We start from the raw sequence: 72,089 nt of genomic DNA, 5'->3' as shown, positions 1-72,089 counted from the left end.
CAAGTGTGAACTAATTTAAATCCCAAAACTACCAATCATAATACAAAAGCAAGAGAGATAAATAAATAAAAGTTTAATAACAGCCACAACCAAAAGGTTATTTATAACCAAATTTTAAAACTTTTACTATTTTCTATTATAGTTTTTTTTTTAATTTAATTTGGGAATCTTTAACATGTAAATGTGAAACCCATTTTTTTATTAACAGTGAAATTAAAAGTAATCTATTTTACGCTACGCCTATTGAAATAACTTTTCGCTGTTCGTTCTTAAATAAGTTTTCTGAAAAAAAAACAACATTAATTCTACACTAACACAGGCCAAATACCCGCCAAGGTCAGTTAATCATTACTGATTGATTCGTCAAACCAGAAAAGTTGCACTTTTAATAAAATGCTTTCTAATTAATAAAACAAACCGCAGTTTTGAGTGAAATCACGGCTGAAAAGATGAGATTCGCCAATTCAACCAAATAGAAATGGTTAAATTGTTTTGAAAAAAATATCGGCGTATACAATTATTATTGTCGATTCTGGTAATTTACTTTTACAATGTTACAATAAACACGACCGGAGAATGGAAATTTTTATAATCAAATAATAGTAAATAACGAAATTAAAGAGACAATTTTTGAGATATACAGGGTGGCGCCTCTCATACGCCACGGAAGCTCCAAGGAGAACGGTAGTTTATATCGAGATGAAATTTTGGCAGCATATGTAGGTTAACTGAAAGCATTTTATAAAAATATATAGAATTATAGAGGGTGTCCCCAAAAAAAGTTACACATCAAAGTTTCAATTTTCAATTCAATTTCAATTTTTTTTTTCAATCATTTATTATATACAGGGTGTTTCAAAACAAATGCGAAAAACTTCAGGGGGTGAGTCCTTGTTCAAAATAAAGGATAGTTTGCTTCATAAACGTTGGGTCAAAAGTCAACCATTAGGGAGATATTGCGGTACAAAGATGGCGGAAAAATAATGTTTTTATTTTTTATCTTGAAAACGAAAAGAGATAGACTAATAAAATTTTATGAAAGCATTACTGTTATGAAAACACACTTTCTGGTAATTTTTTCACTTTTTTAAAATGAGTGGAAGGGGTTCAAATAAACTACCCCTATCATTCTTGTTAACGAAATTTAAAGAAAAATCTTATCAAACACATGCAAAAAAATTAATTTGGATAGTTTAGTTTGTTTAGAAACTTTTTTATCTCTTGTATTTTTTTGATAAAACTCACCGATCTGAAATTAAAAAATAAAATGTAAAACATTACATGTCAGGACAAAAAACATTTTCTGATAAAGAATCTAGTGGGCTGCTGTAATTTTTTTAGGAAAAAATCTAGTCGGCCGCTGTTACTTTTTAGGATGTTCCTAATATTATTTTATTTGACATTACTCTACTGCAATACGTTATTATCTAGAAGATTATTATTATCGTTATTATCACTAGATTCTTAATCTAAAAATGTTTTTTGTCTGACATGTAATGCTTTACATTTTATTTTTAATTTCCAATCGGTGAGTTTTATCAAAAACACAGAAGATAAAACAGTTTCTAAACAAACTAAACTATCCGAATTAAAGCATTTGCATGTGTTTGATAAGATTTTTCGTTAAATTTCGTTAACAAGAATGATAGCGGTAGTTTATTTCAACCCCTTCCACTCATTTTAAAAAGTAAAAAATTACATGAAAGTGTGTTTTCATAACAGTAATGCTTCCATAAAATTTCATTAGTCTATCTCTTTTCGTTTTCAAGATAAAAAATAAAAACATTATTTTTCCGCCATCTTTGTACCGCAATATCTCCCTAATGGTTGACTTTTGACCCAACGTTTATGAAGCAAACTACCCTTTATTTTGAACAAGGAATCACCCCCTAAAGTTTTTCGCATTTGTTTTGAAACACCCTGTATAGCTTCGATGTGCAAGTCCCATTTTAACCAGTTGTCTACAAAAAGTCCTAAGAATTTCACAAAGTCCACGACGTAATAATTACTCCTTTCAAAATTATACGTTTGTGCTCGCGCTTTTAATAATTTTCTGATGATGGACATTTCAAGTAATGGAGAACTAAGCAATACCCCGCCTAATTTAATAGATACACACTGATAAAAAAGATACACTTGAACTAAAGTCGTCATCGTTCTTGAAAAAAAAATTAGTGGCAAGAGAATTTATTTTAGCGTAAAAGAAAACATTTTGCTTGAAGAAAAACTCTCTTAACTCAAGAAAACTGGTTCTCTTGAAAAATTCAAGAGAACAACACACTACTTTTTAACAACAAGTTACTTTGTTTTAAGATAATAAGAAAAATACTCTAGGAAGTACTTCATTCAAGAAACATGGCCATTTTTCCAATAGCTAAATACTCTTTTGATGAAAAATAACGACACGCAAAGACGATGACGAAGGACGGTATATACAATCAGTCGGCAGTCCGATCAGTCGTACGTCGCATTTCATAGGTCGCACATCATAGTACGCACGGGTTTTGTTGCTTGGAATTTTCCACTTGGAATTTTGCATAATTTGCTTTTTAAACGCATATCGTATAACAAATTAGTGATCGTTATTAACATGCATTTGTCATTTTTTATGGACAAATTTTAGGATATATGATTCTTTAAAGGAGTTTCTGAAAAAATGGAAATTAGAGCATTTATTTGCTATATTTGAAGGTAAGAGACATTTACCTAATGCACCTATTTAGATAATACCTACGTGACTATAAGAATATAGGTATCGCTTTTTTTATGCAAATAATTACAAAAATTTTAGACTTTCAAGATGTCGCCGTCGTATTTAAAAATTTAAAATGTGACCGAAGCTTATAATTTTAATAATTTATTTGCTTTACTTTGATTAATCGTGATGTATCATTTTTTTTGTAATTTGTAGAGTGATGAACCACCCCAAAAAATACCACGGAGTGAAGAAACAGAAATAACTACTATCGAAGAAAATAATATCACTTTACTTACTACAGACCAGGAAAACCTAAATTTATCAGAAAATAATATATATCGTCATATGCCTGTATATGATATATAGACTTCTCCTAGATCAAAATAAATTTTAGTTGAGTCAATAGTATTCACTATTGGTTTAAGAAAAGTGTCTCTTTAATCAAGAAATGTCCCTTTCCAATCAAGAATTTTTGCATGAATCAAAGAGACTATTGTTCTTGTAGCAAAAACTTCTTTGCATATTCATTTTGGGTCAAGAGTGAAATACTTTGGACAGGTAGATTCTTCTATTCTCTAAAGTATTTTTTTAAAGCTTATGAAAAGATAGTTAATGCTTTGGGCAAAGAAACGTCGTTCTTGGCCCTATTGAAAAGCCCCAATCTTTTGGTCAAAGTCATATTCATTTCGACTGGGAGATCCTTTTTTTCAGTGCAGCGAACGCGGCAAATTTTTTTATTTTCAACAAAAACTGTCAGTTGGATACCGACCTAAGAAATCCAAGGTTTTAACTCGTGAAGAAATCAACCAATTCATAAAAGAGGCAAATGACGAAACCTATTTGATGGTTAAGGTATATTTTTAGTAAAATGTATGTTTTCTTTATTACTGAACATCGTCATCGATTTCCGATATCGAAAGATACAATTTTGATTGTTAAAGTACCCGATACAAAAACAAACATAGACCGAGTCTATACAGTGTCAAATTTGAACTATATTGAGATTTGCCTAAATTCAGCTCTTCGTCCGAGAAATGCTACCAATCGCAGATTGTTTTTAAAATATCAAAATAAAAGATGTGTTAAGCTGCTCTCTTGCTATTGGTAAGATGCCTAGTATGATAGCAAAACCCTTGAAGATGCCAGATTATGAGCCTACACTGGGCATTGTTTCACGGAGGATGGAAATCTTCGACAGTGGCTGAGAGATACGTCGAGGATTCTATCAACCATAAAATTCAAATATCAAATAAAATTTTAGAGTGTCAAATACCGGGATCAAGTACCTCTACATCAAAATTGGATAGTGTCTCAAGTCCCAAAACCCCCATATCTCAAGCAAAGTCAGAACTATCTAGTTTGGGATTAAATATTAGTTCGTGTAATGGTTGTATTATATTAATGATAATATCGTAAATAATAACTAGAATATGCATTAGTGTTAAGTTTGATATTTGTTATTTGTTTATTCTTGAATATTTCGTAATAAATAATTTTTATGATTTAGTTCTTCATTTTCCAAAAATAAGAATTCCAAAATCCCATATAATTTACATGCAGTGTGCGAAATAGGCATTTCGCGCATTACTTCGCGCACCATGTCATGGTAACGTAGCAAAATGAAAAAAGTGTCACTTCGCACATTGCTATCAATTCGCGAACCTTGTCATTTCTGACGTTTGTAGAAAAATGTATTTTAAAGGCCTCATTAAAATTTATTCTAAGGAACATATAAAATACAAAATAAAATCCTCTTTATACTACTTACACTTTAATAGTTACTTTCCAAAGACTAATTAGTATGTCTTTAGTTGTATTCGTTTTCTGTTCGATAAATCGGCGTTAAATCAGTCAGAAAATGAAGAATTAAAGCTTGTTTACGTTCAAATGTCATTATCGCACGATGCACTCAAGTCATATAAACTTCCGGGCACAAAATCTATTTTAGAATTTTATTTAGACTACTGTTTCCTGGCTATTATTTCAAAAGAATGTCCAATTGATAATAACTTAGATGTACTTTGTCAAAATTTATAATATAATAATATGATAATAATTCACAGTTGTGACAATAATGAAAACACAGATTGACATTTGCCTGGTTTTGCATTGTTACCTGTTCAGTTTTAATTTAAAAATAGATGTAGTTTTTCTTAAATTACTAAAGTCGACTTGTCCAAAATTGTTCAAATTTGGTATGCGTATTCGGAATACGGAGACCTTTAAAAAACCTATTTACGCTTTAACTGTAAAATTAATAGAGGAACCAATATTTATAATAAATAATATGTAGATAATATACAGGGTTGTTCACCACATACGAGACGGAGTATTGCAGGTTTATCACACTTAAACCTTACCGTTTTTGAAATAATTTCAATTTTGTGAAATTTCAGTAAAAAAATTAAGCCTTCATTTCTCGAAAGGTATTAAAGGTTTTAATACTAAATATTTACTGAAGTTTATTTACTGGTCAAATATTGTGTTGGAATAATAAAAATTATACTACCTTATACAGAGTGTCCAAAAATTTATATTAAATAATTACGAGTTATAAACGGCAATAAGTTGTTTAATTTAAATGGAACACCCTGTATATTTTAAGAGAATCAGATGAACAATTTAATTGTCTATCAAATTGTATTATACCATTTTTTACCTATCTCTTCAAGTTTTTATAGAAAATGCATTTTTTTATCATTTAGACCTGATTTATCACTATACCCATAGAATATTGACATTTTAGATTATTTTTAAAGATGTAACAAATTTTCAAATAGTACAGATACTAATATTGTCGATATAGTTCGCTTATTTCATTAAAAGATAAAAAAATTGTTTAAATATTTTTTGTTAAAGGGGACCAATTAATATGATCCCAGTATTCAAACTACATTAATTGACCGTTTACGTTGATTAATAATAATTGCTCCAAATACTAAAAGCTGAATTTTGTATGATGTATATTTATATTATTGTATTAGACAGTGTGGTAAAAAGTAACACCTTATAATTTTATTTCATTTTTTGACAAATGCTTATTTATAACAACAGAGACGTTTATTTTCATAACTTATTATTGTATTGATTTCTGAGTCAAATCCACATTTATTTAGAATCATTTATTTATTAATTAAAACAATTAAGTGTGTAATTAACTAATTTTTGGGCGGAAATAATGGTGCTATATTAATAATTAGTAATAATTATTGGTATACTCTTATACAAAGATTTAAATAGATTTATTTCTGTAAACAAATGGGCTTGCAATATTATTATTTTTACCACTTGTATATTTTGTAAATATGTTGATTTAAAAGAATCTAAAATGTCAATATTCCATGGGTACAGTGGTAAATGAGGTCTCAATTATAAGAAAATGCATTTTTTACGTAAACTTGAAGAGATAGGTAAAGAATTATATAACACATTTTGACAGACAATTAAATTGTGCATCTGATTCTCATAAAATATATAGGGTGTCCCATTTAAATTAAACGAGTTATTGCCGTTTAAAGCTAGTAATTATTTGATATACATTTTTGGACACTCTGTATAAGGTAGTATAATTTTTATTATTGCAACACAATATCTGATCAATAAGTAATCTTCAGTAAATATTTAGTATTAAAACCTCTAATACCCTTGAAGAAATGAAGCCTTAAATTTTTTACTGAAATTTCACAAAATTGAAATTATTTCAAAAACGGTAAGGTTTAAGTATGATAAACCTTAATCAAATTTACCTTTATTTCAACCGTAGAATCTAAAAATAGAAAAATATACAGGGTGTTCCATTTAAAAAAAATCAACTATAATATTTTTTACTTATTTGGGATACTCTGTATCTTGTAAAATACTCAGAAACACGATCATGAAGTTTTTTTCGCAAATTTTTTTTTTATAATTTGGAAATTTTTGAAAATTTTTTTTTTAGTTTTTAGTTAAAAAATATAATTCGATTATAATATGGCAACATAGGTAGTAGATTAAATTTACAAGAAATAAAATCCCGAAAAGATCTATCGGTTCTTAAAATTTTAGAAAAAAATCATTTTTTTTGGAAATTTTCAAAGTAAAATATCTCGGTTGTTTTAGATTTATTAGAAAAACGGTAAAGAGAAAATATGTTTCTTTTATCGAGATCTACCAGCCCTGAAAATATTTGAACTTATTTAAGACTCACCCTGTATAGGTAAATTTAGATTTTGAATTTAGAATGAGTGGGAGGGGGGTTAATCACTTCGACCTTACAGATCCATTGTGTCCCCCTTTCTTGAATCATAACTCATCATACAGTCCCAGGGCTTTGACAAAAGCCAGTATCTGGGACGGTTTTATAGAGGGTAGTTCTCCATCTTCAATATCAGTCGTACCAAAATTCATGGCACGAATGGTTGTCGTCTCGGCGCACTCAGTGATGAGGTGTACTGGTGTTTCCCCATCTTCCCCACAGAATCTGCATTCGCCGTTTCTTCTTAGTTTCAATCTACTGAGGTGTTCATTGAGGAGACAGTGTCCTGTTAAAACCCCGTGGCAATCCGAAGATTGTTCTTACTCAGACCCAGGAAGATCTGTGATTTTTCTTGATCATAAGCCCTCAGAAACTTCTTCGAGAGTGTCTTAGACCATTGCAAGATTTCCATTCCAGGTTGCGGATGGAATCTTCCAAGTTCTTGAGTTCCGCCTTGAGTTGGTTACCACTTGGAAAGCAGAACGGTTCTGGTCCAGTTAGTGGAGTGTTCGCTCCTTTCCTAGCTAGATTATTTGCTTTTTCATTGCCTTCTATCCCTTGGTGAGCAGGCACCCAGTGTAGGAGGACTTTTGTTTTCTTTGCCTAATTTATTCAGCTTCTCTGCATTCTTTGACCAATTTCGAATTGATTGATACTGAGTTGATCGCCTTTAACACTGCTTGACTATCACACACGATGGCTATTTCTTGTTTCCGATAGTTCCTATCTAAGATAAGTTGTACGCATCTCTCGATAGCGTAGATTTCTGCCTGTAGGATACTAGGGTAAGTGCCCATTGGTTCCGAGTAATTAGCTCTCGGCCCAAACACTCCGATCCCTGTTCCCGTATTGGTTTTGGAAGCATCAGTATACCAAGTTATGGTATGGTCTTTTAACTGCTGGGCAAGCGTTTCGCTCTTCCAATCCTTCTTATTGCTCAATACTACATTGACATGTTTGTCAAAGTTGTACGTTCTTGGCATATCGTCCACTGTATAGGTAAAACATAATATATAAATTTGCCTGGGATTTCTTATGTTCCTAACGACGATTCACCACCCGGTATATTTTCTTAAGTGATAATTAATATCACTCATTATATTCCACAGTGTGCGCTTATATCATAATTAATAAATTGTGCATATAATCAAGTGAATATGTGCTGAACCCCAAAAACCTATCGATATGACGTACAAAGCCGGCAATACAAAGTTTGCAAATTGCACAACACAAATGCAATAATTAGTTTGCTATAATTTTAATGATGACAGCGACTATCCGAGAATTTTAATTACTAACGGTATTAATGAAATCGAAATATAGTTATAGTTATACAATTTTAGCAAATATTTATGTCCTCAATAATACATAAATCATTAAGATTTATTGTGTAGTATTAATTTGTCTCATAAATACTCAGTTGATATTATTGATAATTATGTTATAATTTTAGAATTCTGTTCAGTATAAATAAATAAAACAAAAAAAAACGCTTTAACGTTTCAACCCTCAATTGACGTGGTGGGGTCCAGCGGACCCCAAGCACTATTTAAACCTCTGTAAAATATTTACGTTTAAGAATTAGGCCTGGCCGCGCCATTTACCTTTAAGCAAAGATATTTAAACTCGAGAGATACAATGATCCATTCATAAAACGCTCTAAAGCTTCATCACACATTGGTTTGCGAAAATCAACGAGTGCAAGAGAGAATTGATAGAGAAGGAAATAGGGGTATCTGCTCGATGGCAACAATGTAGTTGTGTACAAAGATTAGGCGTTTGAGGTCAATTTCCAGTGGCGTGCCGATCGACCGACAGTATTTTAAGGAAATTAAAATAATTGTTGAATAAATTAAAATAAAATAATAATAAAATTTTCATCGTACATATTTGTCGCATTGTAAAAAAATAAGTCGAGGGAGGATAGTGAAATAAAATAAAAACCGGCATAATTTTCTGTAATAAGATGGCTTTTCACATAAGAATAACGATTAAAAAATTAATAAGCGTTCTTTACTTTATTTTATTAAATAAAATATCAAATTTTAGGTGTATTAGTAATGCAGTTTCAATATCTTTTTCCAAACCTTGTTCGTCTCCGGCGTAATAACACAATATTTTATATATAAAATAATATAAACTTTATTATTATATACCTATATGAATTTTACAACTACAATAAAAAACAGTGAATAAAATTTAAAATGTGCGTTATTATTTTTATTAGTTCACAATTGTTCATTAATGAGGGAATAAGAAGTAAGAAAATTCAAAATGTATTTACCTTAACTTTCATTTTAGGGATGTTTCAAACACAGTAAATCAGAACTGAAAATATAAGATGTATATTATACCGTATGATCGAATAAAAACAGCGTCAGCGATGGCTATGAAATGAAGATCGCTATCATTTTATATGTAAATTTATATAGGAAATGCCATCGATCGTCATTTCCGGCACATCAATATTTGTTACCGTTTCGTAGTTACGGGGTGTTTTTCAAAAATGTGCATTTTTAACAAATCGCTGTACCTTTTTTGCTATGGAAAATTTTGCATTTCTATGAAAATATTTCCAAAGCATCTTTTTACGTAGAATTTAATGGTTTAAGTATAATTTTTTTAAAATTAATAATTTAAGAGTTATCAACAGACAAATTGATTTTTTATTTGGGACACCCTCTATATTTTCAATTAACTGAAAATAATTTGAAATTACCTTTCCAAAAATATAGCACACTTGATATTTTGTTATAATCCCCTTCGAAATACAGAATTTTTAAAAGTTCGCCACTTTTAACTAGTAGGCTTTGGACCCCTTATTGATGATATGCCCTTAATGGAACTCGAAAACATATTTATATATAAGACGACGCACCGCCTCTGAACGCTGAAGTTATCAGCAAATTTTTGCAGCCAATTTCAAGAATAATTGAATAGCTAACCAAGATCCCAGCCGTTGGGCGTCGAGGCCGCCTGACTTAGTGCCAATGGATCTAATCCTATGGATGGATATATTTGCGGAAGAATAAAGGTTCCTTATTCTTCCGTATAATCTAGACAAGAATTAGAAATACTTAGCAGTTATGAGAGGATATCTTTGACCCCTACTGAGTTAATGAATTCCGCGAGAAATGTTCAAAAGCTGCCCCGTCTGTCCATAACAGTAGACGGTTGATATGTTGAACACCTGTAGCAAAATCTCATGTCTTGATTTGCTATTCATTTTTATTGTTATTAGATATAGTTTAAATGTTTGATGTTGGTTAAATATATTTTAAATTGTTATAAAATTCTGCATCTCTCATAGCAAAAAATATTATTTTCGTTTTAATTGATGTCCACAGCTAGAATTTTTTTGCATTACAGCCGGTGCCGTTCAAAGCCTACTTATTTAAAGTGGGCGAATTTTTATATACTCTATATCTCGAAGAGGAATAGAGCAAAATATCAAGTGTGTTATATTTTTGGAAAGGTAATTTTAAATTCTTCTCAATAAATTAAAAATATACAGGGTGTCCCATATAAAAAAAATCAAATTTTCTGTTGATAATTCTTAAATTATTAATTTTAAAAAACCCTGTACACTCAAGGTTTGCAGTTTTGTTGAAAATAATTTATGTTTATTACTTTAACTTCACATTTCAGTTGTTTGTACTTTTAATAATACGGTAAAATCATAAAATATATATGTTTTTAATTTCTATGAGTTTCTTAGCCAAGTTATATTTCTGTTGTCAAAAATTGCTAAAAATGCGTTTTACTTTATTTTTGTGTCCGTTCTTATTAATTTGTTGAAAATTAATGAAATTGTTTGTTCACAAGTTTAAATATATTGTAAACAATGTTAAAATAACAAGCTTTTTACAAAATCTCTTCATCATATAACCCCAGCACGCCATAAGCGTTACAAAAATTCACCACGCCAATTGAGGGTAATAAAATAAGTAAACAAAAAAAATTAAAAAAATAAATATTTTTTGCTTAAATTTTGAGAACCACTGGATTTTTGCTGGATTTTCTTTCTTGTAAATTTAATCTACTACCTATGTTGCCATATTAACAAGAAAATATGTTTTTAACCAGAAATTAAAAAAATTCCCCAAAAAAATCCAAATTTCCGAAAAAAAATGTCCGTGAAAACAGCCTCATAAACGTGTTTCGGGGGTTGAAATATACTACCTCTAAACATATTTGCACTTATTTAAGACTCACCCCGTATATTGTCTGTGATAATTTTTAAATCAACCAATGCCGGGCAATGCCAAAAACAAAGGTTAGTCAAACAATTAAGCGGGAAAAAAATCTACTATTCCAATGTCATTGAAGTTTAAAAATAATATTAAACTGCGATGGAGTTACTTCAAAATAAAAGCAGAACAGATAAGAGAGAACATTTTTATCTAAATATAAATAGCCTATATAAAGATCGGATATTTATTATTTTTTAGTTTAAAGCCACCTAATAAAATAAGTTAATAAATAAATTTAGGTAACCTGGTTTGCTGCAAGCAAAAGCAACATCAAAAAATTACCGCATAGGTATAAATTAAACTATATTTGGTACCGATTAAACTTTTAGTTACGTAATCGAGAGCGCGATTTTTAAATTCATTTTTGCCAACCATGGACATATTCGGCGCCGGGCTGACTAACTGGAATTTAAATTTTCCGCTGCGGATTCAGGTGGTAGCTCTGCTGTAAAAAAAGTCAAGTTGCTACATTAATATATTTATTTCATGACATTGTCATTGGTTTTGACACTTTAGTTTTGTACTACGAGTGTTTGGTTTAAATGAATTGTCTTGTGATACTTTAAGTACAGATTATACAGACTATAAACTTTGTTTTTTCTTTATTGTTTTTCGTGGTTCCAATTTTCGGAATCGAGCACTAGTTAGGTTACTAGTTTGCGCACATAGCATGCCCACTTATGGCCTCTAAAATTGTGCACAGCGGCTGACCGGCACAATTATTAGAGAGATATCGGAAAACCGAATAGCGTCATGTAGTATTTACGCGTACCTTATCATGGTTACGATATGCGCGAGTCAATATTTAACGCAACACCCGCTAATAACGTTACCGCCTGACGTAATTTGCGGATCAATTACACCAAATTTATTTCTAAATAACGTTTAAAAATTGCTTAAATGGGCATGTGCGGGTATTTGACAACCGGGACCGGCCGGCGAGATCTTTTATTTTAGGTTATGTTTGAATTGTTTTGAATTATTACTTTTAGGTAATTTGATATTTAAGTAGCGGGGATTAGTTTTAATTAAATAAATATGGCTCAAAATATGGATTCCACCTCTTCCAATATTAAAGAACCTATAAAGAGACTTAGGTTTACAGCAGATGACTTAGCCCTTCTAAGATAATTTGTTGCCCTAAACCCATTGGCAGACGTTGACCAATAAAGCACTGGAAATAAGCACTTTAACCCTTTTGTTTTAAAATACCTAGTAAACAAAACAATTTCAAAGTTTTAAATTCAAAGTTAGGTTAAGTTTAAATAGCGGACGCGACGCGAACAGAATTCTTTCCGATCCGATAACTATAAATGAAGAGAGTTAATACCACTTCACGTAAAGGAAATAACACCTGGCCTTATTAACGTCCATGCACGCTATTCGGTTTAGCGATATCTCTCTATTACGTTGTTTATTGTTATTTTAAGCGAGTTTATTTTTGCGCACAGGAAATTTTACTCGTTTGCACATCGTCATAAAAAACAATTTTCGTACCACGAATTAGGGGCAAGATTTTTATCTGTATACATATAGGATACCTAATCTGTGCTTTAAGCTTAAACATTTTTACTAGCAGACCTTGCAGTCGAAAATTGTTCTTTTTAAAACCTCTTTTAGTGCGAAGTATACAAGAAAACTTAATAGCCGTAAAAAACTCATCAACTATATTAGAATATTATGAACGGTAAAGTGGTAGTAATGGCTCTTTATATTCCTTAAACGCTGTTAAGCAGGTGAGGTTTATTGATGTAAATAATAACTGTTTATATATTTATAATTTATTTATATTTGTCTCCTAAAATATTTTGATTAAAAGAAAATATATCAAAGTGGGCAACGCTGTGCCGATCAAACTTAATCACGTGTCTAAAAGTTTATTTGCTATGAACTATACATTCTTACGAGGTTACTATTAGCGTCAAAAAAGTAATATTAAATGGGTCTAATATTGAATTTAAATAATTATAAATGAAAATGCAAATATTAATTTTTATATGAATTATTTAAATTTATATTTTGTAGTTGTAACATTAAATGAGAACTTATAAACCATTGGTATTTAGTTATAAATCACTCTTATGTTATAAACAATAACAATAAAACGTTAACTTATCTCCTCAGTCGTAAACGAAATCAGTCGCATCTACTTAAACAATTTTATCTTAATACAAATAAGACATGAATTAAAAGTATATCGAAATTATCCTGGTTTATTTTAAATCATATTTATACCGGGTGCGTCTCAAAAGCGGCTCACCCCTATAACTTTTTTATTTTCTCTATTAAAAAAACGAGTTTTGGTGTGTTAGTATATGGCATGAATTAGGATTGATTGACGTATTCAATTATTTTCGGTCACTTCCTGTTTCACCGGAAATGACTATAACTTTTGATTTTTAAATGGCACACTCTGTATATTTCTACTTTATTCGATTGCAAATGATATTCTGAATAGAGTGACGTATCATATGTAAAGTTTTGGCATTTTCGCATATGGTTAATTTGAAATTATAAAATTTGACTCGGAATAGCAAGTGTGTGGTATCAAATTATCCGTGAAAAAATTCTTTTTCCAAATTTGATAATGATCCACTCTCGTTCCATTTGAAAAAATTGAGAAATGATTAAAAATACGATTTGGGCGTTTTTTTACCGACCAGGACAAGACACTAAAAACATTAGACGATCAAATATATTTTTCTAAGGTTCCTTGATTAAAAATTAATGTTTTTAACATAGCCATAGCACCCTAGATTGAAATATAAAATACGATTTTTTTTAAAGCTCAAACGTCAAAAGTTGACATATAATATGTCATTCTATTCAGAATGTCATTTTCTATCGAATAAAGTGAAACAATACCGAGGGTGCCATTTAAAAATCAAAAGTAGTAGTCATTTCCGGTGAAACAGGAAATGACCAAAAACAATTGAATACGTCAATCAGTCCTAATTTATGTCATATACTAACGTACCAAATCTCGTTTTTTTATCTGAAAATATATAAAAGTTATAGGGGGTAAGCCACTTTTGAGGCGCACCCGGTATAAAATGGGTATAAACAGTGAAAGAAGAGGTAACAGTTGCATATACGGTTTTTGGCTATTTTTGTATTTTATGGAAAAAAATTATATACCCACATACTATTGACCTTAGAGATTGCAAATATGCTGGGGGAGAAGAGAAATTGTGTTTCTTTGAGTATTTTTTCAACCAAACAATTAATTGTAACATTAATTTATTTCTATTATTACTTCCTTCTTTATTATTATTTTATTGTTTATTTGTTTTCGCCCCTTCCTTTTTCACTAATTTACTACGACATAAACATTATAATATAATAAAATAATATTATTGTTTAATTTTAATATTTCTTAATATATCGAATTTATAAAATACAATAATAAAGTAAACTAAGGCAAAGTTTCCTGATAAAACTCTATCATCAATACTCAGCTTAACAGGTGTTCGGGGTGACAAAAATTAAGTACAGTTCATACCAAATCAACTTTTAGTCACGTGATTAAACTTGACCGGCACACCGTTGTCCACTTTTATATATTTTCTTTTAATCAAAATATTTTAGAAAACAAAAATAAATTAATTATAAATATATAAACAGTTATTATTTACATCAACAAAACTCACCTTAACAGCACTTAAAGGACATTAAGGGCCATTACTACCGCTTTCCTGTTCAAAATATCTTAATAAAGTTGCGATTAGTTTTTTTTACGACTATGAAGCTATCTTGTACAGGGTGGGTCAAATTCGACGCTTTTAAATGGAAACAACCTTTTCTATAGGAGATAGACAAAAACTAATATCGGTGTCTGGAGCTCAATTTTTGTCAAAAACATGACGGTGAAAACCGCATATCGATATCTGTTACCGTTTCGAAGTTACGGGGTGTTTTTCGAAAATATGCATTTTTAACAAATCGCTGTAAAATTTTTGCTATGGAAAATTTTGTATTTTTATGAAAACATTTCCAAAGCACCTTTTTACGTAGAATTTAATGGTTTACGTATAATTTTTTTAAAATTAATAATTTAAGAATTATCAACAGAAAATTTGATTTTTTATATGGGACACCCTATATATTTTTAATTTATTGAAAAGAATTTAAAATTACCTTTCCAAAAATATAACATACTTGATATTTTGCTCGATTCCTCTTCGAGATATAGAGTATATAAAAATTCCCCCGCTTTAAATAAGTAGGCTTTGGACCCCTTTTATTGATGATAATATGTCCTTAATGGAACTCGAAAACATATTTTTCCAGCAAGACGACGCACCGCCTCTGAACGCTGAAGTTATCAGCAAATTTCTGCAGTCAATTTCAAGAATAATTGAATAGCTGACCAAGAACCCAGCCGCTGGCCTGACTTAGTGCCCATGGATCTAATCTTATGGATATATTTGCGGAAGAATAAAGGTTCCTTATTCTTCTGTATAATCTAGACAAGAATTAGAAATACTTAGCAGTTATGAGAGGGTATCTTTCACCCCCACTAGGTTAATGAATTCCGCAAGAAATGTTCAAAAACTGCCCCGTCTGTCCATAACAGAAGACGGTCGATATGTCGAACACCTGTAGCAAAATCTCATGTCCTGGTTTGCTATTTATTTTTATTGTTGAGATATAGTTTAAATGTGTTGATGTTGGTTAAATATATTTTAAATTGTTATAAAATTCTGCATCTCTCATAGTAAATATTATTTTCGTTTTAATTGATGCTCACAGCTAGAATTTTTTTGCATTACAGCTGGTTGAAAAGCCTACTTATTTAAAGCGGGCGAATTTTTATATACTCTATATCTCGAAGAGGAATCGAGCAAAATATCAAGTGTGTTATATTTTTGGAAAGGTAATTTTAAATTCTTTTCAATAAATTAAAAATATACAGGGTATCCCATATAAAAAATCAATTTTTCTGTTGATAACTCTTAAATTATTAATTTTAAAAAAATTACACTTAAACAATTAAATTCTACGTAAAAAGATGCTTTGGAAATGTTTTCATAGAAATACAAAATTTTCCATAGCAAAAAAGTTACAGCGATTTGTTAAAAATGCACATTTTTGAAAAACACCCCGTAACTCCGAAACGGTAACAGATATTGATGTGCGGTTTTCACCATCATGTTTTTGATGAAAATTGAGCTCCAGACACCGATATTAGTTTTCGTCTCTCTCCTATAGAAAAGGGTGTTTCCATTTAAAAGCGTCGAATTTGACCCACCCTGTACACTTTTCTCTAAAAGAAGTTCTAAAAAGAAAAATGTTCGACTGCAAGGTAAACATTTTCAAGCTTTAAAGTATCACAACACTATTTTTTTAAACCAAAAACTGGCGTAATACAAAACTAAAGTGTCAAAACGAATGAAAATGTCAGGAAATAAATAAATAAATGCGGCAACTTGACATTTTTTACAGCAGAGCAACCACCTGAATCCCCAGCGCGAAATTTAAATTCCAGTTAGACAGCACGGCGCCAAATATGTCCATGGTTGGCAACAATGAATTTAAAAATCGCGCCCTCAATTACGTAACTAAAAGTTTAATTGATATGAAATATACAAAGAAAGTTTGTTTTAAGTTTAACAGAGCAAAGTCTGTGAACTTAAACCGCAGGTCTTTTTTCATATTTCTTAGTTTAATTTAATTCTTTAATGTTAAATTTTAATAATAAATGTTTAAAACAACGTACCTGAATCCAAATCATGTTTCCAGCTAACAATAATATCCAGAAAAAATAAAAAGACACAAAAAACACTTCAAGGTATCTAACACACCAAAATATCAATTGTTTAATTCAAATCTCCCGCTTAATTTCGTACGTGAATCGAACGAAACTATAAACAAAAACAAACCTCGCTCCTGATCGTCTTCGATATCGCGACTTCTGCCCGAAGTCCGCGGCGTTTTTCGATAATAGCCCCGTTCGCTAGCCGGCACACGACTGACTGACAACACTGAATATTCAGCTGTTGGAGCGTCCGTCGCGTGCGTACGGGGCCTGATAACGGCGGCAGCGTCGAAATTTAATACCGCCGTCGCGACGCGCAGCGCCGGTGTCTCCGATACTTCGACTCCCCCGCAAAAGTTTATTTTCGAAAAAGACGTAGCGCCTATTTTGCGAGAGTCGTCGTGTTTCAAAGTTGTTTGTCTCGGTGTGATGTTGGTTGATTTGGCTGGCCTCGTGGTTGGGATAGGTTATGGATGTTAAATAACACATACAACTTAACAAGTATAGCTAGAGACGTGAGAAATATAAAATAACACGCCACCGGTGCTATCCCCAAGTCTCTTCCTATATTTGTTCAACTGTACTAGGATTCTTCACGAACTTCCATTATCTTTATCAGTGGCGGCTAGTGGTCATTTTTGTAGGGAGGTCAATATCTAAAAATATTGCGTCAATTTTTTTAAGACGCGCCCAAATTTAATAATTGGTTTCTTACAAGATACTTGTAAGAGATCAATTATTAATTAACGGATAATAAATCTAAAAATAAATACTAACCCCCGGTGTTTTCAGGTAAGGATAGCGTGTTATAATCTGCCAGATATATTTTATTTGACGGATAGCAGAAAAACGCGTATCTTCACCTATAGATAACAGTATCTATTGGATAAATTAAACTTATCTCCCAGATATCCTATCTGGCGCCCGAACTGCCAAATAGTGCTTTATTTGTCGGATAAAAATTTGACGCATGAGCAAAGGCATGAGGAGATATTGATTTTATTTGATATTTGACAAAATTACTGAACATAACCAAGACATTGTTCTTATTGAAGATTTCGTTTATTCCAATAAATTCGATTTTAGATTATTTGGAAAAGACTTACCTATTCTGAATATGTAGACTATAATCATTTTAGAACGTATGGGGTATAAACACCAATAAACACATTGAAATGGTGCAAAAAACTATTGTTGCTAGTGCCGGACTTTATAAGGACTGTTAAAATAAAGAGAGTCTCTGTTCTGTTAGAGCATCAGAACGAAGAGAATGCATTAAGTTAGGATAATAGTGATAAAACAGTAACTTATAAATTATTTTATTTAAATCCATTCAATTATAAACCATTACTACATATTATATAAAATGCTAATGTTTATCTGTGTCGTCTCTACTGTAAGTAACGACTTGCTCTAGAAAGTTGCTTTTTTTTCTAAAAGATAGCTAAATGGCTCTTCTAAAAACTGTCGTCGCCGGATTTTTTGTTTTTCATTTAATTAAAAAAAAATAAAAAGTGCTTCTTTTTCTGATCTCGTGGCGGATGCGCCAGCCTTCAACTAGTTTTTAATAAAGCTCTAAAGTAGGTAAAAAATAAATAAAACTTTTTAAATCAAACTATTTATTTCATTTTTAATTCGCATATCTTAATTCATTAATATTATAACAGGAACCTTATAAAACCTGTTATTTAACTCACATTTGCTTTTATTTCTTTTGTGTTACAATTTTAATTTAATTTCTTGCACTATGTACCTTATACCGTATGATCGAAAAAAAAACGGCGTCCAGTTGGCTGGGAAATGATGATCGATGATATTTCCCTTATAAATTTACATAATATGAAATGACAGCAATCTTTATTTCATAGCCATTGCTGACGCCGTTTTTTTCGATCATACGGTACGTCCCTTCTCCATGCTGTTTTTTAAGTAACTCTCTAGCTAAACCTTAATAAAACATCTGTATTGTGGTCCTTTGAATTCCAGTTAGTTCAACTTTGTTTAGACAAGATTTTTCCTTTATTTTTTCTTTTTTTTTGAAGTTCCATCACTTGGAGTTCTTAAAAATAAAAGTAATATGACAAAATTATTTAGTTTTTTTTATTAAATAATTTGTACATATAATGTGTAAATGTAACAATTATTACAGGTACTATTCATTTATTATTATTAAGACAAAAGTATAAGTGCATTTATCTATTTTATAAAATAAAAACTCACCTTAATTACTATCATTGATGCTATCCTACCTATTTCTTTACTATGAGAAGCCCTAGAACAACATATATTTGTTATTACTAACAATCTTATGCTACTTTTAATTTTCAATATTAATAACTTACCAGATGGTGGTTTTAGGATTGGTTTATAAATCTCTGCTTGCACTTCACCAGCTTCTTCCATATTTTCTATTATCAATTGTACTAAAATGTTAATATAATAAATATAACAGTAATATCATGTAATTAAACTATAAATTTGTTACAGATTATTTTTTCTTGTTTTAATTTCTTATAAATCGCATTCCATCAATAGATCTATTGCACCACCACCACTGCTGAAATTGAATTATCTTTCCCTTTTTCCATAAGGGTAAATTTAAATAGCCTATACCATAATAGGACTAGTTGGAGTTGAACACAAAATATATTTTAGTTGAATTTTATTGTTTTTATTTTCATTTTGACGATCTTTTGACAACTGAACAATAACCTCACTTTTTAATCTAACGATTTGAAATTCCGAGTTTCGGTCTCTGTCTGTTGTATCGACTTTTCATATATAACCATCTCAATTTTCAGATATCTTATATTGGCAACACTTTCTCTACGGAGTGTCTACCGGTCCGTAGGCGGCCGTCCTTCAAATTGTTATCTATTGGATTATTTTGTATGAAAATACCCAAATGTTATATCCTATAGATATCAGGCTCTAGATTGTTTATCTTTTAGATGGTTATTTGTTAGATAAAAGTTATTTATTTATAACTGAAGAGACCGCGCCTAATTATGTTAAAATGAAACCTACCTTTACTTTTTTAAACAAATGCCATTTTTTTCTTTTTTTTAGTGCCGTTTCACTAAAAATACTAAACTAAAGAATAATAACAGAAAAAACTAAAAATTTTCCACGGTAGGATTTAAAAGACACTTAAATAATAACGTCAGAAAAATATAAATACACATACACATTTCTAAAAATTTTATTTCACATTTTTTTATATTTTATGTCAATGCGGCGTTCTTTCGCTAAACGTTTTTCAAAATTTAAGCAATTGTTTTCTTTTAACCGCACGATTTTACAAACTAAACACCATGTTGTCTATTTGAAGATATCTATTCCAGAATCAGTCAACCAACAGTTCATCATTTATCCATAAACAGAAAATTATGAATTATTACCTACCTTACACAAACTTCAACCCCTCGGCTACGAAAAAGCCACAACAACTAAAACTAGATCGGATTTCTTTCGATATTAAAAATTTAAATATTGACTAAATATGATAAACGATACAAAAACCTAGGTTGTTTTATAATTTGAGTTTTTAGAAACACCCAAACTGCCCAAACGGCGAAATTTTTCCAGCGATATTACTGAAATCCCTTTATGAATGACGCGGTCAATGGCCAATATAAACTATATCTATCGCACCTCAGCCCATTATATTTTCTATACGTAGTATACCTTACCTTGTTGGCGTCACAAGCCGCGGCATGTGGACTTTAATACATGTAAAACATAGCAGAAACGAAGGACAAAATGAAATTTTGACCGGCAGTAGAGAAAATGGGTAAAATAAAACGTTTTCATGCGAAAATTGGGCAAATTAAAGATTTTTGGGAATAGTTTTGAATATCTTAGGACGAGGGGAAAAAAGGTGATTTACAAAAAGTATAATTTAACTAGGTTTTTCCAATTTTCTCCTGATTTTTTTTGGGGGGGGGGGGCATTGACCATTTGACCTCATTGTTAAGCCGCCACTGGTCTTTATCTTATGATTTAGACGTTTTGTAAACCTCTCCAAAGAAGTCCTATGGATATTTTGCCACTGTAAGAAAATCTACAAAATAAAATAGTTATTTTTTTGAAAACACAGCTGCATTAATCCAACGGAGATTAATTGTTAGCAATGGTTTGCTAATAAACAAATTTGCCTAACGGACAATAAAATGTTTAACGTTTCGGGAAGTATATCTCTCCCCGTCGCTCGTCGGAAGCCGAAAAAAAAAGACATAAAGAACAAAGAACAAAAATAATTTAAAATATCTAAATGCAACGATCCGATTAGTTCCAACATCAGTGGCAAAATATGTCTTTTTGCCGACGACACACAATCAAATGAGTTAATCACCATTAAATCTTGGTGCGATTCGAACCTCCTGAGTCTCAACATTTCTAAAACTAAAGCTTTGTCATATAAAAACTCGCTGCAGCCTTTTGTACTTAACAACACCACCATTGACGTCGTAAAATCTGTAAAATTCTTAGGGCTTATTGTGGACAATTCTCTGAAATGGGACATGCATATCGAAACTTTGTCGAAAAAATTGAGCTCTGTCCGTTTTGTGTTGAGATCTGTTTCTAAGGAGCTTAACTTGTCAGTGGATAGAACTGTTTATTATGCACTTTTTGAGTCGCACCTCAGGTATGCCCTTCCATTCTGGGGTACGTGTTGTGCGAGTCAATTTGACCGCATTTCCAAGCTCCAGAAGAGAGCTGTTCGATATTCACTGGGACTAAATAGCAGAACTCATTGCCAGGACTTTTTTAAAAAATTAAAAATATTAAATCTTCCTTCCTTATTTATATTTGAATCCGTTTGCGTAATACGTAAGCATGTATCAGCTTCTCAAGAAAGGCTATCTCACACTTATCCACTCAGGAACAATGAGCAAGATCTTTATTTACCTACCCCACACTCAGAATTAGTTAAAAGTTCAATATTATACAACTCGAAAAAAATGCACCTGCCAATTGAAATCAAATCCATAACATCATTTTCTTCATTTCTCAAAACATTGAACTCTTATTTACTAGACAAGGCTTTCTACGCCATAAACGAATTATATTTTGATAATCGAATTTGATCTTGTAAACACTGGTCTAATGTTTGCTATTGCTATATTTACCAATGACACCGAAATAAATTTATTTAGAGGTCATTGATATTTTTACTATAAACTATCTAAATATTTTTGAATATTATTTTTAAACGGTTTTATTTAGCTCGACCAGTACGGTATTTATTTATTTGTTTGTTTATTTGGGTCAAAATTAGAAATTGAAATTTAAGTACCTTCCTGTTGTCAGATTGATCTGAAATTTGGTGCACACCTTTAGTTCCGATGACAATACAATATAGTAATATCAATAACATTGTAAATCTAAGATGGCCGCCGGTACAAAATGGCGGATTTCATATTTTTCCACAACCCCCTCAATATGGGTATCAAATGAAAGGGCTACACTAGTAGAATACTGTGATTATGACAAAATTTAAAATCCAAGATGGACGTCGTTACAAAATGGCGTATTAGGTGAGGGCATGAGTAGTCGTGTCCAGAACAGTTGTGTCCAAGATTGTGTGACGTTAGAAGGACAGATAAAAAAAATAGGTGATTAGATGTACCTACGTACTTAGCGGTAGCTTTACCACCCAAGTCGAGGTAATAGGTTAAAACGTGCTGAGGACTGTATGGGATTAGGGTGGCTAAAAATGTAATGTCGCAAGCGTTTTCCACTCAAGATTGGGCGCCTCTTGTTGTATATTATAGCCTTGCCCCTCTACTGAACCTCTGGGGGGGTCGACCGTTAAAATGTCCATTACTCGTGGGAACCAACATCGAAACAATAAATAAAAAAACAAACAAAAATAAAAACGAAACTGCTACACAACGAAAAAGAAGGCTCGCAAAGGCGAAAGAAAAGTATAGAACGAAACGTGCAAAAGAAAGTGAAAATGAAACCTATAGTCGACTACAGAAACGAAGAGAACGGTTAGCAACAGAAACACCTGAGCAACATGATGCCAGGTTAATAGCACAACGTAAGAGACAAATGCAGCTGGCAGAGTCAGAAACACCTGAGCGTCATGAGTGGCTAGCATCACAACGTGACAGACAGAGAGAGTTGTTAGCGGCAGAAACACCTGAGCGTCATGAGTCTAGGCTGGCATCACAACGAGAGAGATAAAGAGAGTTGTTAGCGTCAGAAACACCTGAGCGTCATGAGTCTAGGCTAGCATCAGAACGCGACAGACAGAGAGAGTTGTTAGCGTCAGAAACACCTGAGCGTCAGATTGTAATAAATTATCAGGTAAAAAAACATGTAATAATGATGCACTAAATGAATTAAATAGAATGAGGAATATTCGGTAGGCATTTCCGTTAAATACTAAAAACTAGAAAATAAAAAATTGGTAAAAAAACTTTTAAGTTAAACAGTTTTATCTTATGTGCATTGAAAACTAGAAAATAATAATAACAATTAGGTATTTTGAACTTCTAGTTCAGAAATATTTTAGTACTAGGCAGAATAGCTTTTAGGCATATTAGACTAAAATATAAACGTGGGGCCCATCTGAAATCCTACCTATGGCAAAGCATATCTTTATACTTTGGTAGATCATGAGCTCGGCGTTCGCTGGTGAAGCCGCCACGGCTGGTTATTGATTGTCAAAATCTCCAGTTACGATTATAGTAAGTCGATGCAATCCACACTTAGTATAGAAGAAAGTATTACAGCAATAGTTAATGGGCCCCACGTTTTTATTTTAGTCTAATATGCCTAAACGCTATTCTACCTAGAACTAAAATATTTCTGAACTAGAAGTTCAAAATACCTAATTGTTATTATTATTTTCTAGTTTTCAGTGCACATAAGATAAAATCGTTTAACTTAAAAGTTTTTTTACCGATTTTTTTAACTTTTTTTATTCTTTGACATTGTATACATTTATATAAATGTTTATTTTAAACAATAAGACTGACAATATTATTTGTATAATGTTTTGTATTATCTTTTATTTGCTTGTTTGTGTACCTTGTTTGTTTATTTTACCTTTGTCTACAAATTGTAAAATTTTTTGACAATAAAGGCATTTATTTATTTATTTATTTAGTTTTTTTAAACAGATACGCCCAGATACGTCTACAAAAACCGTTGAGGTTCTGTTAAAATGGCATTATATCCCAAGTTAAACTTCAAAATTAACAATTACTCCCTGATAACAATTATTTAATAAGGTAAAACCAAAAAACTTGAAACTTTCGGTATGACAATTTTTTAATTTGTTTTTAATTTTTACGTAAGTTATGTTTATTTATGTTATGTTCTTTAAAATCAAAGAAGCGATTGCCATACATTACTAACATCTACAGATGCATGAGCAAAACATTTATTTTTATTAGATTGAATTAAAAACGCTTCTTTTATTTTTCTTTTAGAGGCTACCGCTGTTTCATTATAATTTTTGCGTTGTTAAAATTTACTCTGTCCCCTGTTTCCCATGAATGCTGACAAATCTTAGATTTGTGAAAGTCGCCCGTTCTTAAAACCTTTATGTTCTTTAATTCGAGCATTTAAGAGTCTAGATGTTTCACCAAAAAAAAAGTAAAATTAATAAATGTTCGAATTAAAGAACGTAATGATTATTTAACCCTTTGTAGGGCAGTATTTATTTTCTACTTTGATGAAATTGACTTCAAAAATATATAAACTAGCACAAAGGGATCTAATGTTATTAAGAATTAGTAACATTATTATTAATAATAATTAAGAATATTAAGAAGATATATTCTTAATAACATTTTTCAAAAAATTAACAAATAATGAAGTGGGGAATACAGTTGGGAATATAAGTTTATAAGATCTAAGGTATCAACCTTATTTTGGTATCAACGGATAACGGACGCATGAAAATCAAGCTTTAGTTTTTTTACGATTTTTGTATCTAAAACGATATTGCTAACGCTTGACATATTTGACATTAACACAACAATATTTGACAGCATGTTCAAAATTTCTAGTATTTATAATAATATTTCAATAACAACATGATCAAGCAAAAATGCATTGATATTTTACTAACTTTCAGCAAATTCTACATCTACGAGTTCATCTTGCTACTTATCCTGTTGAACCCTTACAATTTGCACACAGTCGCCAGAGGCAGATCATGTTCCAGCCCTATATACTGCGAGGGCGAATTGCTGCATTTGGTGCAAACAGCCAAAATCTTCAACGACTCCAAAACGTTCGTGGACATGGCCATGAAGCATCCTCTGAACAAAACGCTGGATAATTTTGACGTGTTTATGCGCAGAACCGATCATAAGCCCAGCACGCAGCAGATAGAAGAATTTGTCTTTCAGAACTTTCAAATGGTCGGCGAAATGGAGGAGTACTATCCCAGGGATTTCAAACCCGAACCGAAGTTTGTCAGAGAGGTAGAAGATCCAGCAATAAGGTGAGTTTTATAGGATATCTTGAATTGCATCAACTAAAACTGTGATTACGGTGGTTATAGTCTAAGATCTGATTGCAGGATTATTACGCTCGTTGCGTAGTTAATCAAAATCTAATTTTTACATATATTTATGAAAACGGAAGTACGCATTTAACAGGGTGCCAATTAAAAAGTTGTCGAAAAGAAAGGTTGCCACGATTCAAAGTTGTTCCTGCTTCTTTATACGGGACCGGCAACAGTGCGTCGTGCGTAGCTCATATAAAAAAAAACTTAGAAGTTTTGTATAAGTACAAACCTAAAGTATGTATTAGGATGTATTTGAGGAAAATACTTTAACTTCCACAGGGTGGTTCAAATAAGTGTGAGTGGATCGGGATAATTTTTTTTAACTGGAACATCAGAGTAAACCATTATAACCATATTAAATAACAACAGAATATTATTGCATTTTTGGCTTCCTTTCTGATCACTTTACGTAACCCCAAGATATTAATAAATATGTTTCGAGAGTTTCAGAAATATTAATAAATAAAATAACAATGTATTTTTTAGCCTTTTTAAAAAAAATTAAAGATAGAAGAAATATCGTGATATCAAAACTATACTAGGTATTTATTATAGTTGGTCTGTACTTACTGTGCTATAAATATCGTAATCTTAAACCATACAGGGTGTTCAAAATTCTATGCCAAAATTAACTCTAAAATATAAAATAGTTTTTCTTCGTTTTTTTTCCGACATATATGTTGATATAAAAAATAAATCTTATTTTTACGTGAGGAATGCCCACGCGAGATAAAACGTGTTTTTTGAAACACCCTGTGTAAGAATTGAAAACACTTATATTTACTTTATTATTTAGGGTCTTTTTGAAAAAGCTTATAGCAATATGGCCGCAGCTGACACGAAAAATTTCCCAACATGTTTTCGACCATCCCGAGACTTTCTCCTTGATACCAGTTCGAAACGCCTTTATTATACCGGGTGGCAGATTTAAAGTAAGTTATTAACAATCTTTAATATATATTATCAGAAACATAATATACAGGGTGTCTCTTAAATAAGTGCAAATATTTTTAGGAGTAGTATATTTCGACCCCAAAAACACGATTATGAGGTTTTTTTTGAGTTTTTAGTTAAAAAACATAATTTCTTGATAATACGGCAATATTAGTAGTAGATTAAATTTACAGTACAGAAAACTCAGAAAAGATCCAATAGTTCTCAAAATTTAAGCAAAAAATCTTTTTTTTAGAAATTTTCAGAATAAAATAACTCTATTATTTTGGGCTTATTTGAAAAGCGGTAAAGAAAAAATATGTTTCTTTTATCGAGATCCACCAGCCCTGAAATATTTGCACTTATTAAAGACTCACCCTGTATATCTTCCATCCCTCCATCTTAACCAATGTTTACAGGTATTATTATAACCATAACAAGAAATAATTGACAATAAGTTTCAATATTCCCGCCCCCAGATTTTAAATTAATTAAAAATTATTTTAAATAAATTAATTCGCAAAATATTAAAACCATTTTCGGTCAATTTTACCGCCTCTGTATTTTTTGAAATTCGTATTTCGCAGTTCAGTTCTTTTTCTATTTCTCAGTATGAACTTACCTTTGGGCAGTATACAAGAGAATCAAAAACCTAAAATATTTTCTCATATTATTTTCTTATCATTTATGTGGTTTAATTTGTTATATTAATTGATTGTTCTAATAACAGTATCCTAATTAAACAATCCACACTGCTTTTTTGTCCATTATTAAATAATTAAATCTCTTAAAATAAACTTCTTAAAACAATAAACTGACTCTTCCATCCCCCAACTTGTGTTCCTCTTTAAACATAACCTAATATACAAAAAAGACTTTAGAAGGGAGGCATTCAATGGAAAAACAAGCCCTCACCGCCCGGCAAATTGAAGTAAAATATAAAATTCGCCCGGGAATTTGTTATTCAAAAGGAACTGTAGCCACGCAGGCAGTCCCAAAACTCCAGTACGAAGTGAAATAATATAATTAAAGAACAACAACAAAACGCAGAGCAGAGAAGGAAGAGTCTATTGGTGGTTCTGTTCAATTACTTTTTTAATCAATATTTCTTATTATTTAACAAACTTTTTTGTTTTTATATGTATACTAGAGGTGGGCAAAGATTGAACGAGTCGTTCATTCGAACGAGTATTAAAAATGAATCGTGTGATTCGATTCACTGCTTAAAATACGGTTCGTTCAAGAGTGAGAATTGATTAATTACTTGCAATACGGTTCGTTCAATTAAATCGTGAATGGCCGGCACGGATCCATAAACTTTGAACAATGAGCCGTAAAAAAGAGTCGTGAGAATTGATTCATTGCTTACAATACGGTTCGTTCAATTGAATCGTGGCCAACACGGATCCATAAGATTGTAACAATGAGCCGTAAAAATGAATCGTGAGAATTGAATCGGATCACAATGCGATCGTTCGTTTCTACGGAGCGGCGCGGCGCGGCGGTGATATAAGCATAAATTTCGTGCCTCACGAAATTTAGATTTGAACAAAAGCTCTAAACAAACATCACAGCTTACAGAATAACATAGCTTTGACACTCGCCAATTTTTCCCACGCTCGAATTTAAAACGCCCCACTCCGACGATGCGCTAACTGAATTAAGCGACCGACAGTCAGCCTCATTCAGTCGATGCATAGCCTCCACCGGTGGCGCGTAGGGCCGTATTACGGAAGATTTTAATTCGATTTTTTTTCTTATATTTAACCATAGGTATTTGTGCTTTTATTTCAATTTTATTTTTATTGATGGAATGGGAAAAGGTTTTCCGGGATGTGCGGCTGCTGGTTGCACAAATAATTATGGAAATAATTCAAAATATAGTCTGTTTAATTTTCAATTCAATTCAAAATTAATGTTCAATTCAAAAGTATATTCACACTTTAGAGCTTTTCAAAACGATGAAGACTACTTATTTGGAGGCTTGCTAATGCCAAGTGACCGTTTTTTTTATTTAGTACCTATCGAATATATAACGATTAATAGGTACGATTCTTATTTTTATGAAACGTAAATTGTGCATGTGGTTCGTTCAAATGAACGAATCGTAAGAGTTGATTCATTATGAGAAATTGAATCGTGTGATTCGATTCACTAAAAAGAATCGTAATGCCCATCACTAATGTATACTAGCTGACCTGGCTAAGTGAGTATTTTATTTAGGGCCAAGGGTTGTAAAAACAGTGGCGTAACCAAACCAAACCAACACAATAAAGTTTTTTTCTAATTTTCAATCAAGGAGCCCTGGAAAGATAGGTTTGATCGTCTAATGCTTTTAGTATCTTTTCCTGTCTGGTTAAAAGATGCCCAAATCGTAGTTTTAATCATACCTAAATTATTTCAAATGGAACGAGGGTGTCTCATTAACATATCTGGAAAAATCATATTTTTACGTATAATTTGATACCACACACTTGGTATTTCGAGTCAAATTGTCGTTATGAACCGCATGCTACAAATTCAAATAAACCTTATGCGAAAATGTCAAAAGTTAACATATAATATGCCATTCTATTCAGCAGCGGCGTGCGGTCCATGGAAGCGGGGGAAGCGCCGCTTCCCTAAACTTTTTAAAGGTAAAAAATAAATAGTTAAACGTTAATAATACTGTTATTTTATAACAATAGATTAATTTAATTTGTTAAAATTATTTATTTGAAACTTTACATAAACGTAATTTAATTAGCCTTTTACTGCATGGATGCGCGCCTCGGAATCGCCGCCGGTCGCCTATCCTTCCTTCATGTAGGTGTTATTGACCTCGAACGCAAACGGACAATTTAACCGGAAAATCGCACACAGTTGCTAGCGACGGCAGCGATCTTTCCGCCGCTTTCCGCGACTTTTAATTTATCGGGATGGGTTCGCTTGCGATTTTATAGGTAATATTGTATTTTTTTCGGATTTAACTTAGTGTTACTGTTTCGTTTGTAATGGAGGGTTAAGAAGGACTGAATACCTCTTTATTATACCTTACCTGATACGTGAATTAGTTTTAACTATCCCAGCGATAAATGCTTCAGTTGAACGAAGTTTCTCAGTACTAAAACGTGTAAAAAATTTCATGAGAAATTCAACAAGCGAAGACAGACTTCCAAATTTAGCGGTGTTATCAATAGAGAAACAGTGCATAAAACAATTAACGAAAAATCCAAAATTTTATGATGATGTTCTATAATCTGTCCAACGAGAAGATCCTTGACAGTGATAGATGTGTCTGTCATTTTAATTTCAAAGTAGTTTATTTTATTTTACAAAGAAATAAGTTGGTACAACTGGAACGCATAGCAGGAAATATTTAAAATTTGATTGACAAGATGACAAGTGATTACTTCAAAATATTGTGAAAAAAACTGTATAAAACTGAAAAAAGGTAATCGAGTTATTTTATTTAATAAAAACGGTATGTGTTAATACAAAACAAACAAGAACAAGACACTACATACCAAAAAAATATAAAAAGAACTATTATTTACTTTTAAGCTTTATGAAACTACCCGCATTTATGATTATATTTATCAATATAACTTATGTACAAATACAAATTTGTAATATTCCACAGGAATAAATAAACAACATAGGTAAATAAAACAAACTATTTTATTAATAATAACTCCTACCAAATTTTATACCTTAAAGGTTGATTAATTAACTTTAATCTTAATTTTTTTAAACCAGTACCTTTTGACATTATTTTTCTGCAGTACTAAAATCCATTATTTGCCTATCGTGTGATGTCGATATTTTACAGCTACTCCAGTTTTTAGTATGTGTTTAGTTTGATCCTTCTACCTTATACGAGATGCACTTATCTACGACGAAATTGTACACAAACTTTATCGATGGCAACTTCATTGATGTATAAGACTTTCTGCCTGGGCAGCGAGTATTAACCATAAACTGTGCTCTGGGTCTACAGTTAATTTTCACTCGATTTTTCCTCCACTTGACTTCAAAAGACACAAAACACACGTAATAATACGAATCAAAATGCATCATCTTCCAAAACGCAGGGTATTTAACAAAAGTTGACACAAAATTATAACCTATAATTTGGCAAGACTTTGACAAGCGTCAAAAAATGACAAAAATCTAAAGGCGAGTTCATACGCATCGGCGTCCGTTTATCGTTCATCGTTCCGTCAAACCAATAAAATTGAAATACGATCTGTCATTTTTTAAATAAACCAATAAAACTGGTTAAAAACAACAAGACACGACGCATGACGGATTTATATTTAAACCCATCCATAGATAACTTAAAAATAATTAGAAACTTTTTTTAGTAAAATAAATAGATTGGTATGGGACGTCATATGCTTTTCTTCTGTCATCGTCTGTCGAAATCTTACCTGAGAAAAAAAACAGAGTGTAGACAAATTTGTAATGGCTGATAGACGAATGGACCTCAAGTACAAATAGGTGCCTATCGCGCGTAAAGCGCTTCGGAAAATTAATTTAAAATATCGTATTTTAACTATTATAACTTTATGTGTTTTTGTTTGTTTAACAATTTTCGGTAGAATTTTAATCGAACAATGGAATTGGCCTCGGAATTTTCAAAGGTAAGTTTTTTAAGAAAATGTAAAAGTAATGCTTCGAAATAGGGTTCTTTACCGATTCGCTTCCCCGCCAATAATTGTCACCGCACGCCGCTGTTCAGAGTGTCATTTTCTATCGAGAAAAAATACCGAGGGTGCCTTTTAAAAATCAAAAGTTGTAGTCATTTCCGGTGAAACCGGAAGTGACCGAAAACAATTGAATATGTCAATCAATTCTAATTTATGTCATATACTAGCATACCAAATCTCGTTGTTTTATCTGAAAAAAATAAAAAAGTTCTAGGGGTGAGCCACTTTTGAGACGCACCCGGTATTTGTATTTCTTTATGTTTTACTCTTAAAGTGACACTATAAATACTTTAATGTCACTTATTAGCTACATAATATTTTTCTTCATTTTTAATTTAATATAATTGTTTTACACTTTCGAGTCACTTTTTTCTGCATATTGACTTTTTTAGAGGTACCTACTTTGGTATATTTTTACATTTCCAATAATTCCTTTACCACCAAATGCCTTTTTATAGAAGAAATGCTTGTGTATTTAAATGGTTGAAATTAAGGAAACAACCAAGTTTTGAAAAATACACCACTTGGCACTGGGTGGTATTTGGCACTTGGCACTATTTGAACGACTATAAGGAGACCAAATAGTACAAGACTTAGAATTAAATCAGCCATTTAATTATTCTTATTTGTAGGAATTCTACTACTGGGATTCATACTGGATCTTGAAGGGCTTGTTGCTGAGTGACATGAAGGAAACAGCTAAGGGAATGATAGAAAATTTTATGTATATGGTGAATACGTACGGATTCATACCAAATGGAGGAAGAATATATTATTTAAATAGGTAATAACCTTAATATAAATTACATACTTTTGGGATCTTCGTAAAAACACAAAAAGTGTGTTAGATAAATATAGTACTATTCTTTTAAAAGTTCCTCAATATGGCCGACCTAGTTACGAAAATTGGTAATTTTTTTTTAATGAAAAATAAGTTGGCGTTAGAGAATTCAGAAATTGATTTACTCTTTGGTTAACAATAATATTTCTCAGGATTGTCAAGTTGACGTTAAAGTTAGGTTATTAGGTGGTTGTCATAAATAAAAACATAGATTATTGAAATTATTTAATAAGAATAAAGGTATTTTACCGCAGATCCGAAGAGATTTTACTTAAAGGTATTTTATAAACTTTCTCAGTGAGAATATTAACTCCCCTGTTTCTTATATTTCAGTTAAAGGGACGTAAGAACTATAGGAAGTAAATTTTTGTTTTCATGTTTTGACGATATCTGAGAGTTCCTAAAATTATCAAGATAATTGAATAATTATAGTTGTTTAATAAGTGAAATTACTAGAAGACTTGAAAATAGGATGATGCTTTTCATGTTATAGTTGATAGATCACCCCATTTCTCTTAATTTGTTTTTATTTCATTACACTTAATCACAAATTAAATTGATGTGTGCAAAAACGGCTATATATTTTCAAACATCTTATTTTAATAGTTCTTTTATATACTGTTAAACTGTATCAACTACAAAGTCTTTAGCAAAAAATTATAAGGTAATAAATTTTGTAGATACAATTTATGAAAATTTATAATATATAAAGATTAGGAATCCTCTGAAGGAAAAAGAAATACTCAAAAACTCATTAAATATACTTTATTAAAAATAACAACATACAAAAACATCCATGCAAACTGTAATAATCAGAACATTATCCACATTATACCTTTATTAAATTTGTGTCCACACTCCTATCAGGAAAGCCAGAAATGTTTGTTTAAATATTAACTTATTTTAAATTGCCAGAAACACATCAGAATATATCACAACCACAACTATAGGTTAATCAGTACTAAATTTTATACCTAGTAAGTGATGCGTTAACTAACAAGTATAGGATAAATAACAATTATTAATATAGAGTGTACTATACAATGTCCTGCTTATTTATGAAATGACTTTTCCCTTCAAATGTGAGGAATACCAGTAAAATAAAACATAATTTTTGGTTTGGTTTGGTGTTTGATATTCTAACTACATCTATTACAAACCTTAAGTGCTTTTAGTGAGTAACTGTATTTTTTATTATTCTTTGTGTATCCTGTAAAGTAAAAATATATATATTTCAAGAAATATAAAAACAATGCAATAGATATCAAACAGATTCATAAAAACTACTTACAATTATTGTACATAATTATATATTTCAAGTGTTATTTGATGTTTGGTCCCATTACCAACATTACCTTATTTAGGTCTTCTCTACTAACTCAATTTTTAAACCAGTTTTAAACCTTCTTTATATTTTAAAACTGATTTACAACAATCTGTAATGCCGGCGCTGTTTCCTGAAATATAAGTTTTATTATCATATAGTACACATTACAAACCTGAAAATTACTGATACGAGGAAACTTCAAAATAATTAGAGACCTTTTTACAAACATCTGGACTAATTTATTTTCACGAATTTGTGAACGAGTTAATGTTTTCTAATACGTTTTTAAGCGTTTTACACATTTTGAATATCTTCCAGCCTATTCCTCAATTCTTGATCGGTGAAAAGATTATTTATAACTATATAATTAGTACTGCAGGCTGCAGGTTAAATAAAAGAACAAAATCAAGTAGAATTTGTAAATAAAAACCAAAAATAATGAAAATATTTAGAAAAAGAAACCGTAAACGTCAATGTCAGCCAAGTGTCAGAGTTCAATTGGATTTACCACAGATTATCAATTTGAACGATTTGAATTACAGTCGATTCCAGTCTAGAGATTTTCGTTTTTTAAGCCTCCCATACTGAAGTCCGCCATATTGGGAAGTTTTAAATGAATACAAGTATATCTCTATTTATGCCAAAATTATTTAGGAATTAGGATAAATGGAAACTAAATGACATGATATAAAATGCATCTACAGAACAAATAATCAGATGAATATAGAATATCAAATGTATTTTATATTATGTATCATCTACATACCATCAAAAATCTAAAATATAAAAAAATCCTGGTCCCAAAAGTAGTTCTTCCATTACAAGTTGTAAGATCTTATTTAAAACCAAGTCAGAGATTTTAGTTAGTGTCTATAGCAGCACATATTCAACAACTTTGATCATCATCATATTCAGCTTATTCAACCATTTACAATTATGGTGTAGCCTCCCTCACATATTTAGATACTTTCTTTGTAATTGGGCCCATTGTTGTCTATTGTTGGCTATGCGAGCCCAAGTTATCCCTGCTAATTTCTTAATATCATGGTCCCATCCCAAGTAGGATTTGGACGTTATCTAACGTCGGGTATACGTCACGTTCAATAAACCCGACGTCGGGTACCAACGTCGGTTCGACCGCCTGACGACCCTTATTTGCACCTAAATGGGGAATACAGATTCGGGTCGCCTCGACGTCGGTATCTGACCTAATAGGGAATGTAATTCTACCAATTACCAACGTCATATTACGTTGGATTTTAGTCACTTAAAATTCGTCGCTAAGCACTTACGTTACGTTTGGTTTCATATTCGCTACCAAGAATACATAAAAACCTAACCAAACTACCTAATTACAAATGGATTCATGATCACTCCTCGAATATAACTATAAGTGCCTATCTAATTTCATATTATAATAATTCTGAATCATTAATCCAGACATCAGTTTTGTCAACGGAAGTCACTTTTTTGATATATCTGATTAAAATGCTCCGGAAAACAACGAGCGCCTTCAAAATTAGGTAGATTTATGAAATTAAAAATAGCTATAAAAAAGTTACTCGCAAAATATTTTTTTAATTTTCTAGCTGGTTTAATCATAAAACTGTACTGTCGTTCCTCCCAAACTCAACCTTATCAATATTATTCTACTAGAAATCGAAATGTGAATATAAATTTTAAAAACAAAAACGATTTTAAAATGGCTGACAATCGGATACGTGTTAAGAATGGCGGATTTCTGTGTCCGACTTAATATGAACTACCAATATACCAATTCCGATCGGGTCTCCAATATTAGTCGTCTCACACGACCGAAGTCATCAAACCGGACGACCGGCAATCGTATTATGACGTATATAATTCCAACGTACGCCACGTAACCTCACTTTGCGTATCAGTGATTTGTGGATTTGTGCAACTATATTTTGTTTTATTTTCTCCTTAAAAAATGGGCAGCCACTTTTTTAAGCCTAACCTCACATGTGGGAGGAGGATGGGGTCTGATGGTTTCCTAAGCTAAAAATGAAATTAAGATGCACCAGTGTAATGCAGCATCTCTTCCGGATAAAAATCATTTATGAGTGGAGGCAAGACATCACTACTACTATTATTATTTTGCAAAAGCCTCGACCTCTTTCTGTAAAATGTAGATGAATGTCTAAATGCCTTTTTAGTGTTTTTTTAGGCATAAGTTTGTTTACAAAAACTTTTTATTAGGTTATGTTTATGATGTTCATTAGGTCGCAAATGCTACTTAATGGGTTGTATTTACGGACGTAAATAGAGATACGTAAATTAGGTTATAAATATGAACATAAAATACAACGAAATATAATTGGACGTTACTTTAGGGATTATCAGTGAGACGTATCCTATTCGGACAACGGGTAGACGTCGGGCTAGTTCAAGTATATGTACGTCGTGTAAGCCAACGTGGGAAAGACGTTGGGAAATTAATAAAAATGGTATGTTGTTATTTTGTACGTCGACAGATCGTTGGATTTACCGACTCGGATCCAACGATGTCGCTTTCAATAGGAAAGCGACGTCACAGGTCGTATCACCAGCATCCAACCTAAATTTGCACAAAGTCTGACGTCGCTTCAGGTCAGATTTAGTTCGAAGTCAGATAGATGCTACTTGGGATCTCAGTTTCGGTCTTCTTCTAGGTCTCTTAATTCCTCGTGGGTACCATGCTGTAATTTTTGTGGTCCAGCTGTTGTCCGTCTTACTTGCCAGGTGTCCTGCCCATTACCCTGTATTTCTATAAAAATATTTTTGAAATGTGAACTACCATCAAACACATATTTTGTAAAAAGGTTTGGAGTGAAAATCTCAAATAGGAATCCTAATACAGAGCTTTTTCGGAACACGGAACTTATTAACAATACAATGCAAAAAGTTTTATAAAAATTCGTTAACAGTAAATGAATTCCGAGGTTTGTGTCCCATAAGGGGCTTAAAGCAGTCCACTAGTAATGTTTTTCAATATTTATATTATTTGTCTCAGATCTCAACCGCCGGTCTTAACTCTGATGATGAAGGCTACATAAAGTACACGAACGACTTCACGTTCCTCAAGGAACGTCTGGAGGTACTAGACAAGGAACTGCGCTTCTGGCTGAAGAAGCGTGTGACGAATGTAGTCAAGGATGGCGAGGTGTATCATCTGGCCCATTTCGATTCAGAAAGTGATACTCCCAGGCCGGAATCTTATTTGGAGGATTTGGAAACATGTTCAGTTTTCAACACTACAGAAGAACAAGTAAGTTTTTTATTTCAGGGATTCAGGGGAGTGCCGGTCGACATTTATAGATAACCATTTTACAATTTTAAAATTGAAAAATTTTTATTCATAAGATTTTGCCGGCGTGTGTGAAAGCGCTCTAAGAGCGCTTGCACACACACCGGCAATATCGGTGCCGGAGTCGGCGCCGGCTTTGCACCCGTTCCGACAGTTGTATTTAATTCTATTGGATTTGCCGGTCCCCGACTATTTTGCCGGGCCGGAGTATATGTGAAGGGGCTAATTTAATTACATTGCAATCGATTTCAGATCCGGCACCGGCACCGATTGCAACATAAATAAATTAGATCTTTCACATGGCGTATTCTGCAATGTATGTATGTATGTTGTATTTGTGATTTTAATTTTTTTTGAATTGTATGATTTTTATTGTATGATATTTTTTATTATTTGTATATTTTTTGTGCTTTTGTTTGCTTTTTAAATGCTTTGTCAATGAAGCTATTTTGGCTTTTTGTACAGGGTGGTCGAAATTGGTCTGTTTTAACAGAGAAAACCTGTTTCCTGACTAGATAGAGCAGAACCGACGTAGATGTCATGGGCTCGATTTCTGAGACAAGTTTAATGGCAAAAACCGCCTGTTTATATTTTCACTGCCAACTGAGATATGGGGTCTTTTTGAATTTTTTACCATTTTGAAAATTGCCCATAACTTTTATATTTCGCGGAATAATAAAATTCTGTAAAGACGTTCTTAAGGCACTTTTTTAAGCACAATCCGGTGGAGTAGTTAGTTTTTTTCTATACTGGCTCTTTTTGTCAGAAATAATAAAAAATATAATTATTTAAATGGAAATCATAGTTGACTATGAACTTAAAAAAATGCTGATGTTTAACCCTTTCCAATGATATACAGTTATGGATATTTATTTCTGAGAATGAGTGAAATATTAGAGTTTTTTATCTTTGTATCGAATTGGGCCTTGATTTTGTGTTGACCTAGTTGCCTAATTACTTTTTATTGCAATTTAATATTCTATATTATTATTTATCTGCAAAATTAAAGGCTTTTGAAAAGATAAATCAACATTCTATATTAGTTTTGCCAGTTACAATTAAAATGCCATTAAATGGAGAATTTAGAGAGAATCGGATTGGAACCAGGGGCCCCATATCTTATTAAGAGAAGAATTGCAGAAGGCTACTAGGCAAGATTTTGGACTTATTACACCAGCTCGCCTAATAAATCGCTGTAACTCTGTGAGCAAAATATGTTTATTATGTATTCAACGAGGAGGTGCTCAGTTTGAACATCTTAGATGAGATTTTTAGAAAACTACATTCGTCACTCAAAAAATATGTTTTTTAGCTTTGTTCTTTGTTTATTGCATCGATTTCAATTGTAATTACTAAAACTAATATAGAATGTTAATTTACCTTTTCAAAAGTCTTTAATTATGCAGATAAATAATAATATATTAAAAATATAGAATATTAAATTGCGATAAAAAATAATTAGACAAAGATACCCATAACTTTATATCGTTTGAAATGGTTAACCGCCAGCATTTTTTAAGTTCATAGCCAACTATGATTTCCATTTAAAAAATTATATTTTTTATTATTTCTGACAAAAAGAGCAAGCATAGAAAAAAACTTACTCCGCCACTGGATTGTGCTTAAAAAGTGCCTTAAGACCGTCCTTACAGAATTTTAATATTCCGCGAAATAAAAAAGTTATCGGTAATTTTCAAAATGGTAAAAAATTCAAAAAGTATCTCAGTTGGCAGTGAAAATATCAACAGGCGGTTTATGCCATTAAACGTGTCTCAGAAATCGAGTCCATGACATCTATGTCGGTTTTGCTCTATCTAGTCAGGAAATAGGTTTTCTCTGTTAAACCAGACCAATTCCGACCACCCTATACAATAAAGCTTTATTTATTATTTTTATTATTATTATTAAGTAAAGCAGTTTATTCACAACCTCATATGTAGTGTTGATATTAGTGACTTAAATGCAGTATAGACTTTATGTAGTGTTGAAATTAGTGATTAGTGGATCAACAAAGGATTAAGTATAGATGGAGAATATCTTAACCATCTAAGATTCGCTGATGATATAGTTCTAATTGCCAGTAGTCCAGAAGAACTACAAGCATAAATTAACGAACTAAATACAGCCAGCAATAAAGTAGGTCTCAAAATGAATTTAGCAAAAACTAAAGTAATATATAACGAACTAGTGGAAAGAAAAAACATGCTAATAAATAACACCACACTGGAAATACTAGAAGAATCTATATATTTGGGGCAACTAATACACAGCTCGGGATCTCTACTACCAGAAATTAACAGAAGAATTAAGTTAGCATGGAGTACTTATGGAAGAAACTCAATCATATTCAAATCTAGTACGCCACTTTATCTAAAGAAGAAAACATTCGACCAATGTGTACCTACTACCAGTCATGACCTGTGCATGCAAAATCTGGACACTTAAAACGGACATTATAAAGAAACTGCAGGTCGCATAACGCTCAATGGAACGAAATATGCTGGGAATAGCCAAAAGAGACCGTAAAAGAATAGAGTGGATACGACAAAAGACCCAGGTAATAGATGTCTTCCACAGAATCAAATCCCTACAGTGGCAATGGGCTGGACACCTGGCAAGAAGGAGAGACAGCAGATGGACCACAAAATTACAGCGACGAGGAATCAAGAGACCTACAGGAAGACCAAACTTGAGATGGGATTAACAATAGGCCCAACTACAAAGAGACTATAAATTAAAAAAAATATATAAAATAAAACTCTCTGCTCTTGTGAACTTCACCATTCTAGAGATTTGTTGACTGCTCATTGTTTTGTGGTCATTTTTTTGACTACTTTTGCAAGTTCTGAATCTATGAATAGCATTGATGAGTCTCGTTTGCTTTGGTTTGTATGTATGTTTTCCCTCAACGGTAGATTAAACAGTATTCTCTAGTGAAAACCTATAGAAGATTGATATTTTGCTTATTTTAGGATGAATGTTACACTGATCTGAAAAGTGGAGCTGAAAGTGGTTGGGACTTCACATCCAGATGGATCTTCGACTCATCTGGTGAACCCAATAATGATCTCACCCAAATCGAAACGAGACGTAACATACCCGTCGACTTGAACGCTTTCTTGTACAAATCGTTCAAGCAGATGCACTATTTCAACGTAGTTCTACGTCAACAGGCCGATGCTAAGTACTGGTTGGACAAAGCGGAAGAATGGAGGTATAATATGGAGAAGGTGTTATACGATCCTGAAGATGGAATATGGTAAGGTATTTATAAATAATACCTATACTTTCGAATAAAGAGATAAAGGAAGCAGTATAATACTATCCATGTATTCATGGATGGGGATCCTTGACAGTTCTGTTTGACGATTCATCATAGATAAAGGAAACACGTTTAGATTGGAATGCTCGGCTTGCCGCCAAAACTTATAATTGTTTTGGAGCACATACGTTGTAGGGCGCTGCTATAGCGGTTGCTAAGAACGACCGCCAAACAAGAACAGAAATAATTTTCTCTTGTCAAAGTCAGAATCTTCAAAAACTATAAAATCTTTCAAAATTTAAACCGCCCTCATTGAAAAAACCGAAAAGTGTTTAAATTGTCCATTTTCAAAGCAATTAGTGCTGTCTTGTGAGTTTAATTTAAATTTTATTTACTCAAACTCGAGACAATTGTTAAAAACTGGCATTAAAAACTTAAAAAACTGTGTAAACTGTGAACTGCAAAAACCATCGTGGATCTTGGCATAACGTCGGTGTCTAATGTTTCATAGGTATTTCACACATGTACTTATATAAAATAAAGTTTCTTATATGCAACACACTGTATTTTTTTTAAATTAAAGGAAAATAATAATAAATTTGAATAAATAATGTACAAATAGTACATATTTACATTGTCCCTATGTGAACTTTCCAATCTAAACTTGTTTTTTTTATCTATGCGATTCATTTAACACATTTGAATTTGAACTGAAATTTTATGGATATGTCAGTCATTACTGACTTTACTGATTTCAGTTGTTCTAAAGTCGGAAAAAAGAGAATGAAGCATTTCCGCAGAGAAATTTTTATGATTTTGTGTTTGGGGAGGCTTCTACAAGAACAGTTAACCTAATAGGACTGCTCATTCAGCCGAAAGTGTCTGCCAGGTACATGCAAAAACCATAAAATAATTAACTAGAAAGAAGTGTCAACTCTGTGTTAAATCGTGGAAACACGATACGCCACCGAAAGCCTTCGTTGTCGTCTGGAGAACTAATTTTCCAATTGACAGGTTGACATGATGGCTTCATTTTTATTTTCGTTTCCGGTTATTCAATGGCGGGCCCTCTTTTAGTTTAAATGTATTTTGTACTCTTTCTTATCATAAATAAAACAAAACAAAATTTTATTCAAACATATTTATTTGAAATATGAGACAACGTGATTAAATAAATATAAAAAATAAAGAATTGAATGATTTCCACAGCAATTACTTAATTATATGCAATTTTAACGTAAATTAGTAAGGTATAAGCATGACTTACAGTAATTTGTAAATAAATACACGTATTCACAGCCATCAGAGACAGAAAACTGGGGCAGGAACATGAAAACGGGAGCCTTATACAAAAACCTGAAAACAGAAAAACAATTTTTTTATACTAAAATTAACAATTTAAAAATATCAATAGGTATAAAATATAAATATACTGTTTAAAAAAAGCGTTCATTATTCCCAAAGATACCTAGCTTATAAATCAAAAAGAAGCAAAAAGAGACGTTTAGTCGGATAACATAATCAGATTATCAGTCCGATTTATTGCATTACTGACAATAAATCGCACATACTGAAGATAACTAATGTTGGCTATAGTTAAAAATGATCTTACCTTGGTGTAAATTGTTTCCATTTTCAAAAAAATCGCCGATCAAAGAGATGATAACACCATTTTCTTGCATCTAAAAATGTAAAAACAGTGTTTATTTACTACCTATTTTTCATATACATAGGACATACCTACTACTGCAGAAACGTCATTTTCTCCAGGATTCTTCATGTAATATATATTTTATATACTTTATTACTCTGGTGCTCAATAGGTCCCCACGCATTTAACACTTTTTGGGGATTTTTTTGCAAGATTATCTTAAATTGAACATTTTGAAGCATAAAAATTGTTGGATGAATGTGTTTTATCTTTAAAAAGCGGCAAAAAAACGTATTTTAGGTACAGGCGACGGACAGTAAATATGTAAGATTTTCTACACGGATTCAGTAAAAACATCACATATTAGCACTTTATTACCTTATATAGACGTGGAATGATCTAATTTAAGCACAAAAATGTAACGAATCTTCTTTGTAAGCATAAAAATTAAGAAAATATATTTATTAACATCATCTCAAGCCAGCAATTTTATGACTTTTTCGATTGACAGTTAATCGATCATCGGTATGTCATCTAGACTCATCTATGGCCTTCGCATAGAATTTGCGACGTTGTCAATAAAATTATTTTATATGATTTTCTTCTGAAATATCACTTTAGTGCAACAAAAATTGAACGCTGTCTAGTAGCTTATTCGTTAGTGTGGATTATTTTAAAGCAATTTCTGAAATAAAATTTGCGAATTTTTCAGGTTCTACGAAAATATAAGTTTTTTAAATATATACTATTTTTCCACGCGTAATCAATGAAGTTTTGTCATTAGGCACAATTAGGTTAGCTTGGTTATTTGGAGGGTGGTAATGCATTGGTTAGCCTGGTTATTTGGAGGGTGTTAATGAATTGGTTAGCCATTGTTATTTGGGGGTGTTAATGCATTGGTTAGCCTGGTTATTTGGAGGGTGTTAATGCATTGGTTAGCCTGGTTATTTGGGGGTGTTAATGCATTGGTTAAGTTAGGTTAGATAGACTGGTTATTTGGAGGGTGGTAATGCATTGGTTAGCCTGGTTATTTGGGGGGTGTTAATGCATTGGTTAGCCCGGTTATTTGAGGGTGTTAATGCATTGGTTAGGTTAGATTAGATCAATAGAGTAATCAAAACACGCGTAAGCGTGTTTTGATTACTCTTGTTTCACTTTGTTTTTTTTCTTTTTCGCTTTATTAATACGAATTTGATTTAGATTCTTGTGACGAATATGTATGCAGTCTCCCTTTATCTCCGAATATATAGACTAATTTATTTGGTGGGGAGTGTTTGGAAGTACGCAAATCACATCGATTTCGGAATCTTACTGAACAAATCCGGGAAAAATACATTTTTAAACAATTTTGCTAAATACTGTGTAATGATTTTATTGTCAATTTATTTTTATAGTGTTTTTTGTTTTGCCTCGTTTTCGTGTTCTTAAAGTACGTACTAAATGTAAAAAAACGAATATAAAGTAGAACGTTTTCGTTGATTTTACACAGGGTGAGTATGGCAACACTGTGCATAACCTTGTATTTTACTGTCTTTATGAAGGTTATAATAGGGCGTTTTCGCATTGAAATGTAGTGAAAATTTCGAATTTTCAATTATTTTTTTTCGTAGAAAAAGTGGTTCATCCAACAATTTTTTTCTTTTAAACTATTCCATTACCTATGGGATCCACATTAAAAATTAAAAAAACCTGGAATTCGTGGGGACCTGTTCTGCCACAAGACCCTTTATTACCTTTATATTTATAAATTTCAGCCGAAATATTAAATTGAACTTCCAAAACGAAACTAAACGGAGTGAATTAAAATCTGTTAAAATGGAGTCAAATATTTTCTAATTTGTTCTAGAACAAATCTGAAGTTGTCTCTGAAACTGAAATCTGTCACTTCTAGACTGTGAAGTTAGGCAATAGTTAGACAGAAACATTGCTGTCCTTGTCTAGGCGGCCATACTTGTTATCAGGTGAATGACAGGAATGACACTAATGACTGTTTCCAATTTTCCTATTTCACTGTCACCCCCCTGGCAAAAACTCCTCGCTTTGTGACGTCATCCTTGTCATGATAGTGTGTGTATTATTGGCTGCCGTATGCAAAACATTCATTATTTAGTTTGTTTATTTAAACACCTTATATGTATGCAATATAGAAAATTAACTGTATAAATCTTATTAAATACTCGGATAATGCATTTTTAAGAACAGCAGTTCCCAGCATCACCTCCCGCAGGCATTCTTTTTAGAGTACTTCCATATTTTGCTTTAAAATAATTAATAAACAATATCGTAGACACTTGGTAAGCACTTAGTCACAGTCCACAGCACAAAATAAACATATTTATACATTCTATAACTCTAAAAACTTTAAAAACACCTTTTTCATATTTAAAATCGACAAAATAATTAATTGAAAATTTCTCAACTGTTATTTTTATACGTTTACTATATAGGCAACCAATAATACAGACTATCATGACAAGGACTACAATGACGTCACAACTGTCTGCCGAAGCGCGGGAAGAGGCGGACGTACGTCTTATGAGGATGAGCAATCCTATTAGGCTTCTATATACTGGATGTTTTGGTGTTTTTTTATAAGCGATTTCAAGTAAAAAAAAACTAGAGTAAACGCCACGAATGTTTGGGAGTGATTCATCGCTTGATGAAGTTAGAATCGACACGCGCGCTTTCATTTTTACATTAAAAAAGTAAATTTTTACCGTAGACGTAGGTTTTTAAAGCCCGGTCTAATCATCTGCCTGCGCTCCTCCTACTTATTCTAAAATGTTAGCGTGATTGACAAAGACGATACTATATCGCGTTTCTTTGATTGATTCGTTTTTGTGCGTCAGTCCATTGGTGTGCTTGCAGCGCGACCCATGGGGTATTCCATTTTATATTTATAACCAAATATATGTTTTGACAAGACTTAGACAGTTAAAACAACAAATTACAACAGATTATATATTGATTATTATATGACTTGAAACACCACGGCACTGGAATTAAGGTTTATGTGACCTTCAACAGATTAGTTCACATGGTAGCGACCGATGAATCACTCCCAAACATTCGTGGCGTTTATTTTGTATCTCTGAATTACTTACCAAGCAATTAAGGTTTATTGTTATTATCGGTCAATTTTGCGTAATTTTAGGTACGACTATGACCTGAAACTCAATAAACCGAGGAAGTACTTTGCCGCCTCTAATTTTGCACCTCTATGGGCTGACGCTATAGACGAGGATGTCAAAAAAGAACGCGGAAATAACGCTGTAAGATACTTAAAGAAGTTCGGAATATTGGATTATCACGGAGTACCATCTACCCTATTTTCGTCCGGTAATCAAAATAATGTATATTATTTTTTAACCTAAAAAAATTGTATGTGCACTACTTGAAATGAAACTTCTTACTAACAACAACTATTACGGTGACGTTGGCTTTGATCCAATCTATCGTCATACCAAATTTCATTTAAATCGGACGATTTTTTCTAAGCCGCAGGCTATCCTTACCACTTTCCTTTCGCCTTTTGTGTTGCTTGTCGTCTTACTTGTGGTAGAGGTGGGAATTCTAGTTCCTTGGGAGGAACTAGTTCCTTAGTTCTAGTTCCTTGAACTAGGTCTTTAGTTCACAATAGTTGGCGACTAACATTGACATCCCCCTTGCTTGCTAATGCGTTTCGTTGTCAGTCAGAACTATTTACAATATGATCTGTATAATTTTTATAATGTACGGAGATAAAACGAGACGTGTAATTGTGTGTGTTAAAAACATATAGATAAGTTTTATTGCAGATAAAAAAAAATAAAAAAGAAACTCAAATCAGAGTTTAAAAAAATATATCACAAATCAATTGGAGCAAATATTACAAAAATATTACGAAAAATTGCATTTTTCCTCACTTCAAGCTTTTTGTTTTTGTCTAAAAATTCGGAATATCTACTTCGTTTTATAAGATATTTCTTAATTTTAGGGACCTAAAGTGAAACATTCCCATAAAATATTTAAAAAACAAACTAAAAATCAAAACCAGTATCCACGACAATTTTCTGTGGTAATTACGCCGCGCCGGCTGCGGCAATAGACAAGGCCGAATCCATCGTCGTCGCCTTGTATTATATCTCGGATCTGCCGACTCAATAGATTCCCGTGAATTAGTCTTTTAATAGTTCCTCTATGTCCGGATCCGATAACATACGGCTGGCACTCCCCAAGCCTGCCTAGCATCAATCGCGCTGGCTGATCCAAACTAAAAACTAGTCTTTTATTTAGTTCCTCTAGTTCCTTTAGGTCCAGATCCGACAACATACGGCTGGCACTCCCCACTCCTGCCTAGCATCGATCGCGCTGGCTCGATCCGTACGTAGCGTAAACTGGTCTTTTATTTTATTTAGTTCCTCTAGGTCCGGATCCGATAACGTACGGCTGGCACTCGGCAGATCCGTCGCCGTCGCATATTATTATATATCGGTCACAGTCTCGATCCCGGAATAGGTCCTGAGGAACTAGTCCTTTGAGAAACCAGGAACTAGTTCCTTTCATTCCGGGGTCGGAACAGTTCATTGGAACTAGTTCGTTCACGAACTACACACCTCTAACTTGTGGTGTCACGGCCTTGAATTATTACACACATTCGCGCGCAAAGAGGTTTCACTTCGATAATTCAATTCTCCTAAGTTCCCTAGCTAATAATAATATTTTTAACTAAACGTTCTCCAACCCCAATAATATTTTTATCAATAAAAATCATAATACACACGCCGGAAAAGTCTAGGGATATTACAATTTTATCCCGCCATCGTCAGTAATTGTATTATTTGCCTATCTGATATAATAAAATTAAAATAAACAAATAGTTTACAGGACGTATTGGAAATAAAAATGCCAAATTTACCGAATTTTTCAAATTTACCTTGATTTTTATTCAACTCAAAAAAATACACACATTTTTTTTATTCTAAACTGTGAGTTAAAAAAAAAAGATAAAACCATTTTTACTTAATAAAGGGTATGGCCTCCTCTACTGTTCATTACAGCCCTACATCGTCTCTCCATGCTCCTGATCAGGTTGTCGATCTCTTCTTGAGATACAGCCTGCCACGCTGCATTCACGGCCCGAACCAGATCCCTACGAGTTTCACGAGGCATACCCATTCTCAAAATTCTTCTTTGGACCGCGTCCCATACGTGCTCGATGGGGTTGAGGTCAGGAGATTGTGCCGGCCAGGGTAAGATTAATTGATGAGCATTGATAAACTCACTTACCACTCTGGCTGTATGAGGCCGTGCATTGTCATGCATGAGAATGAAGTTTCTCCCAAAATCAATGGCATATGGTAACACGACAGGCTCAAGAATTAAATCACGATATGTGATTCCTGTTAGAAACCTTTCAAGAAAAACAAGATCGGTTTTTCGGCCTAACTGAACTCCTCCCCAGACCATAACTGTTCCACCTTGATAAGGGTGCACTTCCTGAACATGATCCAACCGAATAAGATTTCCCGGTTCTCTCCATACCCTAAGCCTTCTCGAATCTGGATGAATTCCAAAGCGTGACTCATCCGTGAAAAGAACATTTGCCCATTGTTCATTCGATCACTGAACATGATCTTGAGCCCACAAATATCGTACCTCTCGATTTCTCTCGTTAAGGGTTGAGCTCTCCAGGGGCGTCTGCTTCTTAAGTTAACCTCTCTTAATCTATTGCCAACAGTGTCAGGACTAACGGTTACATTATGTGTTTCCTGGAGAATTAAACTAAGCTATGGTGCTGTAAGAGTCGGTCGGCGTCGAGCATTTAATTGTAAAAAATGATCTTGCTGAGGGGTAGTAATGCGATGTCGCCCTGTGTGCCTTTCAGCAACATCACCACTTTCACGGTACCGTGTACTTAATCGCGATATTACACTTTGCGTTGTATTTAATGCTCTAGCTACATCGATTTGGCGCATTCCAGCTTCGAGCATACCCATGGCCCTTAGCATTTCGTCTCTGTTAAGATGTCTACGCTCCATAATGTCGTTTAATACTAAACAGAGTTATTTGAATGAATTCTGGCCAGTTATCTAAAAACATAGCCAGTACAGGTTAAATTCGAATAATTGATGCTAGGTGCTTTTTATACATTTGACAAAAAATGCACAAACACTTCTGCAAATATCCCAAATTTAGAAATAACTAGTGTGACTACTTCGTTTCAATCGAAGTAAAAAGAATCGGCCTACAAATATGTGGTTGTTTATTCAAACACAAACTATCAAACACATTTATTTTTAACTTTAATAAAATGATATCCCTAGATTTTTCCGGTGTGTGTACTCCTATGTTTTGCATAATCTTATAAGGTACGATTCACCTTTTATACAAGGTCTGGCAATAGTGCGTCGGGCATCTGTGGCTCTTGGAATAAAAAACTTAGGAATTTTGTTTAAGTGCAAAAATAAAGTATGTACTAGGATGTATTTCAGGAAAATAATTTAACTTCTATAGAATGGCTCAAAAAAGTGTGAGTGGATCGGGATGATTTTTTTAAAGAACTACCCTGTATGTTATTGCATTTTTGGCTTCCTTTCTGATCGCTTTACATAATCCTAAGATATGAGTAAATATATTTCGATAGTTTCAGAGATATTAATAAATAAATAAAAATATATATTTTTCAACTTTTCTTAAAAAATTATTAAAAATATAAAAACTGTCCTGAAATCAAAACTATATTAGGTATTTACTTTATATGGTCTGTACTTACTTTGCTATAAATATAGTAATCGTAAATTATACAGGGTGTTCAAAATTCTACGCCAAACTTTCTAAAATATTAAATAATTTTTCTTCGTTATTTTAAATGAAATACCCTGTATATTATTTTTTAATAGATAGAGAATTAAAAAATGAACGTTTTTTGTATTTAGAGTATTTCATAATTTTTAACGGTTTTGCAGATATTCGCGGTTTTATATTTCATATGGCATTTTCCATAGTAAATTTTTATCAAAGCCACCCCATGATTTTTCTCTCGTATTTTACCGTTGACTTAGGTTAGGTTAGGCCATATGGGTAGAGCCAGAGAGAAATTAATAACTAAAATGAGTGGGCTTTATTGCTATTGTGCAGACGGTGTGGATATTCAACCTCACAATATGATATGATCACGCTATAAGTAAAAAAAAAAATAAAAAAGTCTTGGTCGGCGTGAGATTTGAACCACGGACGCCACGGACCATGCGCTCACGAAGCGATAGCCTCAGCCACGGAGCCACAGGTGCTCTTGCAAAATGCTTATAGGTAGGCATTACTTTCCGCCGACATGAACGACGTCACAATATCTATTAACGGCATTTTAGTAGGCTACCGTTTAACGGCTGTTTAAGTATATCGTTAAACTAATTGTTATTTATTATTTAACAAATGGATAATGTCATAAAACCTTAACAATAAATATATTGTATTATTTGAAATAGAGATGGTCTATCCAATAGTGACTTGTTATGATTCATTGTAGAGATTATAGTACTTAACAAAAACTATTTCTCAAAAGTAAAACTCAAACAGAACAAAAAATCTTTGATGTTCTTTGATAAAATTCAAAAAAGAACAGCCAAAACTTGTATACTATAAAATCAGACTTTTGAAGAATGAAATAATCTAATAGTCTTCAGAACGATTACGACGATTACTGTCTCTTATCTTCAGTAGTTAGTACCGTCACAGAAGAGACAGTTTTAACACTTATAGAATTTAAAGAAGACACCCAGGAGGAAACTTGTAAAGGGAAAACAACTTTAAATATACAAAATAGATTTTGAACATGTACAGGGTGGGTCAAATTCGACGCTTTTAAATGAAAACACCCTTTTCTATAGGAGATAGACGAAAACTAATATCGGTGTCTGGAGCTCAATTTTTGTTCAAAACGTGATGGTGAAAACCGCATATCGATATGTGTTACCGTTTCGGAGTTACGGGGTGTTTTTCAAAAACATGCATTTTTAACAAATCGCTGTAACTTTTTTGCTATGGAAAATTTTGTATTTTTATGAAAACATTTCCAAAGCACCTTTTTACGTAGAATTTAATGGTTTAAGTATATTTTTTTTTAAATTAATAATTGAAGAATTATCAACAGAAAATTTGATCTTTCAAATAGGACACCCTATGTATTTTTAATTTATTGAAAAGAATTTAAAATTACCTTTCCAAAAGTATAACACACTTGATATTTTGCTCGATTCCTCTTCGAGATATAGAGTATATAAAAATTAGCCCGCTTTAAATAAGTAGGCTTTGAACGGCACCGGCTGTAATGCAAAAAAATTCTAGTTGTGAGCATCAGTTAAAGCGAAAATAATATTTGCTATGAGAGATGCAGAATTTAAACAATTATTAATAATTTAAAATATATTTAACCAACATCAACAGATTTAAACTATCTCTAATAACAATAAAAATAAATAGCAAACCAAGACATGAGATTTTGCACCTGTAGCAAACAGTGTTTGCTACAGGTGTTCGACATATCGACCCTCTTCTGTTATGGACAGACGGGGCAGTTTTTGAACATTTCTCGCGGAATTCATTAACTCAGTGGGGGTGAAAGATACCCTCTCATAACTGCTAAGTATTTATAATTCTTGTCTATATTATACGGAAGAATAAGGAACCTTTATTCTTCCGCAAATATATCCATAGGATTAGATACATGGGTACTAAGTCAGGCGGCATCAACGGCAAGCGGCTCGGATCTTGGTTAGCTATTCATTGTTCTTGAAATTGGCTGCAAAAATTTGCTGATAACTTCAGCGTTCAGAGGCGGTGCGTCGTCTTGCTGGAAAAATATGTTTTCGAGTTCCATTAAGGGCATATCATCAATAAGGGGTCCAAAGCCTACTAGTTAAAAGTGGCGAACTTTCAAAAATTCTGTATTTCGAAGGGGATTATAACAAAATATCAAGTGTGCTATATTTTTGGAAAGGTAATTTTAAATTCTTTTCAGTTAATTAAAAATATAGAGGGTGTCCCAAATAAAAAAATCAATTTTTCTGTTGATAACTCTTAAATTATTAATTTAAAAAAAATATACTTAAACCATTAAATTCTCCGTAAAAAGGTGCTTTGGAAATGTTTTTATAGAAATACAAAATATGCCATAGCAAAAAAGTTACAGCGATTTGTTAAAAATGCACACAATAAACACCCCGCAACTCCGAAACGGTAACAGATATTGATGTGCGGTTTTCACCATCATGTTTTTGATGAAAATTGAGCTCCAGACACCGATATTAGTTTTCGTCTATCTCATATAGAAAAGGGTGTTTCCATTTAAAAGCGTCGAATTTGACCCACACTGTACATAGGACATTTTCTACGCATTTTTCTACATACACGTAGAAAATTATTTTTCTACCCAAACCTGTTACCCAACCCTGGTTTATATATTTATAATTAATTTGTTTTTGTTTTTTTTGTTTTCTAAAAATATTTTGATCAAAGGAAATATGTAAAAATGGGCAACAATGTGTCGGTCAGAATAATCACGGAACTAAAATTTTATTTGGTATTATCTATATAAATATGATTTATCTTTCAGATTTTTTTTCTAAATATTCTTTTTAATCTATTGTGTTTAGATCCGGTCATACCGATGTATTACTACATAGAAAAAGAGAATATTGACTTAAAATCCCCTCCAAAAACGATGGTTGTAGATCATGGTCTGTTCCTGTGGAATCAGGCTATGTTCATTTTAGCCAATTACTTACAGCAGGACTACTTCACATAAACGAATTGGACCCCTATCAGAAGGTATTTGCCTTCATATAATAGGCCTAGAAAGGGTGGGAGGTATTCTGCTTTTCAGGTGTGTATAATATTAGTGTGTGTATAACTTCAATTTTCTATTTTTTTATTCGTAAAAATTCTTCAAAAAGTTTTAAGAAATAAAAATATGGGTAACGTTTTCAATTAATATATTGTGTTAACTATGTTTTTTTAAGTTCCCTGCATAGCATACTTACCCTCAATAATTTATTTGCAGTATGGACAAACTATGGAGGGTAGAGGTAAGGAGAAACATCCCTTACGGGGCTTTGTTTGAAAAAGTGGTCACGAAAAAAGGGAAAATATGGGTTTATTAAATGACCACTGTAGCGCTTGGGATCCTTGACAGTTCTGTTTGACGATTTATTTGACACATTTGAATTTGATTTGAAACTTTGTGAATTTGTCAGTCTTATTTATTGTCTTATTTGTCAGTCAGTTTTATTAACTACCAACATTTATTGACAACGTAAGCAAATAAATTATTGAGTCTACCCTACATAATTTTTTTATATGTTTTGAATAAAATTAGGACGGCACTGCTGAATCGGAGTATAAGTCGGCCATTTCAGGACCCCGTCGCGTTCGATCTAAGATTTTTGATATGCTCTTTCCTTATTATTTTATTCAAAAGAGAAATCTCATATTATCTATCCCTCTTTAATTATTTCCTGTTCTAAAAAATTTTGGCGCTGCTTTCAAATGTAGAACTGTTGCTACAGCAGCGCCATCTTAATTGTTCCCTCTTTGGTGACTACTTTTTCAATATACTCAGATAATTCTCCTTACTCCTAACCTCCGTAGGACAAACTAAAGGAAACAAAACATATAACAAATCTTTGGATAAAGTTATTTGTAATTTTATATTTGTTTAAAAAATTATTGATGCTTAATGTTGCAAAAAAAAACTTTCTAATGGGTCGATATCAGTCCATTGTTCTGCTTGGGTATATGTAAGCAAGTGCCAAATCAGCGTCTACTTATCATATGTTTTTTTCACATATACGCGAAGAGAGTATTTCTGTTAATATAAAGACAATATCTTAAAAATGTGTTTATTTTTTTGTGTTTGATGCCCTCTAACGGACGAACAAAGCAGTTTTGTTTACCGGGTGCGTCTCAAAAGTGGCTCATCCCTATAATTTTTATTTTTCAAATAAAATAACGAGATTTGGTATATTAGTATATGACATAAATTAGATTGACTTCGACGTTGTTTTTTGGTCAATTCCTGTTTCACCGGAAATGACTACAACTTTTTGATTTTTAAATGGCAACCTCGGTATTTTTCTAGTTTATGCAATAGAAAATGTCACTCTGAATAGAATGACATATCACATGTCAACTTTTGACATTTTCGCTTTAAAAAATCATATTTTAAATTTCAGTCTAGAGGCTGTGTTTAAAAGCACTAATTTTTAATCAAGGCGCCTTTGGAAAATATATTTGATCGTCTAGTGTTTTTCGTGTCTTGTCCTGGCCGGTTAAAATATGCCCAAATCGTATTTTTAATCATATCTCAATTTTTTTTCAAATGGAACGAGGCTGGCTCATTAGCATATTTGGAAAAAGCAGTTTTTAGGAATAATTTGGTACCACACAGTTGGTATTCCGAGTCAAATTGTCGTTATGATCCGCATGTTACAATTTCAAATAAACCATATGAGAAAATGTCAAAAGTTGACATATGATATGTCATTCAACTCAGAATATCATTTTCTATCGAATTAAATAAAAAAATACCGAGGGTGCTACTTAAAAATCAAAAGTTGTTGTCATTTCCGGTGAAACAAGAAGTGACCAGACAAATGAATACGTCAATCAATTCCAATTTATGTCATATACTAACACACCAAATCTCATTTTTTTTCACCTGAAAAATTAAAAGTTATAGGGGTGAGCCACTTATAAGACGCACCCGGTATAACTAAATTGGGTCTAATGAACATACATATATTTGTTCCAAAAACGTAGTAATTCAGTGTCCACGGAATATAGGGACACCTGGTATCCCTTTGTTAATTTATATGTTATAAATGTGAATAATTATGTAAAACGTGTAATAATATAATAATAATTTTATTTTTTGCTTTCTTTGGCAGGCAAAACCGTCCATAGTAAGTAATTTTATGATTCTTTTCATTATTTATTAATACCTTGATACTCTAATTTAGAAAATCTGTAATAAAACCTTGTCCATTAAGTATATATGTTAGATAGGCGTATGTTTATAATTTGTGCATGGCTTGTAGCTGCTTACATGTTTCTTTAGTAACAATAATGAATTATATATAAAAAAATAATAATCTGAAACAGAGTCAAGTTGACTTACTTTTTTCTGGTAGTATATTATGTATCCTGGTTTTATCTATCTTCCGATGATGTTTTGGTGTATTTTACGGTGTATTTCTGTAATTTTTTTTGTTGAAGAAACAAGATTAAGAAAACACATGAAAAGTATAATTAACGAATTATATTTTTTTTCTAATATTTATTGAAGTTATGAAACTACATATTTTTGTTTATTTTAAGTTTTTTTATTTTTTCGTTTTTAGTAATAGTTGCAATAGGTTCGGTGGAGGTTATGGTAGGTTTAATTTATTGAGATTTTGAAACTTATATGAATTCATAATAATATTAATAATTATCTAATAATATACTAATAATAAGAATTTTCAATAATGTGAATGATAAATAAATAATTGTGCTTAACAATTTAAAGTTTATTTTAGAATTTTTAATAGATCTTAGATATAGTAAATTTTTCAAAAATATTTCTCTTCCGATTACAATCTGGCAACAATGCTGTCTACAATCAACGCACGTGCTCGATGACATGCAACGGTTTTTATTTTGTACGACGTATATGTCATATATATTTGATATCAATTGAACTTTTAGTTACGTAATCGTGGGCGCGATTTTTAAATTCATTGTTGCCAACCATGGGCATATTCGGCGCCGGGCCGACTAACTGGAATTTAAATATCCCGCTGGAGATTCAGGTGGTAGCCCTGCTGTAAAAAATGTCAAGTTGCCACATTTATTTTTGATTATTTCCTTAAAATTGTCATTCGTTTTGACACTTTAGTTTTGTATTGCGAGTTTTTGGTTTAAATGAATTGTATTGTGATACTTTAAGCTTAAACATTTTTACTAGCAGACAATGCAGTCGAACGTTGTTCCTCTTGGAACCTCTTTTAGTACGAAGTGTACAAGATAGGTTAATAGCCGTTGCAGAAAACTCATTGCAGCCTTATTAAAATATTTTGAACGGGAAAGCTGTAGTAATGGCCCTTTATGTCTTTTAAGTGCTGTTAAGGAAGTGAGTTCTGTTGATGTAAATAATAACTGTTTATTTCAGGGTCGGGTAGGTAGAAATTTTTACATTTTCTACCATATTTTCTACACGTAGAATATTAATTTCCTCACCAACTAATTGTCTACATTTTCTACATGTCCATATGTAGAAAATCAGTTATGTACACATATTGAAAGCCATTTTTGACTGTTATATTTGTTTTTAATACCTACTTTAACACAGTGAATAGCACAAAAAATAGATTAATAACAATTAAACTAATTGTTATTTATTATTTAACAAATGGATAATGTCATAAAACCTTAACAATGAATTTTTATATTATTTGAAATAGAGATGGTCTCCATCCAATAGTGACTTGTTATGATTCATTGTAGAGATTATAGTACTTAACAAAAACTATTTCTCAAAAGTAAAACTCAAACAGAACAAAAAAATCTTTGATGTTCTTTGATAAAATTGAAAAAAAGAACAGCCAAAACTTGTACTATAAAATCAGACTGTTCTCTACGGTATTGAAATTAAATAGAATAAAATAATCTAATAAATTAAATTAATTGTTATTTATTATTTAACAATTAGATAATGTCATAAAACCTTAACAATGAATTTTTATATTATTTGAAATAGAGATGGTCTCCATCCAATAATGACTTGTTATGATTCATTGTAGAGATTATAGTACTTAACAAAAACTATTTCTCAAAAGTAAAACTCAAACAGAACAAAAAAATCTTTGATGTTCTTTGATAAAATTCAAAAAAGAACAGCCAAAACTTGTACTATAAAATCAGACTTTTCTCTATGGTATTGAAATTAAATAGAATAAAATAATCTAATAGTCTTCAGAACGATTACTGTCTCTTATCTTCAGTAGTTAGTACCGTCACAGAAGAGACAGTTTTAACACTTATAGAATTTAAAGAAGACACCCAGGAGGAAACTTGTAAAGGGAAAACAACTTTAAATATACAAAATGGATTTTGAACATGTACATAGGACATTTTCTACGCATTTTTCTACATACACGTAGAAAATTATTTTTCTACCCAAACCTGTTACCCAACCCTGGTTTATATATTTATAATTAATTTGTTTTTGTTTTTTTTTTGTTTTCTAAAATATTTTGATCAAAAGGAAATATGTAAAAATGGGCAACAATGTGTCGGTCAGAATAATCACGGAACTAAAATTTTATTTGGTATTATCTATATAAATATGATTTATCTTTCAGATTTTTTCTAAATATTCTTTTTAATCTATTGTGTTTAGATCCGGTCATACCGATGTATTACTACATAGAAAAAGAGAATATTGACTTAAAATCCCCTCCAAAAACGATGGTTGTAGATCATGGTCTGTTCCTGTGGAATCAGGCTATGTTCATTTTAGCCCAATTACTTACAGCAGGACTACTTCACATAAACGAATTGGACCCTATCAGAAGGTATTTGCCTTCATATAATAGGCCTAGAAAGGGTGGGAGGTATTCTGCTTTTCAGGTGTGTATAATATTAGTGTGTGTATAACTTCAATTTTCTATTTTTTTATTCGTAAAATTCTTCAAAAAGTTTTAATAAAAATATGGGTAACGTTTTCAATTAATATATTGTGTTAACTATGTTTTTTTTAAGTTCCTGCATAGCATACTTACCCTCAATAATTTATTTGCAGTATGGACAAACTATGGAGGGTAGAGGTAAGGAGAAACATCCCTTACGGGGCTTTGTTTGAAAAAGTGGTCACGAAAAAGGGGAAAATATGGGTTTATTAAATGACCACTGTAGCGCTTGGGATCCTTGACAGTTCTGTTTGACGATTTATTTGACACATTTGAATTTGATTTGAAACTTTGTGAATTTGTCAGTCTTATTTATTGTCTTATTTGTCAGTCAGTTTTATTAACTACCAACATTTATTGACAACGTAAGCAACAAATTATTGAGTCTACCCTACATAATTTTTTTATATGTTTTGAATAAAATTAGGACGGCACTGCTGAATCGGAGTATAAGTCGGCCATTTCAGGACCCCGTCGCGTTCGATCTAAGATTTTTGATATGCTCCTTCCTTATTATTTTTATTCAAAGAGAAATCTCATATTTATCTATCCCTCTTTAATTATTTCCTGTTCTAAAAAATTTTGGCGCTGCTTTCAAATGTAGAACTGTTGCTACAGCAGCGCCATCTTAATTGTTCCCTCTTTGGTGACTACTTTTCAATATACTCAGATAATTCTCCTTACCTCTAACCTCCGTAGGACAAACTAAAGGAAACAAAAACATATAACAAATCTTTGACAGTTATTTGTAATTTTATATTTGTTTAAAAAAATTATTGATGCTTAATGTTGCAAAAAAAAACTTTCTAATGGGTCGATATCAGTCCATTGTTCTGCTTGGGTATATGTAAGCAAGTGCCAAATCAGCGTCTACTTATCATATGTTTTTCACATATACGCGAAGAGAGTATTTCTGTTAATATAAAGACAATATCTTAAAAAATGTGTTTATTTTTTGTGTTTGATGCCCTCTAACGGACGAACAAAGCAGTTTTGTTTACCGGGTGCGTCTCAAAAGTGGCTCATCCCTATAATTTTTTTATTTTTTCAAATAAAATAACGAGATTTGGTATATTAGTATATGACATAAATTAGGATTGACTGACGTTGTTTTTGGTCAATTCCTGTTTCACCGGAAATGACTACAACTTTTGATTTTTAAATGGCAACCTCGGTATTTTTCTAGTTTATGCAATAGAAAATGTCACTCTGAATAGAATGACATATCACATGTCAACTTTTGACATTTTCGCTTTAAAAAAAATCATATTTTAAATTTCAGTCTAGAGGCTGTGTTAAAAGCACTAATTTTTAATCAAGGAGCCTTGGAAAAATATATTTGATCGTCTAGTGTTTTTCGTGTCTTGTCCTGGCCGGTTAAAATATGCCCAAATCGTATTTTTAATCATATCTCAATTTTTTTCAAATGGAACGAGGCTGGCTCATTAGCATATTTGGAAAAAGCAGTTTTTTAGGAATAATTTGGTACCACACAGTTGGTATTCCGAGTCAAATTGTCGTTATGATCCGCATGTTACAATTTCAAATAAACCATATGAGAAAATGTCAAAAGTTGACATATGATATGTCATTCAACTCAGAATATCATTTTCTATCGAATTAAATAAAAAAATACCGAGGGTGCTACTTAAAAATCAAAAGTTGTTGTCATTTCCGGTGAAACAAGAAGTGACCAGACAAATGAATACGTCAATCAATTCCAATTTATGTCATATACTAACACACCAAATCTCATTTTTTCACCTGAAAAATTAAAAAAGTTATAGGGGTGAGCCACTTATAAGACGCACCCGGTATAACTAAATTGGGTCTAATGAACATACATATATTTGTTCCAAAAAAACGTAGTAATTCAGTGTCCACGGAATATAGGGACACCTGGTATCCCTTTGTTAATTTATATGTTATAAATGTGAATAATTATGTAAAACGTGTAATAATATAATAATAATTTTTATTTTTTGCTTTGGCAGGCAAAACCGTCCATAGTAAGTAATTTTATGATTCTTTTCATTATTTATTAATACCTTGATACTCTAATTTAGAAAATCTGTAATAAAACCTTGTCCATTAAGTATATATGTTAGATAGGCGTATGTTTATAATTTGTGCATGGCTTGTAGCTGCTTACATGTTTCTTTAGTAACAATAATGAATTATATATAAAAAAAATAATAATCTGAAACAGAGTCAAGTTGACTTACTTTTTCTGGTAGTATATTATGTATCCTGGTTTTATCTATCTTCCGATGATGTTTTGGTGTATTTTGGTGTATTTCTGTAATTTTTTGTTGAAGAAACAAGATTAAGAAAACACATGAAAAGTATAATTAACGAATTATATTTTTTTCTAATATTTGTGAAGTTATGAAACTATTATTTTTTGTTTATTTTAAGTTTTTTATTTTTTTCGTTTTTAGTAATAGTTGCAATAGGTTCGGTGGAGGTTATGGTAGGTTTTAATTTATTGAGATTTTGAAACTTATATGAATTCATAATAATATTAATAATTATCTAATAATATACTAATAATAAGAATTTTCAAGAATGTCAGTTATAAACTTGAGTATTGCGCTAATAATAAATTACAACTGTTAGGCAATCCTAAAGATAAAACACCTCCACTGGAATGGTCGGGTATTTATGAAATTTCCTGTAAAGATTTTAGTCAAAAATATGTTGGGCAAACTAGATCAATATTAACTAGATTTAGTGAACATAATATACATATAAGCGATACCAATTAAACTTTTAGTTACGTAATCGAGGGCGCGGTTTTTAAATACATTGTTGCCAACCAGCAGGCTGGCTAATTGGAATTTAAATTTCCCACTGATAGTTCAGGTCGTAGCTCTCTGCTGTAATAAATGTCAAGGTGCCACATTTATTTATTTCCTGACATTGTCATTCGTTTTGACACTTTAGTTTTGTATTACGAGTTTTTGGTTTAAATGAATTGTGTTGTGATACTTTAAGCTTAAAAATGTTTACTAGCAGACCTTGCAGTCGAACGTTGTTCCTCTTGGAACCTCTTTTAGTACGAAGTGTACAAGACAGTGTAATAGCCGTATACCAACGTATATTTTGAACGGGAAAGCGGTAGTAATGGCCCTTTATGTCCCTTAAATGCTGTTAATTAGGTGAGTTTTGTTGATCTAAATAATAACTGCTTACATATTTATAATTAATTTATTTTTGTTTCCTAAAATATTTTGATTAAGAGAAAATATGTAAAAGTAGGCACCGCTGTGCCGGTCAAGCTTAATCACGTGACTAAAAGTTTAATTGGTATGAACTATATATAGTATTTTTAATACCTATTTAGAGGTACCAGCCGTTTTAGTAACTTAACGTATGCGGCTTCTTGCACCATCTAAACCCTCATGAAAAAAATTAGGTTATGACCTTTGTCATGTCAAATGCTTGACATATTTCTTATTGCATTGGCGGAGTGACTTGAAATTTCATATTATCAGTGGCGGTTTATAATAATAAAAATTAATTTTATGAAATTCTAAAGATGTTGACGTATTAAAAAAAATATAAAAGAAGCGCACTAATTTTAAAAATATTGTTTTATTAACTAGATACCGAGTTTTCTTAAAAAAAATACCTATATTATTTAAGATCTCGATTTAAGGCTTATACCAAAGAATATCTTAACTTATACTTATGCTTAATGTAGTAAACTATATTCAAAACGATTTAGGATCTCGATTTAAGGCAATTCAAAAAGCGTCTGATGCACTAAAAAGTATAATAAATAATATAACAAGAAGTCGAGCAAGCAGTAATAATATTTATTTAAGGGCTCGTTTAAGTACAAATTTCTACAGAAAAACAGGTTTAAAGAGCTTTTCGCTTTTAGCAGCATGGTATTTGTTCAAAAATAATATTCTTTTAATCTGATTCCAGGCATTTCCAATAACTGTTTTCTTCCATCCCGTTTTTTGAAATGAAAACTCATTTTTTAATCCCAAATATAACGAACTTTTGGAAATCTTAGTTTCTGGAGACTCTTCGATAAATTGCCGGAAAATAGTTTCTACTGTGATTTTTATCCTTTCAGCGCATACATTTTGTAAATTACTTCCCTCAAACAATGTAGGTATTCTTTGTAATTCGGATTTTGCTCGGGAAACGCTTGCAGACATATTTCTTCTAAATTCGAAATCTGTAGCTCTGTTTGGTTTTTCAAAGATTATATAATGTGCATTCTGGAACTTTTAGTGCTTCGGACGTTTTTCGAACATTGTTCTTTTAAAACCTCTTTTAGTGCGAAGTGTACAAGACAGTGTAATAGCCGTATACCAACGTATATTTTGAACGGGAAAGCGGTAGTAATGGCCCTTTATGTCCCTTTTGCGTTATGTTAATTAAGATGAGTTTTGTTGATCTAAATAATAACATCTAACATATTTATAATTATTTTAATTTTGTTTCCTAAAAATTTTGATTTCAACTGAAAATATGTAAAAGTAGGCAACGCTGTGCCGGTCAAGCTTAATCACGTGACTAAAAGTTTAATTGGTATGAACTATATATATGATTTATGCGGTATTCAGTGGAATTTTATAAAAATCTAATCAAAGTATCTAACTAGAGATACTTGACAGTGATAGTTGTGTCTGTCATTTTAAATAACAGATAAATTAGTATTTTCTGTCATTATTTGGATGTCAAAATTTTCCTTGACTCAATTGGATAGAATATATTTATTTGATTTTGCAGTATGTTGCACTTTATCTTATTTTAATATTTATTAATTTTATACCTAATACACTTTATAATTGTTCTTACTGGCACATATAACAGCACTTAACAATCTACCTAATTCAATCTCAGTAAAATAAAAGTTACTTTTAAATCAAAGAAATATGTGTTTTATAATAAACGAATATTTTTCTTTTGCGATTTAGGGTACGGCTACCGATTTAGTCGTTCAGATTGTACTAATAGCCGAATCAATGCGTCTTCAAGCTATGATGGCAACCTATGGTATTCAAACTCAAACCCCTCACGAAGTGGAACCGGTACAAATATGGTCGTCCACCCAGCTTGTAAAAGTCTACCAGAACTTAGGTGTAAATAAAAAATTAAAACTCAAAGGTAGACCTGAAAGACCTATCGGAAGTTTAGGTAAGTACAGAAAAGTTTGGAAAACACCCTGTGGAATGAGTTTCCAAAGTAAGGAAGTTCAAAACTACTTTGTCCTAAAGGTGTAAGCTATTAATCAGCGCAACCTGTAGATCTATAGTGTTCCTCTTTCTTGAGTTACAATAACTCATCATACAGTCTCAAGGCTTTGACAAAAGCCAGTATTTGAGGCGGTTTTACAGAGGTTAGTTCTCCGTCTCCGATATCAGTCGTACCAAAGTTTATGGCACGAATGGTTGCCGTCTCGGCGCACTCAGTGATGAGGTGTTCTGGTGTTTCCCCATTTTCCTCACAGAATCTGCATTAACCGTTGTTTCTTAGCTTCAATCTACTGAAGTGTTCATTGATGAGACAGTGTCCTGTTAAAAACCCCCCGTGACAATCCCAAGATTGTTCTTACTTAAACCACAGATTAGGTATACTATATGTATACAGATAAAAATCTTATCCCTAATTCGTAGCACGAAAATTGTTTTTTATGACGATGAGCAAAAAAAAAATTATGACGATGAGCAACACGGCTATCATAGAGGAATACACAAAACTGTTTAACATTATATTACAACATAAGAAAATACCAGAAGAATGGAAACAAAGTATAACAATACCCATTTTTAAAAAGGGAGATATAACAGACCCAGCAAACTATAGAGGAATAACATTACTGAGCACCTCGCTAAAACTTCTGACTAAGATCATTGCGGACAAAATCTCCTCAATAGTACCAATAAGCGAGGAACAACAAGGATTCCGAAGAAACCGATCAACTACCGATGCACTATTCATACTCAGGCAACTAGTTGAAAAGTCCTTAGAATATAACTCTCCAGCCTATCTATGTTTTATAGATTTAACAAAGGCCTTTGATAGAGTTCAACTAAAACATCATCACCATCTTGGAAAGCAGTAATGTCTCGAAGGAACTCACAGAACTTATCAAGGACTTAAACACAAACACGACAACCCAAATAAGAACAAACTTTACCTTAACGCAGCATCTTCGAACTACAACTGGTATTCGCCAAGGCGACAGTCTCAGCCCTCTGTTATTCAACACAATCATGGATCAAGTAATAAAAACCGTCAAGAATACTGGATTAGGATATCGAATGGGAATGTATAAAGTAAACATATTATGCTATGCCGATGACGCAGTACTTATTGCAGAGTCAGAGGACGACCTCCAAAGAATGCTACAAGTTTTTAACAGACAGGCAGAAAAACTTAACATGCAAATTTCCACAAATAAGACCAAATGCATGACCATTACAAAGGGGCCTCTACGGTGCAAATTGGTAATAAAAAACAAAACTATTGATCAGATAATGTCATTCGAATACCTCGGATGCAAAATTACAAGCTCAGGATTCCTGGAAGAAGAAGTAAGGAAACAAGCCCACAAAGCTGCCGCAATATCAGGACATCTTAAATATCCCATATGGAAAAAAAACATTTGAGTACAGAATGTAAGTCAAGAATATACAAAACCTGCATACGACCAGTGATGACATATGGTGCGGAAATCAGAGCTGAAACATCAGTAACAAAGAGAATCCTACGAACTACTGAAATGAAGACCTTAAGAATGATAACTGGATACACATTGAGGGACAGACAGAGAAATGTAGACATAAGAGAAAAAGTGCCAAACAAACGACGTTGTCAGATGGATAAGGCAGAGAAGAAGAGAATGGAACCAGCATGTCAATAGAATGGGCCCCGACAGAATGGCCATAATAATTCGCAACAACGTACCCCATGGTAGAAGACCTACTGGACGACCACCTAAACGTTGGCAAGACAGTTAGCAGTCAACCGGAACTAAACAGGCGATACGCCTTCTAAAAGAAGAAGAAGAATGACGATGAGCAAACGAGTAAAATTTCCTGTGCGCAAAAATAAACTCGCGTTTAAACAGCGTAATAACTGGCGCTGTGCACAATTTTAGAGGCTATAAGTGGGCGTGTTATGTGCGCAAACTAGTAACCTAACTAGTGCGCGATTCCGAAAATTGGAACCACGAAAAACAATGCTTTTGACGATAAGTTTATAATCTGTATAATCTGTGCTTAAACCAAGGAAAATCTTTGATTTTTCTCGGTGGTAAGTTCTGAGAAATTTCTTTACGTGTCTTAGACTATTGGAGAATTTCTATTCCAGGTTACAGGATAAAGTGGTTTTTAAATTGCTTATTTTGGAAAACCATTCGAACTTTCTAACATTATTTTGTTTTCCCTGGTATAATATACAGAAGGGTGCTTTAAAATTTAAAAGGGGACAAAAAATTCAAATAATTTAGCTACAAATTACTTAAAAAATCATCAAAATCGACCTACAAGAACAAAATATATTGATGTTTAAAATACATGAAAATTTCTAAGTGTCCATTTTTGGTCAGGGTTTTCTGTATTTTTTATTTTTTTTTATTTTAGGAACTAGTAAACTATATCGCATATGTGGAGCCACTGTCCTTTGTTATCCTCTTATCTTCGAAGTATCCGACTTTTATCTATATAGAGACATGGCCCTGCTAATCGACGATATAAAAACAGAGTTACAATTTGTTGGAAGGTAATATGATTTGCAAAAAAACTTTTCTTCAGAAATTTATGAAATCGTTATTGGTAGGTATTGGAGATTATCTGGAAGACCTACAGTGTGTCTGTTGATCAGGGAAGAGCATATGAGGGATCCCCAGTTCAAGCAAATGTTAGACCTTTTGGCTATGCTGAAAAAAGGGTATTGTGATAATGTTAAAGTTCGCATAGGACGGCTGCAAAATCTTATTTCTAGTTCTTGTGTTGGTAAGTTTAAAGTTTTATGAATTATATTTTAAGTAAAAAAATATTTTTTTTAAATTATTTTTCGCTAAAAAAGATTTTAAATTCTATCTTTGCTATTATTCATAATAATTCTTTGAATAAAAGGATTAAAGGAGCATATCAGAAATCTTAGACATAGATAAATGAAACAAGTTTAGATTGAAAGTGCCCTATGCCATAAGGACAATGTGTAAACACTATTTGGCGCTATTCTTGCAACGGTCGCAAAGCTTTTAATTTAAGCCAAATATTATTTATTCAAATTTATTATTATTTTCTTTTAATTTTATAAATAAAATACAGTGTGTTGCATACAAGAAACTTTATTTTATATTAACAACACATTGGAAACATTGGAAACCGACGTTATGCCACGATCCACGATGGTTTTTGCAGTTCACAGTTCGCAGCAAAGTTTTTTAAGTTTTTAATGCCACTTTTTCACAATTATTACGGGTTTGAGTAAAAACTTAAACTCACAAGATAGCAATAATTACTTTGAAAATGGACGCTTTAAACACCCTTCGGAAATTTTTTGAATGAGAGCGGTTTAGATTTTGAAAGATTTTATAATTTTCGAAGATTCTGACTTTGACAAGAGAAAATTATTTCTGTTGTTGTTTGGCGGTTGTTCTTAGCAACCACCATAGCAGCGCCAGATCGCGTACAACGGTCGCGACCCAAAATTTTGACATTTCAATCTAAATTTATTTCCTTTATCTATGGTATTATTATTCCCTATGGTATATCCCTTTGAATAAGAAGACTAAGGAAGGAGCATATCAAAAATCTTAGGTACACCGCGATGGGCCTCAAATATGGCCGATTTAAATTCCGGTTTATCAGTGTCGTTCAAATTTTATTTAAAAAATGTAAAACTATGATGTAGGGTAGACGTGGGGTAGACTCAATAATTTGTTGTTTTATTTTACGTTGTGAATAAATATTGGTAGTTATTAAAATTGTTATAAAAATATATAATTCTAATAAAAATAGATAAGTTATAATAAGTATTTATTACCACAAACATCCGATACGCTACTGAAGCAGGTAAGTCAAATTAACGTATCTAAATTCTTTGACATCTAATCTTTGACAAGTAATAAATAAAAGCTAAAATGCAAGAAAAATATATAATTTAGTTAATTTAAGTGAATTTCATAAATGATCGGTTTACTACACGTATGTATATTATATAGTCACTAGCGAAAAGTTGTTCCATTATTTCACTCAATTTTTGCCGAGATCTACCGCACGCTACACAACCAACTATTTTAGAGAACTTTTTCGATAAATCGCGATAGTGTCACTGTTAATTTAAGTGCTGCCACAATTTCCATCTAGATTTACTACCTTTATACAACTATCAGTAGTAGAATAAATAATAAATAACATAAAATAAGCTCCGTAAAGACTGACAAATCCACAAAATTTCAAATCAAATTCAAATGTGTCAAATGAATCGTCAAACAGAACTGTCAAGGATCCCCACCCTAGAGTGCTTTTATGGCGCTTTTTCCGCCCACCATGCATTAATACATGGATAGCATTATGCTCCTTCCTTAGTCTTCTTATTCAAAGGTATTTCCCTATCAGGTATTTGCTCTATAGTAACGCATTTTTAATATTTATAGAACATTTAGATTTTATGAATCAGCTAGACGGTTTGACAGATAGTTTTACCCACTTTCAACAATTGGAACACGAATACATAGGTTACCAAAGTTTGACAGATGTGCCAAGGGCGTTGAATTACACCGACCAACTGAAGGATTTATCTGTAAGACTTAATATAGGGCCTTTCAAATTGTTTCAGTTACTAAAATAAGCATTTCAGAGTTATAAGGATAAATCGACTAATGAAATTATAGAGTGTCTCAAAAATCAAGACAGTTTGTATGCTAAAGCCCAGTTGTACGGTTTTATACTGCGACGCGAAGGAAAACATTTTAAAATCCAGGATACTACTATTGAGAATTCATTATTGTGTAGGTATATTAGGGTGGCCATCATGAATTAATTTATGTAGTGTAGTTTAAAGCTTAGACAAAAAAAGACTGTCCAGCCATCGTTCACCGCTACGTCATTATTTGTCAAATATGAGTTTTAGGGTGTGCCTGAGATCAGCTCATATTGTTTAAAAAAATTTAAGTGCGTGTATTGACTGAGCGAGTTCCGTTTTTTCGGCATTTATTCATTTTTTCTTGAACTCTTCATCAGTAATTTACAAATGCCGTAATGACGTCACGAATCTCTTTCATTTGGCTGGCAAGTGATTGAGAGAGTTCGACAAAACAAATGACGTGACGTTGAACGATGGTTGAAACATTCTATACACAGTTTTTTTTACATTTATTTTCGTGATCTTTAAGAAATTTATGGCCACCCTAAGGTGTTAACAAGTAACTCTTTAAGACTAGTTTGTATCTTTTAGCTCTTACTATCATGCTGGATGCCTCAGACACTGGTCAGCAGTCAGATACACCAGTAGTCTGTTACATCATACTGTAGATTCTATAAGTCCTTTTATTACTGCTGTCTTGGTTCATGGAAAGCAGGTACATAAGCCAAATAATAGAATAGATACGATAAAAAAAGGCTTCAAAGACGGTTATGCATTTCTCAACCGTCTATGACGGTTTTTTTCGATCGTATATTATTTTCGTTAACTTATTGGGAATATCTTTATAATATTTTACACTTTCAGCTGACTGTAGGTGTTATTGGACAGAATGAAACAGTTTTCGACAAACCAATGACACCAGCCGAAATCCAGTCTATAGTTTACAGTTCAGGTGATAGCTCTGCTGTAAGAACTGTCAAGTTGCCACATTTATTTATTTATTTCCTGACGTTGTCATTCGTTTTGACACTTTAGTTTTGTATTACGAGTTTTTGGATTGTGTTGTGATACTTTAAGCTTAAAATGTTTTACTAGCACACCTTGCAGTCGAACATTGTTCGTTTTAGAACCAATTGTGGACATATTCGGCGCCGGGCTGACTAATAGGAATTTAAATTTCCCGCTGGGGATTCAGGTGGTAGCTCTGCTGTAAAAATCGTCAAGTTGCCACATTTATTTTTGATTATTTCCTTAAAATTGTCATTCGTTTTGACACTTTAGTTTTGTATTGCGAGTTTTTGGTTTAAATGAATTGTGTTGTGATACTTTAAGCTTAAAATGTTTTACTAGCACACCTTGCAGTCGAACATTGTTCGTTTTAGAACCTCTTTTAGAGCGAAGTGAACAAGATAGCTTAATAGCCGTAAAAAACTCATTGCAACTTTATTAGAATATTTTGAACGGGAAAGCGATAGTAATGGACCTTTATGTCCCTTAAGTACTGTTAAGGAGGTTAGTTTTGTTAATGTAAATAATGAATGTGTATATATTTATAATTAATTTATTTTTGTCGCTAAATTATTTTGATTAAAAGAAAATATGTAAAAGTCGGCAACGCTGTGCCGGTCAAGCTTAATCACGTTACTAAAAGTTTGTTTGGTATAATCTATGTACCGTATGATCGAGAAAAAACGGCGTCAGCGATGGCTATGGAATGAAGATCGCTGTCATTTTATATGTAAATTTATATGGGAAATGTCATCGATGTTCATTTCCTAGCCAACTGGACGCCTTTTTTTTTCAATCATACGGTATATATGTTTAATTTTTCTTAAATTTAAAGTAGAACAATTGAGTAACATAATATTATTAATTAATTTTCAGGGATTTTAAAAATTAGAGTTGGTTGGGTTTTGGAGGCAATGAAATATTATTTAGATATCATAGGAAGTAAAAAGAAGATCGAAGAACATAGTCCTTACGAAATTAGACAGTTAATTTTTAAGGTTTTATCAATTACAGAGTGTGAATCTCATAATAGTTTAAAGTAAGTACTAATAAGCATTTCTTTAGTGTTTAGGTTATTATGAGAATAAATAACTTATAATAATTTATATTTCATATACAAGGTGTCCCACTTAAGATGGATACAAGCCAATATCTTGATTGTTTGTTGAGCGGTCTTTTCATTTTGGCAGGCTGTATGGCTATAAGACGTACACATTTTGCCCAGGAGTAGAAATGCGATACCTTATAGACGTACGTTTTAATGGGGTTTAATATTTTTCGAGTCAAGAGTAAGCTACCCTTAGGACAGTATTTATTTCAAAATCTGATAAATTATATTGAATCCTTCTTACCCAAGATACCACTTAAGTTCTAATTTTGATAAATGATACAGGGTGTGTTATTAAAATGTTATTTTATTTGTGTGTTTTTATAAGTACCGTAGTTTGGAGACGAAATTGATAATTACATAGTTTAGTCACATTTTAAATTTAGCGCCAAATTTATGCAACTAGAAGCAGTGGTGTGCATCAGTCTTGTTTAGTAAAACTTTGATGACAAGACGTATGCAGTCGGGTGTGCCATTTTTTATCTATTTTTTGCAAAAAACGCGGTTAAAATTTTAATTTTAGTTAATTAATTTAAATTTTAATTTTAGTTAATTAATTTAAAATTTTAATTTTCAATTAATTAATTTTAACCGTTTTGCAATTAAAGCTGTTTTAACTATATCTTCAATCATCACTTTACTAAACAAGAACTGACTACCTCTGGTTCACATAGAATGACGCTAGAACTTCAGAAATCTTCGACTAGACTCATAGAATTTCTCGCAATTATATCAATAACCAATTATAACCAATTATCAATTAATAATCGATTTAAGTTTCAGATAGCTTCCATAATAATTAAGATACAATACAAAAAACTAAATATTTTCAATTTATTTTGTTTACTTTAAAAATTGTTTTTGTTTAGCTAATACAAATGAATAAAATGAGTTAGCAAAATAATTTAAAAGCCCGTTTTCAATGGAATCTGAAATATGATTTTTATTAATTTTATTGAGGAATATTTAAAAAAAATCAGAAATAGTTAGATATTTAAAACAATCACTATTAACTTTGAAAAATATGCTCTAAACAAAGATTTATAAAACTATAACGAACTAAAAGTCAACATCTTCGACCAAACTACCATAATTGGATATAATTGGTTACTGATAATAAACCAGTTGTTTATCCAGTGGCGTCGTAAGTACTTAAAAAAAAAATAATAAAAATAAAAATGTCTTATTTTAATGATTTATCAATATTTATAAAAATTAGAACTTAAGTATCTTAGGTAAGGAGGATTCAATATAATTTATCAGATTTGAAATAAATACTGTCCTAAGGGTAGTTTACTCTTGACTCGAAAAAATATCAAACCCCATTAAAACGTACGTCTATGAGGTATCGCATTTCTTATCCTGGGCAAAATGTACGTCTTATAGCCATACAGCCTTCTGCCAAAAAAATGAAAAAGATCGCTCAACAAACAACCAAGATATTGGCTTGTACGCTGTTAAGCTTATTGGCTGTTAAGTGGGACACCCTGTATATACAGAGTGTGTAGGAAAGTTTGCAACAGATTTGACTGAAGTTCCATTTGGCACATTTGACAGTTAGTAGCTATTTTAAAATCGACATTAGTTTATGGACTTGTCCTTTTTTATTTAAATGTAACTATTTTTTAGGTTAGAGCCATTACAAAAAAGACAATTAGAAGGCTGTTTATGTCGGGTACCGCACAGATTCTACAACGAAGTTTGGGACGTTTTATTAAGAACTCCCAAAGGAGTTGTAGTCGAGGGAAACATAATCCCCAGGGAACCCACTATGTCCAACATGACAAAAAACGAACTGACATTTTCGTTGTTAGTAGAAGAGGTTTGCTTTAATTATTACATAACCTTAATTTTAATATATTTTATATACTTAATATTTTTCAGATGCTAAATCATATCAACGTGCCAGAATACAGACAATTAATTGTAGAACTTTTAACAATAGTTTCAACGATTTTGGGAAGGAATCCAGAGTTAACGTTCAATCAACCTTTGAACTTGAGACAGTTAGTTACTGATGCTGCCCATATGTATGCTAAGGTAAAAATAATATAAATTTACTAGCTTTTGCCTTGAGTATTTTTACTGTAAGTACTCAGTCACTTAAAAAACCTTTGTGCAAAAAGTCGTATTTCTAGGACACATTTTAAGAAATTTTTATGCAACCTTGTATCCCTAATATTTGCGTCACGCAAGTAACCTATGCGTCAAATTTCATGCTAGGTCAAGCGGTTTCGTAATTATTATCATTATTATATTATCATTATTTTTTTTTATCTCTCGCTTTTTGTGGTTGGTATTAAGGAGTATAACCGGGTTTTATCGACCAAGGTTATTAATCCTTTACTAAATATCTTCTAATTATATGACAGGTGCCCAGAATAGCTGCCTTTTGTGCAATTCCTGCTAATGAGTTGTTCATGAATCTTCTTTCAATGAGTCCGTTGCACGATATGATGAACGGTAATATTTGAACTTTCTTCAGTTTGTACACGCGTTTTAATTCGTAGCTTAGGTCTTGATACTTATTAATTTTTTCTGCATATGTTTTTCCCATCATTATTATATTTATTATTATTATTTTTAGAAGGGATATATTTTAAGTTATAATCACAAATTATTACTATCGACATGTCAATATAATACGTTTATTTTTTCTAATATGTTTATTACAGATTGACTATCAGATTTTTAGGTCTGGTCTGATGTATCTGGCGTATTGCAATAATTCTTTACTATCCTCACAAGCAAAAGAACGTCTTCTACTGCATACGGCATCATGCCATTTAATTCCATCGTTATATTTATTGTTGAATACAGCCAAACAACTTTCCAGTTTCCTGTTTATAGAATATTCCCTAAAAAATATTACATCAAATATTTTATCAAGTATAAAGAATAAATAAAAGTTGACGTTCTTGAAATTTTGGAAATTTTGATCTCCTTGATGAGATAAACGCAATTTTATTAATCATAATAAAAGTTTATTGAAATTTATAACAGCAAATTATGGTTTTTATAATTTTTAAAAGTTTTAACATCCTGCAACTTTAAAACTATGCATTTCCGCACCCATGTATAGGAACTTTTTTTCATTTTTGACGAGGAATCAATGGGTACTTATTTAATACTTTGGCCAGTTTTAATGACATTAAAAAATTTAAACCTTGCTATTAGACTTGGATTAAAGCAATTTAATAAAATTGCATTTATCCCATCGAGGAGACCGAAATCGACAAAATATATACAACTTTTAATGAGCATTAAACGTTCTATACAATTTTGCTAACCACAGAAAATTAAGTCACTGGCGCACATTTTTTTAGAAAAATATTCCAGTGATAACCCATATGCACGTCCCTGGTGAACATGTTGACACTTTTTTAGCATTAAAATATGTCAAACTTATAGTAACTTTCACCCTCAAAATTTCATTCCCATCACTAAAAGCACTTGGAAGGAAATTATAATAAATTGAAAAAAAAGGAAGAATCTCCACACGAGGGATAGCACATGTTTTTTGAAACACCCTGTATATTTCAATTTCATCTAATATACCTGTTGTCCGGTTGTCTTTTTCCTAATTCTCCAGTTTCCGACCAGTCGTTTGAAATTCTATCTGTAGTGGGAGGCAGTTTTGCAAAGATGGAGGTCCAAAACCAACCGTTTACGTCTTTAGGCAAGAGGTCCGGTCTGTTGCAACCCTTAAAGTATAATTATTGTTTTAAAATTTTAGTTTTTCTATGTTAAATATATATTTTACGTTAAAATCGCATATTCTGCCAGACGTCCAAACTTCGTCGACATCATCTCTTGCGATTGCTAACTTTAACCATTCGTTTTTTTCTTTTGTCTCCAATGATACCAAATCCATGCAACGCATCCTACAGTAGTTTCTTGCTCCTAACCAGTCTTCTTCATCAATATTTTCTAT

General features: G+C 32.1%; 3 protein-coding genes and 1 pseudogene across 3 annotated transcripts in view; 2 read left to right on the top strand and 2 right to left on the bottom strand.

Annotated features, from left to right (window-relative positions):
• The window catches only part of LOC115877688 (extracellular serine/threonine protein CG31145), a 418,713-nt gene extending 401,430 nt beyond the window's left edge, over positions 1 to 17,283 (bottom strand). Inside the window, exon 1 of the mRNA XM_030893955.1 lies at positions 16,905 to 17,283. The gene's annotated coding sequence lies outside the window, so the exon portion shown is untranslated. The remainder of the gene's footprint in view (positions 1 to 16,904) is intronic.
• A 7,652-nt stretch (positions 17,284 to 24,935) lies between these two features.
• On the top strand, positions 24,936 to 44,733 carry LOC115877682 (annotated as a pseudogene).
• An 11,062-nt stretch (positions 44,734 to 55,795) lies between these two features.
• On the top strand, positions 55,796 to 70,195 carry LOC115877692 (probable phosphorylase b kinase regulatory subunit beta; the record flags this gene model as incomplete). Its single annotated transcript, XM_030893960.1, is given in 13 exon segments — positions 55,796 to 55,803; positions 55,870 to 56,137; positions 58,191 to 58,205; positions 61,137 to 61,356; positions 63,807 to 63,945; positions 64,003 to 64,178; positions 65,831 to 65,976; positions 66,034 to 66,182; positions 66,631 to 66,754; positions 66,904 to 67,005; positions 67,917 to 68,086; positions 69,785 to 69,977; positions 70,040 to 70,195. Coding segments are annotated over 13 exon segments (1,866 nt in total), but the record flags the coding sequence as incomplete, so codon positions are not given.
• Positions 70,196 to 70,838: 643 nt separating this feature from the next.
• LOC115877693 lies at positions 70,839 to 72,083 on the bottom strand (the record flags this gene model as incomplete). The annotated part of the gene is made up of 3 exons (XM_030893961.1): positions 70,839 to 71,013; positions 71,714 to 71,859; positions 71,919 to 72,083. Coding segments are annotated over 3 exons (486 nt in total), but the record flags the coding sequence as incomplete, so codon positions are not given.
• Positions 72,084 to 72,089: the final 6 nt, after the last annotated feature.

Source organism: Sitophilus oryzae, unplaced genomic scaffold (assembly GCF_002938485.1).
Source record: "Sitophilus oryzae breed Bouriz unplaced genomic scaffold, Soryzae_2.0 scaffold_1497_pilon_pilon, whole genome shotgun sequence".
NCBI classification, from domain to species: Eukaryota; Metazoa; Arthropoda; class Insecta; order Coleoptera; family Curculionidae; genus Sitophilus; species Sitophilus oryzae.
The sequence above is the reverse complement of the archived record's forward strand: the minus strand, read 5'-3'. Positions and strand labels throughout refer to the sequence as shown.